Genomic DNA, 72,089 nt, shown 5'->3' on the forward strand with positions numbered 1-72,089 from the left:
TTCCGTGAGTAGGAATAAACTATGGGTTAAAAGATTTGCTTAAAATTTTGAGGTCATCGTAATCAGAAACTTCAGTAAGAGTTCGCCTTGATCGTACAGTGAACCTCAATCCTTCCCAACCTACCAAGGAGTTAAACAAGGCCAACCTTTTTAATCTTATTTGACAGACTTCCTGAATAATCTTAGTCAGCTCTTCTACTTGTGCGGCAAAAATGTGGGCTCAATTACCTTAAATTGGTTACCATATGCTGATGTGTACTCGATCATACCCCTTATGGCCTTCAAAACACTCTTAATGCCTTATGTGACTATGCAATAAATTACGCGCGGAGCTGCCACCGAGTTACTGCAGTCTGGGGCAGTCTATGGTATCGGAGGCGAGTAGGTCTGGGGAGAAGGGGTTGCTACGCAACCAACTGCTATGTGAGGAAAAGAAACACTGACAGCACCGCTAATAGCTCCTCCTTTGTCAACGGCTCAACTCAGAGACCCAGAGGATGCCTACGCTTCTCCATGTAATCAACGATCACAAAGTTTAAACAGCTTACACCACAAATATCCCCTTCCTCTCCAAGGGACTGTCATTTTGTCCGGAGGCCAGAGGAGACCGTGTGCCCCTGGGATCTGTCCTGGGCGTGCAATCCAGGGCTGGACCGGGACATGATGTTGATCTTGCCCTGGCTGATCCCTCCGCATGTGGTATTTCCGCTTGGGGCAGCACCCACAGAGAGCGACCAACGGGGTTCAGAGAGGACCACAAAGTGCCCATCTGCAGTGTTCCAACCACCTCTCCACACCTAACGGGAAGCATCGCAGTTGGAAGGGGAGGGGGGGGGCGTTCAGCTGGGAACTACGAACACAGCTTCTGTACAACTGTCCAAGGAGCTCAAGATGCAAAGAGGCATTAAACAAGGATGCCCATTGGTGCCAGCACTGTACAACGCTTATACGGGCAACTTCAGAGATCAGGAAAATAAAGAGCTTTTCCTCCAACCGTCGGAGGGGCTAAACTATCCCACCTCTTAAACGAGGATGATATACTGCTGGATCAGACAGCTATGGGCCTCCAACGTCAATTGAATTGGCTGTACTTGCAGATAAACGAGAAAAAAAAAAAATAATGACGTTCACAGAGAGCGGCCGAGAGCCTAAAGTGGTGGCTCAATGGCATACAAATTGAGACCGTAAAAAAAAAAAATCCAAGAAACTTGGGAAGAAGATCAAAACCCTGCCTGCAGGAAGTTGGTCGAATCTCCTGAATAACAGTGAACTTCTATAAAGCCAAAGTGATGCCTTCAATATCTTACGGAACAGAGGCAATTCCATTGATACTGCTATGGCAAAAGATTGAGGGCTATTATGGTGTTAATTACTGAACCTTCCAACATCTATGCCAATAGCATCAATCCGAAGATAATTGACTCAGATATGATCGATGGAGCCCTAATGCTGTACAGAAATCTAATTTACGCAAGATCCTGGAGACAAACTTAGGATGTACTAATTAGGTTTTATGTTTTAAAATGTTACAATGTTCCACAGGTTTTATATACACAAAACCATGTGGTTATATGTATATTAAATAAGTGTAACATGCCACACTATCCAGCCATATGCTAGCATGTCACATGAGGGTCCATTCTTACGATGGGGTTTGGAAATCATTCGGCCCCAGAAAAGGCACATAACGTTACGCACATTTATCCAGTGCAAGGTGCTGCATACATCCTCCCTTCAGTCACCATCTGACAAGCATAACCGCAATTAAGTTTCAAACTTTTATTTCCTCCCAATAACATACATTAGCTTATTGTTTCCATTCCATATCGATCGCAGGTCTTTGCCTTGTCCCTGCGACACTTCAGCAGGAAGACGGATACCAGCGTGACCACAGCCAGGAAGACAGTCATCACCAGTAGTACCAGTGCCATCCCGGTAGTGTGCTCAGCACCTGCAAGAGAGTCAGAATAATGAGCTCCAAGATAAGAGGCCAACATAAGCAAGGCAGGTGGTTCCTGCTAGTGTAGATAGAAAGGATTACATCTGTATACACAGTGCCAACTCCCATAGAACCACCTCAGTTTGAGATCCGTAGCAGGATTTAAGGCTCAATAAAGTGTAAGAGGCACCCAATCACTGGCTGGTAAAGATGCCATCTTAAAAGCATGGAACGTTATGGGCATCATACTACTGTATAGCTTCCTCCCAATGTGTTCTTGGTCAAAGAGGACTCTAGTCTGATGGACCAAGAGGCCTCATTTGCAATGAGGCACTAGGGCCAAGCGTTGGTCATCTACATCCAGTGGTTGTGGCTAGATAGCATAAGCCCGGTGGATACTACATACTGTGCTTTAACCCAATGCTAGTTGAGCCCTGCCCCTTTTCCAGTGCGGATTTCCCAGTTTAGCCAGCAGGACAGTGGCACCACCTGTTCAATTAGGACAGACAGGGCCCTAAATGGACTACGGGGCAAGTCAAAGAACTCAAGCTACTAATTAATTCTTCTAACTCATTTAAATCTTGTTTACAGTCAGTTCAAGCGACTATCCAAATTATTCGGAGTGCTGCTTAAGGACTCTCACATGTCCATCCCCATATTTAGGGAAGAAAACACCCAAACAATGCTAAACCTACGGTGAGGAATAATTTCACTGGGGCAAGTACTATCCCCGAGCCAGGATACCCCTGGCATACAAAACCCTGGCTTTAAGAAACCAAATGTTTAGTTTAGTCCTTAGCTTGCCCCTCCAACCCTCCATATCCAATTTGCAACAGTGGCCTGTAGTGGTGGCCATACACAACATACCACCACAATGTTGTGTTGGGGGGGGGGGGGGTAAACAAGCCATCAAAGGCCCTCCATGGTTGTTTTGGCCCTGGAAGGAGAATTGTGGGGACTCCAGCATTCATTAAAGAAAACCAGATTACTCACCTAAAAATACCACAAAAAAAAAAAAAAATAAGCAGGAGAACCCCACAACATTGCACTACCTTGAACATTCACCTTCTGCCTCCACCAAAAATGTGCAGATTCAAACCCTTGACTCATGCCAAAGAGCACATGCAGTATGCCAGGAACCGGAACCTTGTGTAAGAAAAGTTAAACCACAGATGGGAGGGACGGTACCTGGCAGTGACCGATCCAAGAAGTCTGGCTCATCGGATGAAGCATCCCAGGATGGCACTTCCCCCAGAATGGATAAAGGGCCAATGACTGCTACTTCGGATTCCACCGACAGGTCTGCATTTAATGTACAAACAGAATGAGGATCTGCTACCAGCTGTGGCACTGCAAGGGTGCTCTAGTAAAAATCAACGTTACACCCACCAGGCTTGGAAACATCCCTCTTGCCTCTCGGTGCAGCCACACAGTTCCCAGAATCACAACAGCTGCAGATGCTACTGGAACCTTCCAGCGCCACATAACTGGGGAGAAAACAGGGCATTTAACTCTAGTTTTAAACCAGTGCAAGCAAGTCATTCAGTCTTAGAGTCTCACCTGTTGGAGGATTTGCTGAAGGAACACGCCTTGTCCACGGCACTTTGTTCGCTGCCCACTGGCACAGCCTTGAGGCTGCAGGTGATGTAGATCTGGAGAAAGGACAACTCATGAGCCACTGGTGCCCAGGCAACTTACTCAAGACAGGAGTGGGCAAAGGGGGGGCAACTCACCACATGGCGATCATCGCCAATGAATCGGAAAGCATCCACCGTGAACTGAAGCCGGCTGGGCTGGGGCCTCGGGGAGATGAACGAGGAGGCGGAGTCAGACAGCTTCCCATCAACCAGGCACCTGTGTCATGGCAAATTTATAAATGACAAAGACAACAGGGCTTATAAAGATGTACGCAAGGAACCTGCCATGCTTTGTCTTTCCCCTTATAAGAAGCAACGCTGTTCGAGCCACATCTTGAATACCATGGGCTACACTTAAATGCCCAGCCCAAACTCAGGTTCTACTGTAGACGTGGCAAAGTCTAGCCATTTACCCAACCAGCTTAAACCAATAAATCCTAACAGACGGTGGCTGGGAAACCCCCTAACACGAATCAAGGAGGGAAGCAGGTACTGCGGCCACTTACCGATTGCAAGGAAGACATTAGGCTACCTGCTTACCCGTTGGATGAGATTATGTCATATCTAGGACTGGAAGTCTGGTCTGGAGTCAAAGTGGCCACACAGCCATCAACATATACAGTCATGGCCACGTGGTTTCCAGTCTGGACTGAGGCTTCAATGTTGAAGACATCTCCAAGCTGGAAGATGCTGTTGGTCCTAGGACCACTCCAGTCACCTGCAACAGGTAAGATGCAAACAAGTTACAAGAATGTCAAAGTGAGAGGGGAAGCAAGACGTTGACAAATGGCTGGCAAAAGGTTACACCACGAAACCACCTGCATCCTTGTAACTCACCACAGTAGCCCTGCTAGAAATCTAAAATATTGTGTTAGAAGTAACCACATACCATCAGCAAGAGGCAAGCTCCTTCTCCAATAAGGATTGCAGACAGAGAACAAGGCTAATCAGTTGTAGCCCCCTGCTCTACAGTGTAGGTTTCACTTGCCTTCCACTGGATAATGTAGGAAGTCATGTTATCAGTCCAGCAGCTCGAGTGATTAACACGTGGGCCACCATATGTGAAGCATCTTGCGGGGTTGTATCAACTAAACCCTACTAGAGAGGCTTACTCGTCTTTCAGCAATCTCTTTTCGCCTGCATTACCACAAGTCTAGGGTTTGTACACTACGGCTGCATTGGCGCAAGAGCCCGTGTAAAGCCCACCTGGGTGTAGCTCCACCCTATGTAAGCCCTGGTGATTTGCAGGAACGACATTTTGGGGGTTGCGAAAAGCCCCAAAATAAGTTAAAAGGGGCAAGTGATCCGCCATCCACTTCTACACGGGGGAGAACTCTCAGAAAATCTTGCCCTGTAGACTAAGTGCTGTTAAAATCCTTCATTTAACAGTCAGGATGTTACCAGCCAACCCGGTCTTTAATAAACCACCTACTAGTCATCAAGCGTAGAGAGAAGGCAAGACTCTCCCCTGCAGACACCGTGGAGCTGAAGGGGACCCAGGTGGGCTTGATGGCCTGGCTGCTCACGTTGACATTCCTAGGATGAAAAAAAAAAATCACAACACGGATGTCCTTTCACATAGCGCAACAGTTTTGCTGGATGTCAATTGTGCCTCACCTCGTGTAAATGCACTGAATGAGGACAGCTGCCTGGTTGGTCCTGGTAATGACTCGGCTGCTGCTCGTGGATGGAGATGGGCTGTAGGTCAAGATTGAGCTGTAGACCAGCAAGTCTGGGGTCATCTGGAAAAGATCACCAGTGACATGGCCATACATTAAACTGCAACAATTATTTTTTTTAGCCATTAGAAACTGTACCATCCCACAAGTATTTATGAACAGGTTACCGGCAAAAGGTTAAGATTGAATTGTCATTCCTGAGGCTTTTTTTTTTTTACAAAAACAAAGATGTGTGTGCAGCAATTCATAATTTCCAGGAAAGACTGAACCAGGCCAATGTCTGCCATAACAGCCGAAAATGGGTCAGAGATATTGGTGATGCATTGGTGCCTTAGGGTATCACACCGGCATCATTTTCACCAAGGTGAGCTGCAAGGTATGGGCAGGAGAATACCGATGCAGAAAATAAATAAACCTGCGGTTACCATAGTCAGGTGAAACCAAAGGTTGAACAGGCGAAGTAATCTGCGCATGTTCCCTTTACACAATCGAGTTACACTTTCCCTAAAGAGAGGCCCACCATTTCCACTGCACCCATAACCTAAATATTTTAGCTAGCTCTCGTACCCATCTGGAACACTAACACAATATTCCCGACTGCAACCATCAGCCTCAGCCAGTGTAATCAATGGTAAGGGCTCATGGAAATTGCAGTTCGACATATCTGGAGAACTGCAGGTTGCCTTCTATTCAATCTTTTAGATCTATATCTAAAGTGGTCTTCCCATTGCCGATTAAATAGAATCCATATTAAGGTCCAATTCCATTGGATTGAACAAGACCCTCTAGAATTACTTAAGCCTTTAATCTTTATTTGTATATAGTTCAGAAGAATCTTTACAATCAAATTTAAAATACAAGAGTAGATGCACACATAAAACACATTACAATCAATATGATAAGTGGAGAATTACAAAACGGATACACCTAATGGTACAAGGATAAATCCTATGGATACAAGTAGCACACAATATCATTTGACCACAAGCCCAAGCCAGCATCGCCCAAGGGGCGATACATTACAAAGCCAATCCACTCTGTAGCCACCCACCAGTCCGCCGCTAAAGCCCCCCACCCCCACAGTTAAACCTCACAAAAAGGTTTAGCCAATCTCGCCTTTCTACCATCATAGCACCAGTAAAACCTATGTGATCACCATTACAGCGTCTTACAATGAATATTAAAGCGAGCTGGGGTCCAGGACATGGTCATGCACGCAGCAGTCCCAGGCAAAGCCTCAAGGTACTACACTACTCATAGAGGCTTATGGGTCTTCATCCGGCCTTAAGTTATTTTCTTCAATGAGACATTTCTCCACAAAGCCCGAAACAGCAATGTTAACCCTTTCGGATAATTCCAAAAGTTTTTTTTTTTGCATCACAATTGTGGACCATCCCACCCAAGGTTGTCATGTAGGCCGTGCATACCCTTTTACATTGGGTAAGGACATGGAGGAGGTGTTTCCACTAGCCCGATTATCTTACATATCCAACATGTCCCGTTTGCTTCAGGAACCTTAGTTCTAGCACCCAGGAAAATAAATAAAGGCAGTTGGTATCGTACCGCGTGCATTCCTCAGGTAATGTTGAGTAATGTAACATTAGCTACATGCGTCCATAGTATTAGGCCACTCCCATTTCCTTATTTTATTTTTGAGCAATTGGTTCAAAATGGGTGTCCTTGTCCCTCTGTTAAAGTCAGGGTACCAACCCATCCACTCGTAAATTCTGGTCATTAGGTTACCATATTCTATTTAACTTTGCCGGATAAGTGAGCCACCAGTCTCACTTAACTTGGCGAGTAATTGACACTGCGTGTTAGAACGGCCTTGTCGGATCATCAGTTGACCCATCGGTGAGGGTTCCAGGCGAAGATACTGGGGGGGGGGGGGGGGGGGGAGCTAGAGGAGCTCAATGTTAACATTGTTAACAATGTTCTAGAAATAGCCCCCTAGGCGATCTAGCCGCTCATCACCCATACAGAGGGCCTCCAGCCCATACAGGACCATGGACAGAAGCACTGTTTGTATAGGACAATAATCCCTTCCATGGTGTAACCAGCAGTCTTCGTAGAAAATGGGCCCACCAAGGCAGTCGGGCCTTCCATGCCCTTTGCCCCTTTAATTTCGTTGTAAACCCCGTTTGCACTCACATCAAGCCCCAAGTACAGGTACATGATCAAGGACCCCTAGGCTAGTAGCAAAGCTAACATGCTTAAAGGCCAGATTTCGTTTTCCCCAGATTGATCGTTATCCTTTGCGCACCCAGCCAATGTTTCAAACATGGCACGCGCCCCCATTAGCGTATGATTGAACCTTGAACATTACCAGATCATCCATGTACAGCATGCACGGAATAGGACAGTCATCGATCCTAGGAAAACTGCCAACCACCGCCATGAATCACAGTGGGAAGCCAGCCATGTACAAAAAAACTGCGACTTCCCCTTCCAGTAATATAGCAAGGGGTTGAGTTCTGCCATTCGAATTTTGAAGAATGAGTCAGTCCTACGGAGGATAGCACAGAGGCAAGACACTGGTCTTGGAAGCAAGACCACACAGAGCAGAGGGTCGAATCCAGGATCTGTGCGTTAGAAACTGAACTCAGGCATGGTATTGGGCCCGTAAAACAAACAAAACAAAAAACCATTGATAAAACCCAAATCCACTCTGCAGTTCGAATACGCTCCACCCCAACATGGGTCACTAGAAGCCGCATTTTAAAATTCATCCAACCTCAGAAAACAAATAAGGAAATCCAGTTTTTATTCTGTATGAGAATGCCGGTGTACAGGGTTCAAAGAGTAACCTCATGGCCCCGAGTCAAGTCCCTCAAGGATGCCAGATCTTTAAAGGCTTTGTTTGTAATGCTCCCTTTGAGTGTCCAATTACCCGTCGATGAGCGCATGCCCGAAGAGTCAGGGCCTTGATCTCAGTTATGTGGTCATGGGTACCAGGTGAAGTTCTTCTCCTAATGCTCAGGACTACATTTATTTTCATACACACCCAGCACCCTCCCCCCCCTCACATTAGTTTAACAGCTGGAGCGCTGATCGCGAGTCTGTGGGCTACCTTTTACTCAAACCTTTTGAGTTTTACTACGCAAAGGCGCGAAGTTTAAATGTTGGTGATCCATATGAGACCGCTTTGTAGGCAATGCAGGGATCCTGATAGCAAGAGGGAAATGTGTGCAGTGTTGGTTCAATCTTCTGGCACCTGTAATCATGCAGGTTACAGCATGGTGTGCTGCTTTGAGGGGGACCTGGTGTGCGGCTTGCTTTTGGCCCAGTAAGGAGGGAATTGCCCCTAACCCCCACCATTGATGTGTGCGATCACGAGGATTTGGGACACCATATGGAATTAGTTGGGAGAATGAAGGGTTTTATTTTGCAGGATGTGGTTCTGTAGCCATACGGTTTACATCTTTTTGGCTATGTGCTTGGAACAGGCTGTCAATGAAGCTTAGAGATTGAGCTGACGGGGGACGGCCGAGGGGTGAATCCTTCCAGGCACATCATTGTTGCACAAGTGGTGGAGGGATTGGCGAGGGCAAATCGGTTTTAGCAGATAGACCGGCATTCGCGGAGGTGGGCAGTGTACTGATAGTGTCATGTTGCCGTTGGGTCCATGTATAGATTCAAGAGGATTGGTGCAAGAAGGGAACCGGGGAGGGGGGAGGGCAGCACTCACATGAAATGGGATTTGGTTGATTTGAATGAGTTCATCTGTACGACCTGGTATTTATATCAGATAAGTAGAATGCAAACCATTTTAGGACAGCTTGAGAGAAACTCAAGCTCAGCAAGGAGGGAGGAGTAGTATTTGGTGATCAGCTGTCAAAGGCAGCTGAGGTTTTAAAAGGACTAGGAGACAAATTGCTAGCGGGGCTGTGGTTTTGAGGCATCAATATGACAGCTGATTTTAGTCATGAAGAAGCTTTGTATCCCATTGCATTACTCTAGTGAAGCTGGCACCTCAGGGACAGGTTTGGGCTAGAAGCAGTGCTAGACTACAATTCTGCTCCTGTTAAACCCCTCGATGGTGGGTGTGTAAAACCTCAGAGTGTCTGTGTTGGGTATGCAGGGACGGGATCCTCTAAGCTGCAGTCCTTGTGCCACCACTTGGAATCGGATAAGAATGGTTTTCAACGAGATTGTCAGGGTGCAGACACTTTGATGTGACAAGACTTAGCATCCACTAGTTATTAGGTAAGGTGGGACACTAACCAGAAGGCTGATGCATTACCTGTGGTGTGGAAAGGTTGTGAACATTGCATAACATTATGAAGGAGCGGTGCTCGACAACTGGGCATTTAGCCAGCTTTGTGGGGCAGCCTTGTGTGCGATATGAGGATTGTGGCTTATCTGCTCCAGTTGAGTGGAAGTGGGTTTGAGCATGAAAGAAGCAAGCAGGAGGTGAATACTAGGTTGAGCGTGTGACCCTTGACCTGCACAGGGAGAGTACAATCTGTTTCGAGCAATCCTATGGTGTTCCACAAAGTTTGGTCCTTGGCCACTTACCATTGCACCTGTTATACTATTCCAATTGCATCTCTTATTCAGTCATATGGGTTTCAAACCCACATTAATGCAAATTCTACACAAATGGTCTGTTCATTACCAACCTTCCTGATTCTTCACATCAGCAACTTGGTGTCTTTCTGCTATAGAAACTTGGATGGCATTTCTTAGCAGATTTTCCAAGCTACCCCGATTATATGCCCCAAGCTCTTATTTCAACCCGTCACTCTGAAATTCTTACTGCGTGTGATTTAGGACTGCCATTTATTGTGAGCAGAGTGTCTTTGACTGGGAATATCTGGCTTTTCAGATACTGAAACTGCTCCGAGTGAGTTTCCTAAATCAGCTCTTTTCTAAAGTATTCTTCATTCGCCAGCCCGGATCATCTTACTTGGATCACCTTGGTTGTGGCCTCTGCAGTATAAATGAGAGCTTCCATTTTCTTTGCGTCATATTCCTCGGCTTGCATCAATTGACCCTGCGGATCTCATTGCTCTTGTAGCAACCATCTTGCCCATTACGTTGCGCCCCCCCTGTTCTGCATCCGCCTTTTGCAGCGGCCCATTTTCAGTCATACCAATTGTTAGCCATTAAGTTAAACGCTCTTGCTCTGGTCTTTGCACTTGCCTAACTTCAAAATATGAGTGTAGCAACACTTGTGTCCACATTAAGCTTATGATTTTTAACTCTTGCCGTCATCTTGTGTACTTACAATCTCTACTTCTGTATCATTAGTAAAACTGTTCTGCGCATTGGAAAAAATTCAAAATATGTAAATCCAAGTAGCATTTGCTTTCACGAGACCAATTGCTGGGACTGAGGCCCCATTCCTAAGAGTGCTCAGGGAAAAATTACAAAACACATTTGAGGGCTCTCCTGAAGTACCCAAGCGCGGGCTGCTGATACCAAGAGACACCAGTTAATATAGGGTTTTCATTGTTAGTTTAGTTAATATAGTTTTAAATTGCTTGTCCATTGTGCATTCCTGTGATAGTGTGGTGCTTTGTGGCTTTTGAAAGCATCCACTGTGTTCCAGCTGGGCCCTTCAAGCTTGTCTCATGTACATGCAGCTTGGGGTCCTGACTCATAGGCCACTCCTGCTTCCCTTATCCATGGGCTCGGTGTAACAAACATTTACACAAGAGCTTTGTACTTTCGTCATAACTGTGGCCTGTCTGCTGCTGTACTACTTGTGTTAACACCCCTAGTGGGATTGGTTGCGTTTTATCCACGCCATTTCTGTAATAAATTTGGGAGAGTACATGATCGATATCTCCATTAATTGATGTGGATTGTGATGTATGTTCTTTTCTTGCCTGTATATGTGCTTGATGCACTTCATGCTGTAGACAGTAGCCTGCACCTTTGCCTGTCAAAGTCACTGATGGTGGGAGGAGTTTGGATGTAGGTCTGTAACCTGGCCCAGTGACAACCAGCATGAAGACATACACTGTTAACTTTCCAGCCTTAATAGCTTTTATGCCCTTTCTGCAGGAAAATGAGCCTCCAGACTACCTTTGCCAGCAGACATAGGGCCAAGTAATACTGAAACCTGGCTACGTTCGGTGGTGCAGACGTGCGCAAGCAGAAGCACAGGGCTTTTGTTCAGATGTCCGACAGAAGCAGACGTGTTTCCTGGTTCGTCTTCAAACACGGTACCCATGTGCCCTGCTCGACCATTTACAGTTAGGAAGATACTTGAACACAAAGTGGGCGAGGCCTAAAGATCCACAGGAAGCAAGAAACACCTTTCCACAAATGGCCGGGCAGCGACCTGGGAGGCGTGTACAAGACAACACGAAATTGAGATGTTTGGACGCAGATAACTGCATTAAGCCATTCATTTTGTATACACTTCAGAAACTGTGTGGGGGAGGCGACAGAAAAAAAAAAAAGAAAAAAAAAATATAGCTGGGAACCCTGAAAGTCCTCAATGCACGGAATGGGGCTGAGCACGGGGTTGGCAGTAAAGCCTTCCTATGTGCCACCATCAGGATATTCAATCTTAAAGCCATGATCTAACCTTAAATCAACAGCCAATGACAAAATGCCAAGACTGGAAAATTGCATATGGTCACAAAGTAGGCCTTACTCATGTGTACGGTGGGGGGGGGGGGGGGGGGGGGGGCGCAACAACCTGAAACCAAGCCCAGAATCAGATGAGCATTCATGGTGCCGACAAACCCAGCTCAAAAACCATAAGTCCAACCAGTTGCTATGTAAAGACGGGAGGATTTCCCCCCGCACCCCCACCCCACTGTCAAGCCCAAGCATGGAGAATATGGGCGGGGGGGGGGTGGGGGCACACACCTCAAATTGTACCACCTCTGTGACCAGGGATGGGTTCTAGTTTTGAAGGACGATTCTTGCTCTATGGGTCAGCCGAATAGTGCACGCAGGAATTCCAAGTACCAGAAAAAAAAACATACAGCCACATTTTTTTTATATAACCACCAAATGGCATCAGTAGACATGATCTCGCTTAAATTTACTTAAACACCAAAGCCAACTCTGCTGTTGGAGACGACAACAGAGCATATTGAGAGCTACTACACTAACCCTTACCTTTTATCGTGAGAAGCGAAGTGTTTCTAAGGTAGTACATTTGGTAAAATGAAAGCCATTTAACGGGCATGATGTAATCCAATAGCCAGAGTAGGAATTGGAACGGAACAAGCAGGAGCGGCGTTCCAGCTAAATTGGTCTGTCGCAAACCCCCCCAAAAAAATATCCATCTATATCAGTCGGCTGCGCGCGTGAGAATGGATGCAGAAACAGACTTGAAACTCAGCAGCTGTACAAATTCGTATGCATGTCTTGTAATGCACATACTTTGATAAGAGTCCAACTTCGCACACAAGGGTTTCTTGCAGAAATACTATAAAACAAGTTAAATTTTAAAAAGGGTTTCCATCCGTATGATACCATAATGCTCTTGGCTTTCACCGTGCTTCGGTTCCAAGAGATACTGTGGTGCACAGCCTGGCCTGCCGGCACGCCACTCATCCTCCTCTTTCAAAGAGAAGATGGGAGGGGACAGCAGGCCTCCGCCCCCCCCCCCCTCACATTTTTAACCTTAGCGATTGAAACACCGAGAAGCCCACCATTCACCCCCGCGCTATAGCACTCACGAACGCAATTCGAAGGCGTCTTCACCTGCAAGGTGTTGCCGCAGTCCTGCAGTGCCACCTGGAAGGTCACCGTGTTATCCGCGTTGGCCGACGTGTAGCTGCAGAAATCCGCCCCCAGCCTCAGGTCAGCGGCCTGCACCAGCTTGCCCGTCCCAAAGAGGTCCCTCTGCACGGTGACCACCATGGCAGCCTCCTGGCACTGAACAGCCAGCGGGGTCATGAGTGGCAGGGCCCTGCTGCCAGCCTGGCTCCAGGCACCAGTCAGGGACACACCTGGGGCAGAAGCCCGACTCCCCTGGGGGGCCCACGAGGAGGAGCCCCTCCTGGAGGAGGGATCCCACCACGGGCTAGAGGCGACCCCCTCAGCCATCACCAAGCACAGGAGCACTGCCCTCACGAAGACCACAGCCTGCCTCATACTGGACGCTGTATTGCCACACAACGATGAAAGGGCCCTGCGGCTCCCTCTGCTTTTATGCTCGCAGAACAACTCGACTCACGCTGCGTAACACGCTACAGAGGACTCCAGGCGTAGAATACCCGCACCTGGGACTCACGCTGCGTAATACGGTGCAGGTGGAACCTACGCACTTAGTATACCCGCGCCTGATTTTCACGCTGCGTAACACGCCACACCTAGGAGTCAGGCTCACGCTAATATACTGAGGCTCACGTTGTGTACGGACCATACTTGTCTGGCCTTGTGTATTCCATTCTTTGGTTTCGTGTCTGCCATCTCTTAAAATAAACCCTTTAATATTAAAAAAATGCATTCAACACTTTTTTTCTCGAAACTTTTGTGTCGGAACTTTTGTCATTCTAAACTATTTTTTCGAAACTTTGCCTGGACACCTAACAGCACCAATGAAGTCATCAACTCCCAGAGGACTGCTTTGAAAAAACACTGGCATACACTTCGAGTGCAAAGTCAGATGGTAATGCGTGAGTAAAGCGAGCTCAAAAAGTTCCCATGAGGAGGTATTTTGGGCAGGGAGAGGTAGGAAAAGGGTGGGAATGGCCATGGGGATTACCATGGTCATAGGCAGTCAATGGGTGGGTAAATAACCAAACAGCACCAACAAGCTGTGTGTCTCTCCTCAGATGCCATTTCTCGCTTTCTGCTCTCTGATGCAAGTGTGGTTTATGCCCCTTCCCCTTTTTTGTTAGCTGATGATACTGCTACCATCCCCCATACATTTCTGTCTCTTTATACAGGACACACAACAAGTGTCTTTCCAAAACTTTGAAATTTAGCATGACAAGCCCTTTAATTTTCTATCATGCAGGATTATGCTTTTTTCACACATAGGAATTCAAGTTCCAATTTTTACTTATACAATTTACGTTGAATAAATCTCACATATTCTTGCCCTCCAAAATGTTCTAACTGTCCCTTCTAAAGCTTGCCCTAGTATGCAGAGGTGCGCTGCCTATCTAGGGTCAGGGGATGGCCAGAGAAACTGACCCTAAAATCTTATCTGGTGCAGATTTAATGAGACTCAGAGAAACGCTACTATCCTTATGTTTCAAAGGAAAAAACCTGGGAAATACCAGGACACGAGCACAGCAGGAGCTAAGTGCTTTTATTTCTACCTGCATATCTGCTCAATTCTAAAAAACGAAAATATTCCTGTTTCAACTTTAAAAATCTTTTTCTGGTTGCCTAGGTAACTAACTAGGCATCCCTTGTGTAGATGGTAAACAAGTGTCACTAGTGTTCCATTGCTTGTCATCCACTTTTTTCAGTACCCAATATAAATCACTATTCTTAATATTTTATTTTTTATTTTATATATTTATATAGCGCCGGAACCCGCGGGCATCAGGGCGCGTACATAGACATAAGGACAACTCAGGACAGGACAACAAGTAGCAACGGGATGATAGTATCATAGTGGATAAGGGGTGAAGAAATCCTGTGCTCGTGTATCTTATTTGAAAAGGGTGGTTTTAAGCTGTTTCCCGAATTTTCGAAAGTTAGATTTAAGTCTAAGATGGCTGGGAAGCTCATTCCATCTTGTGATTGCTTTAGATGGGAACGCTCTACCTAAACCTATGGCTCCTCTAGAGGGACCAAGCTTCAGAAGGCCCAGTTTTCCAGATCTAAGGCTGCAACTAGGCTCATACAAAGTGAATTCTTGTTTTAGGTATGCGGTCCTCCATTGCTGACCAGTGGAGATTTTTTTCTGTCGCTAGTAATGTGCTCCCTTTTATATTTACCTGAGATGGTTATAACGGCATTATTCTGCATTGTTTGGCATTGTCTAACACATTTGTTGCTAGCTCCTAGCAACAATGCATTCCCATAGTCAAGGCGCGAGAGAATAGTAGCTCGGGCTACTGTGGCGCTATTTTGTTGGTTCAGTAGTGGCCTGATACGTCTTAAGAGTCTTTGATGATAGTGGCAACTTTGTTTGAGGTAAGCTACTTGGTCTTCTGCTCCCAATGAAGATTGCAAGTAGACTCTGAGGGGCTGATTCATGGAATGTGTGTGCCGAAAAACAGGGATTTGTGCGCCATTCTGCCCGCAAATCCCCATTTGTTAAACAGGGATTTGCGGGCAGAATGGCACACAAATCCCTGTTTTTCGGCGCACAAATTCCATAAATCAGCCCCTAAGTGTCTTAACTTGGGGGCCATTTTTAGGATCCTGTAAAAATGTGTGACTATCAATGTCTGACAAGAGCAGGATAAGCTTGCAGTATAAACACAAAGGCCCTCATTACGACCCAGGCGGAATACGAAAAACGATGGCGGAAATGTAATACCGCCATCGAATACCGCCCGTTGCGATTATGACCCGTCACCGTAAAGTACGATGCGATTAGCGACACCGTAATGAACGCCAACGCTAACTGCACCAAGTACGCGCACGCGCGCCGTGCAAAACCGCAATATCCGCCATGGCGCAACGGTACGCGAATGCTGACCCCAGCGGACATTCACCTAACGCCATCAAGCATGGCGGAAAGTACCATTCCGCCATGGCGAGAACTACGGCATCGCGAACCAACCGTAATGGCCCTACTGAGTGCCTGTACTCCACTCCCTGGCCACATTGCACAACTTCTCGTAGGCGCAATGCAGTCACACCATGCAACCAGTGAAATGTACAAGTCACCCATGCATGCCAACGAACAAATGCATGCAGGGGCCCCAAGTGCCCTGTGAGTGGCCATCCCCAATTGGCAACACACCATTGCCGTACTGATGCAGCACAGGCATCTGAAGGTGCAAGTACATCAAAATGAACTGAAAATTCCATGACACAAAACAACAACAGTCCCCCATCGCTTGCCACCAGTGTAAACCAACAGTCAAAGCAGTAACCTGAGGGAGACTGCACCAGCCCTGTACACATGGCAGTAGTCAAACCAACCATCAGCATAAGCACGTACCACACAACTGTACCCAGAAGCCGGAACCCAATGCAGAACACCTCACAATACATCGCGCCACAAATCGGAATATGCCACATTACTAGCAAAGAATAACGCTACACGGTTAATATCTGAATATAAATTTAATGCACACCAAAATCACCAAGCCCATACAGCCATTTGAGCATAAACTCACAAATGATCAGCATTACTGTGGGCTGCATCTGCAATAAATGACCAGCTACCCCATGTGTGACGCCCTGTACCTCCATGGCACACAGGGGCTACATCCACGTCCAAAAAGGCAACATGGAAGCGCCTAGGACCGCAGGCCCGTCCCATGAAGTAGGCACTAGTCCAGCTGGAAGCTAGGTATGCTGCACCTAGCAACTAGTACTGCGTAAGGGCATGTGGGCCATTGGCGATCGTCCCATAAGATCGTAATGGTGCTCCACTGATTAGCACGAAGCTGCAGGTGTCGACTGTAGAAGCCATCTGCAGGAGTGGCGTACAGATGGCAGCGGCAGAAGGGGAGGAGATACCTGTCACCCAAATGAAAAAAAATATAGTATGGGCATCCGAAATTCATATGTATTACTCACTACATTCAATACACCAAACCTACAACCATATGCATGCTAGCCCACTCATAAGGATCAATTGCACCCAAAAATCACTTGCGAATCATTACGACACAAATCGAGGTGAATACACTATTTCAAACGAGTGTCTGTGTGCATGCGCCTGTCAGAACAGGATCCATCAGATGGGATCATCAACGTGCATAGACACAAGTGATTGAAGGCGCATCGAGACAGGGAGGGTTCAACAAGGGCAGACAGACGATGGTCCCACTATGGCAGCCTTGCATCACATAGCGCAGGGGAATGGGATACATTCCAAATAGCCATGTACATGGCCGACTCCCAATTAAATCATCTTCCCATGCATCCATTCATCATTCCCTCATCCCGTTATGAAAACGCCTGAATATTCACTCACATAACATTCGAAATGTCCATTGAGTCTGTGCGTAATGCAGCCTTCAAAATCCACTGTGCTCCTGCCCGGATTCCTTGTGTAGTGAAGTCACATGTATTTGGGAACGTCCTGCCTTATCGTCCACTACGCTATAGCGCATCCCATTCAAATCATATCAATCATTGCATTCCCGTCATGGGCCCTGTCCCAAGGACATTCAACAATAGAACGTTACATTTCCAGTCAGACCTGTGGGCGTCTCCACGCCGCTAGTCGAAAACCGAAAGCGCTGTCCTTCGAATTCCTAATTTGCAACATCACGTTGAAAAGGCATCTGTGAACGCTTGTATTCACAAATACATCTATGCAGTGCGGCTGTGTGTGAAAATGGTAACTGCCCTCAATCACTGATGGGACTCCCCGCCGTCGGTGAACCTCGGTACAGTGCTGCATGAGGGTCCACCGTTGATCGAGCACTACATTCCACTGACCCTTCACAAGTCTGCTCGCGAATGCAAATATCGTATGTGCAACAATGGGACCATAGCAGAATTAACATATAAACCAATATTCCACAGCCTACGGGATTAAGAACATGAATGCAAATGCAAGATGCCATGCGTCGAATTGCAGCGTCGTGTGCGGAACGTGCTCGCACGAAAGGCATTGCAGCTGACACAGGTGGAATGAATCACCACAGGTGAAGGCTATACAGCCTGAAAACACATAAATTGCATACCCAAACCCCTCCCACAACCACACCCACTCCAGAATGCTACCGGCAGGACTAGTGATGTTGGGCCTGGGGGACCTGATTGCACTGCAAGTACTCCAACTTCAAGAAGAAGACGAACGCCAATGACTGCAACAACCAGCCGCACAGAGGAGACACAGGAGGAGGAGGAGGAGGGCAAGGCATGGCCAGCAAGCCCCACCAGCACAGCCACTACCACCACGCAGGCAGCCCGCAATCCCAAGCCTCCGAGCTAATCCGTTCAACCTCACAGCTGAGCAGATTCACACCCTCTACCGTTTGGACCGGGACACCATAACCGCCATTGTCGACATGACACATGCTGACCTTGTCAGCATGATAGATAGCCCAACCGCCATCCCACCCCTACTGAAGGTGGTGTCTGTACTCCACTTCCTGGCCACAGGCACCTACCAGCACACAGTCGGACAGTTGCATGGCATTTCACAGCCACTATTCTCACGGACACTATTCCAAGTGCTTGATGCCCTCCTGAAGCACTCAGACGACTACATCTCTTTACCACGCTCAGAGCAGGAGCTTACAAACACAAAAGTGGGATTCCATGCACTTGGCGGCATACCGGGTTGCATTGGTGCCATCGACTGCACCCATGTGGAATTGGTTGTCCCACATGCCATGGAGGCCCAGTACCGCAACCGGAAACAATATCATTCTATCAATGTACAAATGGTGTGTGACTCCAACAGGATCTTTACACATTGTTCTGCCCGATTTCCAGGATCAACACATGATTCTATGGTCTTGCGGAACTCTAGAATACCACGCTACATGGAGCGACACGCAGGGCGCCGATCCTGGCTACTCGGTGAGTCTCATTTAATGCATGAGTATGTGGGGTAGGTGATGCGTGAATGACCTGGCAGGAAGGGGGGGGGGTGCGTACGTAGCAATGACATTCCACAAACATCCTTTCTTGTCCACATACAGGTGATTGCGGGTATCCACTGAAGAGATGGCTCCTCACACCAATCCGGAACCCACAGGACCAGCATGAGGAGGACTACAACCATGCCCACTCACGTACCCGTGTGGTCATAGAACAGGCATTCGGCCTACTGAAGGCTCGTTTCCGCTGCCTCAGCAGGTCTGGCGGGGCACTCCTGTACCGCCATGAGAAGGTGGCAAAGATGGTCATGGCATGTGTCATGCTACACAACATGTGCGTACGTAGGAATGTGGCCATGCCCCCCGACGCAGAACTGCTAGCACCTGAAGATGGTCATGATGAGGGTGGGGATGTGGCAGCACCTCAAGGGGTCCGCGAGGCACAGGAGGCCCGTGAATTACGTCAGAATCTCATAGATGCATGCTTCTAGCACTCACGCCTGGTGGCTGTTACATGGACACGGGACTTGTGGCACTGTGTGTGTCGGGAACATGCACAATGTGGCCTGTACACCAGGATAGGCCTCGTACACAGAGATCAATGTCCACACATCTCATTGGATGAATATGAAGAATTGTATTGCAGATGTGAAATGACATTACACACCCAATCGACCCGCCACCCAAAGTAGCACAACACCCCCCCTCCACCCTCCTACCCCCCCCACGAACACCAGTGTCCAGTGATGCTCATTGTCATTGGTCAGACGCTATTGCAAGCCCCCTCTCCGGGTATCAGGGGCACCCCTGCCTGTGGAGCGCAGGTTCCTCCCAGATCTGCGTTGGGGGCTGCCCTGGACGGAACTTGCAACGGATGATGTCTCTGCCTGCTCACGTCCATGCATGTCCCTAAGGGTTTGTGAGAGCTCAGTGAGCACACGGCGCACAGCGGCAAGTTCACCACATACGTCTTTGGACGTTGCATGCAGTTCCCCCCTCAGGCTCTCGGTACTTCTCTCCATTTGTGCCCTTAGTGTCTCTGTACTACGCTCCATTTCTGCCCTAAGTGTCTCAGTAGATGTTTCAATGGCTGCCTTAGAACCCCCACATTCATCAGCATGCTCCTTGAGGAGCGTGGCCATTTGCTGCTGTTGCACTATCATCTGCTCGAGGGACTGTTGCCTCTGCTGGGCCATGCCCATTTGCGGTGGTGTCACAGAGGGGCTGGACGCCTCATGTTGCCTTGCAACAGGCCTTGTTGGGGTTGGCCAGTCGTCGTCTTGTGGGTGCCCCTGCGTGGTGTCCTCATGGTGTAGGGGATGAAACATACAGGGGGATTGGGACAGGTCATGGATGGATCCTACATCTACAGCACCGTTTTCTGTGTCGGAGCATGCTGGCATGAAAGCAGTTTCACCTATGGTGCTGCTGCCACCAGAAGCAGTGCCTTCTGTGGCATCCATTGGGGGGACCTGTGGTGCTGCTGTTGTGGACATGCTGGCTGCTGGGGTGCCTGTTGATGTCCCCTCCAGTGTGCTGCCACTCGATTCGTGCTGCTGACGTGTCTTGATCCGTGCAGCTGAGGTGGAGGGTCTTTGGCCGTTGGTCTTGGCCCTCTTTGCAGGTGTGCTGGTAGGGGTGTCCTGAAGCTCGTCGTTGGAATCTGACCCTGTGGTGGAGTAAAGGAGGGCGAGCGTTATTCATGGGTCTGTGGTAATTGTAATGGCAATTGTATCACATGCATTGGGGTGGTACCTGGGGGTGAATTGGGTCAGGGCCTTGGAGGTGGTCTCATTTTTTTGTGCATTGGGGATGCAGTTATTTGGCAGTCTGCAGTTAGGGTGTGCATGCTGCACATGTAGAGTGTGTTTTTTGGATTTATAAATATTTATTTATTTAATCTGACTTTTAAGGGGCGCTGTCATGGCAATGTATGTGGACGTTCTCCTGGACATGTGTTTCTAGTGCACTATGGGGACACATGGTACTGCACATGGTTGGTAATTGTGGATTTGGCATAGTTTCATTTGGGCCACCTACCTGATTCTTCTGATGTCTGCACTCCTTTCTCCATCCCTCCGACTCCCTCTATGCTCTCCATTCCAATGGTGGAGGCACAGATTTCTTCCCAGGGGGTCAACTTGATGGGTGATTCCGATCCTCCCCCGGTAGCTGTGGCAATGTTCCGGTTGGCAGAGAGTATGCTCCGGACGCGTATCCGTAGGTCGTCCCATCGCTTTCTGCATTGCTGTGGGTTGCGGGGTGCGGTCCCCACCGCACTTACCCGCTGTGCCACCAGCGCCCATATGGCCTTCTTGTTCGCAAGTGCTGTCCTGGTCATTTGCGTCGAGAAGACAACGGCAGCGTTCTCCTGGAGGCTCTCTGTGAGCACGGTGAGTTCCTCGTGGGAGAAGTGGACCTGCCGCTTGCGGTCGCACGCTTTTTTAGCAACTTTTCCCATATTTATTTTTTTAACTGGGGTGGATAACGGGTTGGGATGTGTCTCAGGGTCGGATTTTTAATGGTTGTGTTGGGATTCTGCTTTTATAGGTGTACGGCGTGCTGTTTCCCGTTCCGGCCCCATGTTTTTACTTCCGTTTCCGTATATTTACGGTCACCGTATTTTGCGCTGACCGCTCATTACGGTGACCGCTAATATGGGTGGCGGAATTGCACCTAGGGCGACGTACGACGGCGGTAAGGGGCGTTTTGGGGTCATTTCCGCCATCGCGGACTTTGCACTTCCGCCATGGCGTAATGCTCGTGCCCGATGGGTCAGAATTAGCCGCACTTTCCTCCATCGTGCAGTGGCGGAAACGCTATTTACGCTATGGCGGTCATGTCAGTTGATTTCCGCAAGGGTCGTAATGAGGGCCAAAGACAGCAAGCACAAGCCGATGAACATCACTGTCAGTAAATACAATATATTTAACTGCTTAGAACAGGTATTCACCACAAAATCAATCCGGATACTGATCTCGTTTCCAATTTCTATAACTTTGATGCTTCAATGTGTTTCTAAAGTTAATTTTCAGCCTACTGAAATTCACTGCAAGTCTTTTCACTCACTACTAAAATATCTATATGGAGTATTCATTTGAATTTCAGGCCAAGATAAATCTGTATCATCCACTGGTAGTTGCTTTATCGTCCTTCTTCTTCGTAATCAATCAAGTCGGCACACACTGAAGTTCTTCTTCTTGCCTTGCTTCCGGATCAGCAAAGGTGGGAGGGAGGGTCTCACCTTAATAGGCTTTTACGTCCCCTAAGTGAAGCCAAGCTTGTCTTCCTTGGACCTTTACAGCTGAAGGGGTTATATTCTCAACGCAAAAGGGACAATTGGGTTGGGTGTTGAATTGTCTTCTTCTGTGTCCTGAGACTAACCCCCCTTGCACTTAACTTGATCTGAAAGGAGAGAAATGCTAGAGGTCATACATGTCAAATAGCCATGCATCTCATCACCTAAGGTTTTAACTACACTCTGGGCAACACTTTTACTTCTAGGTGGAAGAGTGAGGGGTGTTCCAATTCAACACCCTGTCACTAGTTCATGCGGGTTGAGGTGGCGGTCTGATCCTGGCTGATTCCAAAGGGCATATAAAGCTAGGGGTAGGCAATATAGCCATCCCTTCTTCAAAGTCAATTTAATCTTGGCAATCCTTTCTGTATTGAGACCATTGAATCTCTCACATATTCCATTCGCTTGCAGGTGATAAGCAGAAGAAAACTTGTGCTTTATATTCAATAGAAGCCCTACTTGTTCAAATATCTCATGTGAACCATTGTCGGATATCAGCACTTCACACACACCCAATCTCAGGAAAACATTGTGCACTAGAAACTTTGCTGCGTAATTGGCACCAGGGGGTGTACACCGACCCACCTCGATCCACCTATTTATTTTATTTTTTGCATTTTTAAACCTAGAGAAGGTATACACCACCACTAATAGATACATATATCCATTACATACTTGCAGCATATCTACATAGTCGATATGTAAATGCTGAATGAACCATTCGGTAGAGGTGTTACCCCTCTAATTGTTCTCAGTCTATGCCCAGCAGTAAACATTTGACACACAATGCAGTTTACCATAAACAGTGCAACGTGCTCCAATAAATTCGGAATGAACCAGTCGTCCACAATTGTAGCAGCAAGACTCTCCCTAGTTACATGAACGGGGTAGTGCAGCTGTTCAAGCGCAACCTTTAATAATGGTACTGGCATCACTGGCTTTCCAGTGCTGTCTTGTCACCATAATGCTTCTGTGGGGGATAAAGAACACCCCCTTCGATTCCACAATTCATGCTCTTCCTGTGGTGCACTCCCTTGAATCTCCATTAGTTTGGTTATTGACAATATATTAATCCCTTCTTGTACTAACACGGTTGTAACTCCTTTTTCTTTAATTCTCTCGGTATCAAAACTCAAAATGTCTGGGGAATATGCAACCATTTTGGCTTCTTCGTCTGCAGCTTAATTCCCACAAGAGATAAAATATGTTCGCTTAGTAGGCGCTGCGCATTTACCGACTGCTATTGCCACCGGGAGTTGTACTGCCTTAATAAGTCTGTCCAATAAGTATGCATGCTGCACTGGAGTGCCGTCATACGGAGGTAGCCCCTCCTTTTCCAACGTGCTAATCCTGCGTGTATGGTTGATGTCACGTACATCGTCACTTCCTGCCCTTCGTGTTTCTCGATTGCAATAATAAGTGCTACTAATTCTACTGCTTGTGCTGCAAAGTGAGATGTAGCCTTGCACTTGCTACAACTTTAAATTCTCCATTTAATCTGTGTCTCATTACCACAGCACCTGAATGCCTTTCCCCACTAGTCTGATCAATTTTTGAAGAACCATCATTCACTCGGGGTATATCATCATAAAATTGAACATAATTATCACAGTCATGCACATAATCCCCTTATTCTAATGTCTCAGCTATAAACATGGCAGGATTCACTATTTTACATTTTACGATCTTAATCGTTGGATTAGAAATCATTACCTCATAAACTGAAGCTACTTGGGATGTCAATGTACCCTTGGGTTTCTCTAAAATGACAAATAGAGCATGCTACACGAAGAGTGTCATGGAGCAGCCCATAACAATACTTGTAGACTTCTCAATTGTGAACACGGCAGCAGCCAAAGATTGTTCGCAAAGGAAAGTGTTCACTCATAACTGGGTCTAAAATCCCACTGTAATACGCTAAAGGCTTGTACCCCAATGTAGTTCTCTGCGTAAGCACTGCTGTCATGACTGTCCCATATGTGTGCGAAAACAAATAAAATGAGTCAGCATCATTGGGAATTCCTAAAACAGGGGCTGTACAAATTGCCTTTTTTAGCTCCTCAAACCCTTGCTCCATTTCTTCAGTCCATTCTATTTTTACTTTAGCCACTTGTGCTGTCTTTAAAGCTTGCAAAAGGGGTCTTGTGTATGTACTGTAATCAAACACTCAGGCAAGATAGTTGCAAAACCCCCAAAAATGTAGCATCTTTTTCACTTTATAAGACAAGATAGCTGCACCATGTGAGGACAGGGGGTGCAGGATTCACTTACTCCAACACGACTCAATAATGAGGACTCAGTAAGTTGGCAAAGGGAAGTCCGTTCAATGACAATTACATCAAACAGAGAAACAAATGGAAATCAGCAGCATTGCGATCACCTGTCTCGTTCTGACTTCCTCGAACTTCAGTCAAACAGCAATTCTTGTAGGCAAAAATCTTCATCACTGATGTCTAATTTCTATAAAAAATCATCATGCAATATAATTGGTTAGGAAAGGTAACTTAAGTATAGATGTTATATCTGTATATGATAATAGGGCATGCGGATTGGATAACTCTTATCGGGTGGGTGTCTATGCCCATCCCTCTACATTACGCGTGATAGACGTCACTACAACTACGACGTCCTATTGGTTACAATATCTATAGGACTCCAGATAACTTGATCCATTGTGATTGGGCAGGTTACACCCCTAGACACAAATGTCCACTTTTAATTAGCAGCATGCAGAATGGACACCCCTGTGCCTGGTGTCCCAAGTTTCACTCTGCCTCCCTTCCATCAATCAGTGTTTTAGGGCGACGTGTCAATTAGTTGGCTAAGGATGGCCTCGAAACTGTAGTCTCTTATCGGGAAATGTTATGGCATCCTCAGTGCCTGGATGACATCAGGCGATGGTACTTCTTCGTGCCTGGCTGGTCACATGTTAGTTCACCATGAATCTGCTTCAGTTTCCAGCTTTTAGTGCATTTAATTCTGTGTCAGCCTAGCCACATGCATGGGCCCCCCTTATCTTGACCTTCATGAGGCAGGCTGGTATGCTCTGAAGTTGGAGTCTTGTGAGCTGACGCTCTCCTCCCCTTCTCTGGTTGACCTCGATTTCCTAGGCATGAGTCGCTCTTTGTTGAGTTTCGATTCCGCTCCTTCTCTTGCGTTTGGCTGGGTTTCAAAACTTGGCCTGTCAGACCTCTGGCCGCCTGGGTACATTTCTGCTTTTGCAAAATGGAGTCGCACTTGTATAATGTGCCTTATTGAGGTAGATATATGGTTGGTGCTGATCTTCTACTAAGCATTGCAAGCAGTATCGATTTCTTAGCATCTTGCGTTTCAAGCCTATTTAAACAGGTTTAAAAGGACGGTTGCTTCCATCTTGTCTCGTAGCACTGTTTCCTCACGTTGTAACATTGTCTCCTCTATGTGTCTATTCCATTTGTTTTCGTAGTTGCTCGCAATGGCGTGTTATCTTCGATAGCTGCTTTTGTTCATTCACGGGTCTGTTCAAGCCATTGTGTCATTTCCACTGGCCTTCCATTAAGGCTTTTGGGGTCTCTTCGTGGACCGTGTGTAGGTACTCCTCATTTCGTATCAGCGGCTGGTATGGCTGCCTGATAGGGTACCGTGCTGCAGAGGGTTGTCTGGTTATGGGTGCTTCAACTGGTATGGATCTTCTGATGTATACTGGGCAGAGTCCCAGTGCAGCTCTTTGTAGGTTCATGTGCTCTTCATACATCACATACCATGGCGAGTAAGCTCCTGGTACCTCGAAATGAGAGGAAGGGGTGCAGGCCATGTCTGGGAGCTCCTCTACACTCCCTCCTCTGGTCGGTTCATCGACCACTTCTGCACCCTCCTTTGCATTCATTTCTTTTGATTCTTCGGTGTCATGCTCATCGTCCTCTGCGTTGGTACATGATAGTGTGAATGTGTGAGCCTTTGGAGTCCGTATTTTTATCACTCCCTTCAAACTCCCTGCTGTTTTCACATGTTCGTCTTTGTTCCATGTCATTAGCTGACATTGGGCCTCATTACGACCCTGGCGGTAAGTGAAAAACGATGGCGGTAAATGATTACCGCCATCATATTCCACCAGGTCCGATCCTGACCCGTGACCGTTAACTACGATGCCATTAGCGGCATAGTAGTTAACGCTGCCGCTAACTGCTCCAAGAACGCACGCACGCGACCTCCCACACCGTAATTACTGGCATGGCGGAAGGCACGCGAATGCCGACCCAAGCGGACATGCACCTAACGCCATCACCCAGCCTGTTAAGTTCCTTACCGCCATGGTGCTAATTACGCCATTGCGAACCAACCGTAAATGGCCATGGAAAGTGAATCCAGCTGCCACAGGTGCACAGGAACAGCACAGGTGGAGGCAATACAGACTCAGGAAGTACAAAAAGATCACACCCCACCCCTTCCCACACCCAGTCACACTCCACAATGATACCAATAGGACTAGCAATGTTGGGGCTGGAGGACCTGATAGCAATGCAAGTGCTACTACAACAACAACAACAACAACAGGCAGCACAGAGGAGACGCAGGAGGAGAAGGAGGGCATGGCAGGGCCAGCAAGCCCCACAAGCACAGCCAGTGCCACCACGCAGGCAGCCCCCAATCCCACGCATCAGAGCCAGTCCATTCAACCTCACTGCTGAGCAGATCCACACCCTGTACCGTTTGGACCGGGACACCATCACCGCCATAGTAGACATGACACACAACGACATTGTCAGCATGATAGAAACACCAACCGCCATCCCACCCCTACTGAAGGTAGTGTCTGTACTCCACTTCCTGGCCACAGGCACCTACCAGCACACAGTGGGGCACTTTCATGGCATTTCACAACCATTATTCTCACGTACGCTTATCCAAGTGCTCGATGACCTCCTCAAGCACACAGACGACCACATCTCATTGCCACGGACTGCCCAGGAGATTTCAAACACCAAAGTGGGTTTCCATGCACTAGCCGGCATACCTGGTTGCATTGGTGCCATCGACTGCACCCATGTTGAATTGGTGGTTCCACGTGCCATGGAGGTACCGTACCGCAACCGGAAACAATTCCACTCAATCAACGTGCAAATGGTCTGTGACTCCAACAAGATCATCACACATTGTTGTGCCCGATTCCCCGGATCAACCCATGATTCAATGGTCCTGAGGAACTCCACAATACCACGCTACATGGAGCAACATGCAGGCCCACGATCCTGGCTACTCGGTGAGTCTAATGTCATGACCATGGGAATGTGAAGTGGGTAGGTGAACGACGTACCAAGGCATACTCCACCTGGCTGAAAAGGGGGGGGGGGAATGATGCATACTCCACCTGGCTGAAAGGCGGGGGGGAATGATGCATACTCCACCTGGCTGAAAGGGGGGGGAATGATGCATACTCCACCTGGCTGAAAGGGGGGGTACTGATGCATACTCCACCTGGCTGAAAGGGGGGGGGAATGATGCATACTCAATATGTGCCCCTGCCCCCTGATGCAGAAATGCAACCACCTGACGATGAGGATGAGGATGGTGCAGATGGGGCCGCACCTCATGGAGGAGGCGATGCACAGGAGGGGCGTGAAATGCGTCAAGATATCATCAACCAATGCTTCTAGCACACACGGCTGGTGTGTATCACATGGAGACAGCACTTGGGGCACTGTGTGTCTCTGGGACATGCACACTGTGGACTGTACACCAATAAAGCACACAAACGCAATGGAAATGTCCACACATGTGATTTGGGAAAAAGGAAAATGTGTATTTCAATTGTAAATTGTTGTGCAACACCCCTTCCCCCCTCCCCCCTGAACACCCCAACACACCCCCTCCCCCCTGCCCCCTGAACACCAACACACCCCCTACCCTTCCCCCCTCCCCCCTGAACACCCCAACACATCCCCTCCCCCTCCCCATGGGAATGATGCATACTCCACCTGGCTGAAAGGGGGGGGGAATGATGCATACTCCACCTGGCTGAAAGGGGGGGGAATGATGCATACTCCACCTGGCTGAAAGGGGGGGGTGATGCATACTCCACCTAGCTGAAAGGGGGGGGGGATGATGCATACTCCACCTGCCTGGGAGTAGCAGAGACAACGGAGACAGATCATACCCTAAAGCAACCCAAACTACACCCAACACCAGTAAACACAATACCTGATGTATGCAGCCCTACCATGTGAATAAGGTTGTGTCCCAACCATGACACAACCATCTGCAAGTGCATTGTACCATTTCAGACCACATTGACTTCAACGAAATGCACCTACATGCACGTCAACAAACACCATCAACCGAAAGGCCTGTCCCCCATAACTGCGCACGAAGGAGGCACATGACGGACAGAAACATCAACACACCATTACACAGACAGCAGGGCGCCCCAAATGTCCCTATCAACATCAGTATTGTTCACTGGGGTCATGATGAGGCCGACAGCAATGTTGCAATGATGTGAGCATTGACATCACAGGACACGTGCCAGGCCACCAAAACAAACGGCATGAACAAACACAGTGGATGGGCCCTCACAAGGCACTCGAGCCCTCTGCATACATTGGTTGATGGCATGCAAAACAGGCCATGAGAGCCATGAGCATATACGGGTTGCATAGTGTGAATCAATTAGTGCATTTAGAAGTGGTTCAAAGTAATATTTGGATGTAAGCCATGGTGGCACATCATGTTCTGAATTAGACGTCATGACTGACACATACATTCTCGCCCACATACAAATGATGCAGGCTATCCCCTGAAGAGGTGGCTCCTTACACCAGTCCGGAACCCACAGAACCAGCACGAGGAGGACTTCAACCGTGCACATACACGTACCCGTGTGGTCATTGAGCAGGCATTCGGCCTATTGAAGGCACGGTTTCGCTGCCTCAGCAGGTCTGGTGGTGCACTCCTGTACCGCCATGAGAAGGTGGCAAAGATGGTCATGGCATGTGTCATGCTACACAATATGTGCGTCAGACGAAATGTGCCCCTGCCCCCTGACGCAGAAATGCAACCACCTGACGATGAGGATGAGGAGGGTGCAGATGGGGCCGCACCTCATGGAGGAGGCGATGCACAGGAGGGGCGTGAAATGCGTCAAGATATCATCAACCAATGCTTCTAGCACACACGGCTGGTGTGTATCACATGGAGACGGCACTTGGGGCACTGTGTGTCTCTGGGACATGCACACTGTGGACTGTACATCAATAAAGCACACATACGCAATGAAAATGTCCACACATGTGATTTGGGAAAAAGGAAAATGTGTATTTAAATTGTAAATTGTTGTGCAACACCCCTTCCCCCCTCCCCCCTGAACACCCCAACACACCCCCTCCCCCCTCCCCCCTGAACACCAACACACCCCCTACCTCTCCCCCCTCCCCCCTGAACACCCCAAAACATCCCCTCTCCCCTCCCCCCTGAACACCCCAACACACACCCTGTGAGTGGCTAAAGATGCCTGTGACAGTGGGCACACGCTATTGCATGCCCCCTCTCCCGGCCCCCAGGGCACCCCTGCCTGTGGAGCGCAGGTTCCGTCCTGATCGTCGGACAGGGCTGCTCTGGGCAGAACTTGCAGTGGAGGATGTCCCTGGCTGCTCACGGGCACACATGTCCTGAAGGGTGTGGGACAGCTCTGTGAGCACACGGCGCATGGCGGAAGTTCCCCGCAAATGTCCCTTGAGGTGGACTCCATCGCAGCCCTCAGGGTCTCCGTACTGCACTCTATTTTGGCCCTTAGGGTCTCCGTAGATTGTTCTATGGCTGCCCTAGCCCCCCCACATTCCGCAGCATGCTCATTGAGGAGCGTGGACAGTTGTTGCTGACGTAAAACAATCTCCTCAAGGGAAAGTTCACTCTGCTGGGCCATGCCCATTCCAGATGGTGTCGCAAAGGGGCTGCTCACCTCCTGCAGACTTTCTGCAGGGCATGGGGTGGGAGGCCAGTCCCTTTCTCCTGGATGCCCCTGTGTGGCTTCCTCATGGGGGCTGCCCCGGTACAGACAGGGGGAATGAAGCTGCTCAGTGGGGCGTCCTACATGGGGCTCATCAGTGTCAGTGTCTGAGCATGCTGCTATGGCAGCAGTTTCCCCTATGCTGCTGCTCCCTGCAGAAACGGTGCCTTCAGTGCCCAAGATTGTGGGGACATGTGGTGCTGCAGGTGCTGGCATGCTGCCTGCTGGGGTGCCTGTTGGTGGGCCGTCCTGTGTCCTGGCAGATGATTCTGCCTGCTGCAATGTCTCCCTCACTGCAGCTGAGGTGGAGGGTCTATGCATGGTGGTCCTGGCCCTCTTGGCTGCTTTTGAGGCAGGGGTGTCCTCATCCTCGTGGTTGGATTCGGAGCCTGTGGTGGGGCAAAGGAGGGATAGCGTTATTGATGGGTCTGCGGACATTGGAATGGCAATGATTCACCAGATTTTGGTTACTAGATGAAGCACATTTGAGGCAGGGGCATGCAGGTTGTCTCCTTTCTGTGTGGATGACGGATGGAGGTATGTGGGTGTCAGCAGTTAGGGTGTGCATGCTACATGTGTACAGGGTGGAGGTCGCATGTGGCTGTGGGCAGTGTCCAGCTGATGTGTTGCATTTACACTCTAGGGCAACATTGTGCTACACATTAATGGACGTCAGTGACTATAGCATGTCTTGATTTGGGGCACCTACCTTCATCGCCTGATGTCGGCGCTCGTCTTTCCATCCCTCCGACACCTTCGATGCTTTCCATGCCTATTGTGCTGGCACATATTTCCTCCCACGGTTGGAGTTTTATTGGGGAGTCAGCTCCTCCCCCGGTAGCCTGGGCCAGGTTGCGATTGGCGGAGATGATGCTTCGGACGCGGAGCCTCAGGTCATCCCACCGCGTCCTGCACTGCTGTGGGTTGCGGGGTACGGTCCCCACCGCGCTGACCCGCTGTGCCACTATGGCCCATATGGCTTTCTTTTTTGCAATCGCCGCCCTGGTCATTTCGGTGGAGAACACCACCGCCGCATTGTCCTGGAGTGTCACCGCCAGCATGCTTAGTTCCTCATAGGAGAAGCGTTCCTGGCGCTGCCGATCGCATGCCTTCTTCACGACTTTGGGCATTTTTAGGTAGGTATTTGGGCGTGTGATGGGTTTGGATGGGTCTCACGGTCAGATGTGGTATGGTTGGGGAGGATGGCAATGGATTGTGTTTTTAAAGACGGCCGCCGTGCTCTTTCTCGTTCCGCCGCGATGACGCTACTTCCGCTTCCGCTTATTTCCGGGGACCGCTATTTGCGGTCACTGCTAATTGCGGTGACCGCTAAGATGGGTGGCGGTAGTGCACCTTGCACAGCGTACGATGCCGGTAGGGGCCGTTTTGGGGTCTTTTACGCCATTGCGTTCTTGACATTACCGCCATGGCGTAATGCTCGTGCGCGATGGGTCGGAATGAGCCACATTTTACGGCATCCAGCCATGGCGTAAATGTTAATTACGCCATGGCGGTAATGTTCGGTACTTACCGCCAGGGTCGTAATGAGGCCCATTGTCCATTTGGGCTGCAGTAGATCCATTTTCCTTCATTTTACAAAGTCTCTTATTTCTTCATCAGTCAGGTCTCTTGGCTTCCATCCTGGCTCGACATCAACCATTATTTTCATCCCTATGGCTTTCTTCGCAGTTTTCTGGCACTGTGTAATGATTATCTGGATAACACAGAATCCTAGCAATACCATTGCTAGTAGAGCTCCCAGAAACTTAAATATATCTGCAATCCATTGTGGGACCCACGAGAATAGGTCTCCAAACCAGCTGTCATCGTCCACTTCATCACTTTCATCGATCATCTGGTTTTTCAGGCTTGTCAACATGCTTATGGCCTCTGTTAGGGTTCTGTTTTCTTCATCGTGTGATGGTGCAAATGTGCAACATGATTCCCCTATTTTTGCACAAACACCTCCATCGATTGCAGGGATCATGTCAAGCACATATCTGTTTTGGAGGGTCATCAGTCTGATTGCTCTCAGCTCTTCTTTGATCGCGTTGAATCCTTTTATAGTGGTATTGATGGTCTGCAATAACTCCCATCTGGTTATCTGCAACCATTTAGTATTCACTCCAACTTGGATGTGGGGCAGGAGTAGTGTTGTAAATACTGTTGAAGTGAGGCTGAACAGCCTGTGTTCGTACGGGATTGCATGGAATGCCTCTTCTGATTTGGGAGAAAAGTAATTTTCCCTCTTCAACCTGGATACCAGTTCCACAGATCTCCTTCTTCTTAGATGAGCATCTGCTTTCGGGAAACTGTCCAACTTTAGGTCATTCTTAGGAATCAGTAGTGTGGGAACGTGGACGTTCACTAGTCTGCATATGCCTACCCAGTTCTTCGGCATCCTTATGTATGCCTTGGATCCACACGCCCAGTAATGGTCCATAATAACTGCGGTTCCTTGTGTCATTCCTGGGGCTTCAAAGATTCTTCCTCAGTTTTGATTCTCTCCCATCTTCCTTCTGCCATTGTTTCTGAAGCATAGTTTCTGGCTCTCCAGTGGGACTATCTGCAGGGTTCCCCCTCTATCTTCGACCCATGTTAGTAACTTTACTAGCTTTGGCCACAGAGGTTTGCATAACCTCTGCGAATTCTCTATTGCTTTCTTGCAGGCTCCAAGGACCATCCATGCTCGGCAGATTACTACTCCGTCCTCCCATCCATCTGGGGAGACCACTGACCACCAGATCTGCATTTGGCCTCTGTTCTTCCAGATTTGAGCCTCTTCTGTAGTCTTCCCTCGAACGTTCAGTCTCGGGTTAACTTCCCATCTTATCCCTGATCCTTTGATGCCAGGGTTCTAGTACCTGATCACATGATTTCTGGTGTACGCTCGGTTTCTTGTTTGAATGTCCTGGATGTAGCCATCTTCATCCGGGTAATCCTTTTCGTTGGCCCATATCAACGAGGCCTCTCTTCCCATAAATTGTCCTCTGGTGTTGCACATTGCTACATGTGATATACAGTGTGCTGTAGGGACATCAATTTCTACAGCCACGAAGATCTTGGATTTTCCCATGTTGTATGGTAGAAGAGCACAGACGAAGCATTCTCCTTCCGACTGCCTTCGTCCTACTTCCTTCATGTGCTGATACCATATGTTGTTTCCAAGATGGGCTGTGCTGTCCAGGTAATCATTAAGTTCATTGTTATCTACGTGTGGGCTTCTCTTGATTCTCAGCGTTCTTCTGTAGTTTGCTATGACTATGTCTCTAAATGCATCTGTGCTGCTTTTCCTCTCTGGGTGTCTCGGTGGAGCAGGCTGCCTCGCTATGGTAGGAGAAGATTTTGTGTTTCTCGTCCTCTTCTCTTGTTGGTTTTAATCGTGGTTCTCTGGCCGCCATTGGCTCACCATCTCCTCAGCGTGAGGCTGAGTTACAGATCTGGTGCTTGTTTGCAGTGCTCGAGCTGGCGTGTTTGTCGTTATAGTCCCTGCAGTTCTATGTTCCAGCTCCTCGTGCAGTTTCTTTGCTCTGACTATGAATGGGAACAATTAGTCTATCAGCATTTGTGTTTTATCTGTGAATTCCTTTGTGGCTACTTCTGTTCGTTTGAGGGATTTTGCTATGCCCTCTCTCTCTAGTGGTTCACTTGGCTCCTCTTGAGTACTTCCACTGTTTTCTGGAATAGATTGTTCAGCATGCAGGCTCCTCTTCTCTTCTGCTTTCGTTGGAGGCCCTGTAGCCATTGATACTTGCCCTTGTCTGTGTGCATCCTGTGTGTGGGTGCGTGCAGTGGTCAGTGCAGCGTTTTCATTCATTCCGTGCTGACCCTGTCTCCAGCTTTTCTCTTCATTTGTTACCTCAAATGTGTCTAAATAATTACTCATTACATTTTAAATTGAGTTTGTTACTTTTATCATCAGGTTTTCTTGGGACTGGAATGACTATATAAGGTCTGGGTGCTTTCGTAGGCCCCAGATGTTCATTATCTAGTGGGTGCACTGAGATTGGGGCACTTCGCGCCACAAATAAAGAAAGCAGTTCTGATTGTTAATGACAGATAAACAATAATAATAACTATACATATACACACAATCATTCGGAACAACAATTTGCAGCATTTTCTTCCAGGGAAGTGGGGGCGCCTTTCTGTTGGGGTTAAAACCAAGTAACTGGTCTGGGCCCCAGTTTCGAATGAGTTCATATTCAATTATTTATTCCTTCTTTTACTCTGGTCTCGTATTTCGAGAGTTTGTTACTACTAGAGGGTCGAGTGCTTCTCCAAATGTCCCCCTCACGTGAGTGACAACGGTGGTCTCTGGGTACTCAGTACAGTTCCTGTGCTAGACTATGGAAAAGGGTTAGGCAAGCACCTTTGGTACATCACATTCATTATACATATCGATAATAGGTGAGGTCCCAATGCACGCCTCGAATTTGCCTTGGTCCTGAGGACATGCTGGAACTTGGTCAATGCGAAAGAAGGAAAAGATGGAACTGCTAAAAATCACACAAAAATTAAAACGTTGTAAGAATAAAAACAAAAGTAAAAAGAAAAGTGAACATATGAAAAAATAGGAAAAAATGAGAAAAATGCAGAAAAATGAAAATAAGATGGTCAAGTTCTTGTGTCCGCTCCTTTCACTCGGACTCTCGGCGACAAGTTGAAGAACAGTGTCTCTCTCCTCGATCTGCTCCACGGCGGAAAGTTTATTGGAATCTCCTTAGGAATTCTCGCTGGAAGTTGGACAGCTCCACTTGGAGCATTATACCATGGAGAAGTGTGCCCCTTGTGTGGGGCATTGGCCGGATCTCTAAGGAAGGTGATGACGTCAACATCTGCAGGCCTTCTTACCATTTCTGGATAGTCTGTTACTAATCTAAACAGAACGTTCTGCACCAGCCGGGTGTCCTCGGGTGATAGGGACATTTGTCCTGTTTCGCTGTGTCCTGATCACAAGCTTTTCTTTTGATTCACACAGTCTTTGCACCTTCCCGTCATGTGGATTACCACCAAAAGATTTAATTTAGTCCACAGATGACTCAGTTGAGCTAGGTTTCTTGGATCTCTGATATAAGTGCGTGTGTCAGTTGTTCTCCCGTCGAGCCCTGGGCACTTCTCAATTATTTGGAAGAACAAATTAAACGTGAGTTCATCAATGTCTATTGGCGGTGGAAGCATTTGTGTCCTTCTCACCGTACTCGGGCAGTACAATGAAGGCTTCCGTGATGACAGTCAGTAGTTGCCAGATTATTTTCTTGTTAGCCAGATCTTGGGTAAAGTCTGTGACACTGGCTCCTCTCCCTACGAGTGATGGGTATGATAGCACCACAAGTTGGAAATAGGTTAGCACATCCCACTTGAGACTTCTGCCGGAATGTACCATAAGTTCTGTGAACAAAGTCTCAATACTGATTGCTTCAGGATACTGTGTTACACTCTCATGCAATGTCTTATTTGCAGTCTATCAGAGTCTTGATTCTTTGTACTAATTGAGCATGTCGTGCTTTCGAAAGCTCATTTTATCAATGTTGTTGTGGCTTAGGATGTGCTTCTCTTTACCCTGCAACTGGGATGTACAGAGTGTTCGTTATGTCCTTATTTCCCCTTGCTTGGGGAACCTCTCCAGTTCTATGCCACACTTTGCATCCGGGTTCTTTGTCTGGGTTTTCTGCTCATGCATCCTTCTTCCTCGCCATGGATCTTGTCTGCACGTGCTGAGGTTCTTCCCCGTTGTCTGTGGTTTCTTTACAGTTGGATGCAGCAAGAGGGCTCTCCCCTATATAGGGTTTAATGTCATTCATGAAGATCCATGCCCTTCTGCCCTGGAGCTTGACGGCGGAGGGAGTGCAGTCCTCTAAGATGAAAGGGCCATTAAATCTTGGCTCGTCCCACCTTTTCCTGGTAAAGTTCTTCACAAGCACGCTGTTACCAGGGAAGACGAGGGGCGCATGTACACCTTGCTCGGTGTCTGCTTCAGCACTTCCTGCTGTGTTTTGTGCTGCGCCGTCCCCTTTTCGCCGTCGCTGCAGCTGGCCTGTAATGACAGAGGTGCTGGATGTCATACAGTCAAGGTACTTTTGCATCTCTTGTTCCCAGAACCTCTCTAGTTGGCTGGGCATCACAACTAGCTCTATCTCGGGGGGTAAGAGGGGTCCTCATCCTTCTGCCTGTAACTATCTTGTGCGGTCTGAGATGATGGTCAGAGCCTAGTTGGTTCCGAAGTGCATACAATGCCAATGGTAGACAGTGCAGCTATCCCTTCTTTAATGTGAGCTTCAACTTGGCTATCCTCTCCTTAAGCAAGCCGTTGATCCGTTCACATATCCCGTTCCCCTCAGGATGATACGCCGACGAGAACTTGTGCTTTATACCAAGCAACAAGCTAATCTGTTCGAAAACTGAATTTACAAAGTGAGCCCCGTTATCTGATCTCATTACTTTGCACACCCCCCACCTAGGGAACACCTCCCTCACTAGGAACTTGGCAGCACAGGTAGCATCTGGGTGTGTACAGGGACCTGCTTCTATCCATCTAGAGAATGGACACACCACCACAATTAAATACCTGTACCCGTTGCACACTTGAATCACGTCGACATAGTCGATATGCAAGTGCTGGAATGGTCCATTTGGTCTGGAGATGATCCCTCTCACTACTTTTAATGTGTCCCCAGCGGTGAATTGCTGGCAGATTATGCAGTTCACCATGAAAAATGCAACATGCTTTGCTAAATTCGGTGTGAACCAGTCTTCTGCGAGCATTGCAGCAAGATTTTCTTTTGTCATATGGATGGGGTAGTGCAGTTGCTCTAACGCTACTTTTAGAAGGGCGACAGGCATTACTGGTTTACCAGTGCTGTCTTACCTCCACAACCTGTCAGAGGGGTTCAAAGAACACCCTCAACGCTTCCACACATTTTTCTCCTCCTGAGGTGCCTCCCCCTGGAGCTCCATTAGCTGAGTCTGCCCCATATTGCTATAGGCTTCTGGTGTGGCTCGCGCTACCATCATCCTCTCATTGGTACATCCCACCTCCACGTCCATGATTGTTTCAGTTTTGGATGCCATGCGCTTGGCTTCCGTGTCCGCTTCATGATTTCCATGTGACACGAAATCCGTCCCCTTGGTATGAGCAGCGCATTTCACGACCGCTATGCCCACTGGGCGCTATAGTGCTTTTATCAGCCTGTCCAATAAGGCTGCATGTTGCATTGGCATGCCGTCTGCTCAGAGGTAGCCCCTCCTTTTCCAGCGCGCTAGACCTGCATGTACTGTGGATGTCACATAGGCTGAGCCACTGTACACAGTTACTTCCTGTTCTGCATGATTCTCAATGGCGATTATCAGTGCCAGCAGTTCTGCAGTTTGCGCAGAATAGTGAGAGGGTATTCGCGCACTGATGAGTACTCGTAATTCTCCATTCGCTAGGTGTTTAATCACGGCCACGCCTGTATACCTTTGTCCGTTTTCTTGGTCGATTCTCGAAGAACCGTCAATAAAGACGATCTCTCCACTTGCCAGGGCGTTTTCCTTTACTTTGGGGATCTCATCATAGAATTCCTCATCGTTCGCACAGTCGTGTATAGGTTCTCCCTCAGTGACTGGCTCAGCTATGAATGTAGCAGGATTCACAGTTTTACATCAAACTATTTTGATCAATGGGTTAGAGATAATCACCTCATAGGCGGATGCTCTCTGAGATGTCAGTGTGCCCTTTGGCTTCTCTTGTATGGCGAACAGCGAATGTGCAACATTTAGGGGTCGATTCATGGAACAAACATGCGCCGAAAATCCCAGCGCAAGCAGGCGCAAGGAGGCGCAAGCGTGCGATACAAGGAAGGCGCTGTGCTAGTTTCCCTGGTTGTGCGCCAAATCCATGCATGTCGCACACGGGCACACATGTCATCAAACGGCGTGCGCTAGGCGCACAGCAAAAGCGCACATAGCGCGGCGCACACAACAAAAGTGGGCGGAACAGTGGGCGTAACACGCGGAATGGGGAACAACGCGTGAAAAAGAAGGCGTAACTGGGGAAATACTGCAGGGAACTACACGGAACGCCCACACACACGCGAACAACCCGTATTCATGGATTCGAATACGGGAAACCCGCGCACGGCAAAAGACACACACAGGTGTCAACGCATCCGCCACACAAAGGCAGGCGGAAGCGTCCCCGTGCACAGTATAAAAGTGCGCGCAAACAACAAACACGTATATACAGCTACAATGAATGCCCCATTTGTCGCAGCACTGATTGTGGGACACCGCAGGAGGAGGAGAATAGCCAGGGCACGCATTTTCTCACCACGGACAAGCCTTTTTGGGATGCCTGACGACCAGGTCTACGGCAAGTATAGGTTTCCACCCCACATCATCCTAGACCTGGTCAGGGAGTGGGAAGATGACCTTACATCCCCCGCCCTTTGCTCCCAAGCATTGAGCCCCTTGGAGAAGGTGCTCAATGTCCTGCATTTTTTGGCCACTTGGTCATTTCAGCGGACCACTGCCATAGTGGGGGGGTCTCACAGGCCACGCAGTCACGCTGCCTACATCAGGTCTTGGCAATCATGACAGCGCGCCCCTCAGTCCGCAGGCACATATACATGCCCAGAACACCCGCAGAAAGGCAGGCCGTTGTCCTGGATTTTTACAGGGTGGCACACTTCCCCAAAGTGCTCGGTGCCATAGATTGCACCCATGTGGCCCTACGTCCACCTAGGGCCACTGAGCACATCTACCGAAACCGCAAGCACTGGCATTCCATCAACGTACAGGTGGTATGCGATGCAAAGGGAATCATCACCTCTGTCTATGCAAACTACCCTGGCTCCACCCATGACAGTTTCATATACAGAATGTCCGCCCAGAGCCGGGCCCTGGAAGCTGGGCAGCATGGTGTCACATGGCTCCTAGGTGAGTACAAATGCCTGTGCACAGGCATGCAAGTCACACACAGACAAATACCCAAACCCTAATAATCTCAACTATTATCACCTCCCCAGGGGACAGTGCCTACCCTCTGAGCAACCACATGATGACGCCAATCCGGAACCCCACCACACCACCCCAGATAAGATACAACGCGGCCCATATTGCAACCAGGGCCATAGTGGAGTGCACATTCGGAGTGCTCAAGTCACGCTTCCACTCCCTTGACCGCTCTGGCGGGCAGCTACTCTATGCACCCCCAGTAGTGTGCAGGATCATTGTGGCAGCATGTGTCCTGCACAATATAGCAACACAGCATGGCGTACCGGTGGACATGGTGGTGCCCCCACATCTCCAACAACAGGCAAAGGCGCTGCCCATGGGAGGGGATAGGGCACGTGGCGAGGAAGCCCGGACCCAGCTTGTGGCCACATTTTTCACCTAAACTCCCACCCCTGCAGAGTGCACACAGGCCTGGCACATACCAGGTGACAATCGATGATGACAAAGAGACAGCCAACTGTCAGAACCTTACCACCCTGAGACTGTTGCCATGGAAGCGCCACATTGTGTGCATCCCTAGCTACTTAAACACAAGCTATCCTGTGTGACCAAAAGGCACACATATGATACATGATATGATATGATATGGCATTCGTAACGCGCCTATACACAAGTGTTGCAAGGCGCAACGAGGCAGGGAGGGGGGAACAAGGGAAGACAGACAGCGTTTCTACTAGGCCAGGTGTCATTTAGATTGCGCAAGTGCAGGGGTAGGTGGAAGGGAAAAGTGCAAGGGGAAGGGGAGGGCGGAGTGCAGTACAGGGTAAGTAGAATAAAAAATAAATAAATAGGCCAGCTGGTGGCAAGTGCAAAGGTAAGTGCAGACAAGTGCTGGGAAGGGGGGGCTGTAGGGATACAGAGACAGTCCCGCAGTGCAGGGGTTGCCAGGGAGGCAGTGCAAGTGGAGAGTGGCTGGGCCAGGGACCGAGGTCGGTGAGAGTGGCCCAGTTGCAGATTCAGTGCAGTTTCAGTGAAGAAATTAGCAAGGGAGAGGGAGAGAGAAAGCAGAAACAAAGATGAAGGTGTTGAGGTGGTTCCTGAAGGGAAGATGGTTCTCCTCAAGTTTCAGGGAGGCAGGAAGGCCGTTCCAGAGGGAGGCCCCTGCCGCGTAGAGAGATCTATCCCCAGCTCGTTGCTTCGAGAAGCGGCTGACCCTGACATGCAAGGTGTGAATCACACACACACCTGCAAAACAGGCCATGACCATCACTGTTATGTCACTCAAACCCTCCCAAACCACAACATGACATGGCAAGCAATAGCCATACACCAACACAGTACCAATAAGGTACACATTGCCATGTGAAAAATGTAAATTGGCATCAGACAATGATGCCTGACATGGAATCAGATGAAATGACTGACCAACAACCTCCCACCCAAAATAAGTCATTCCCAAATGCATCACAAAAGTAGTAGCCGCAACATAACAAAGAATGCCTATCTACATGCACATTGTGCATTGCAAAATCAACACTGCAGCTTCTGTGTGCTGTGTCCAACTCCTGCAACACACTGCTCAGCGCACAGCACAGGGACCAGCCATTGTGTGTGATGCACACCCTGAGCATCACATCTAAGCGACAAACCACATCAAAAAGCAAAAAAGGCATGTACAGGATCCATAATTGGTCACAGAACATGTGCTGCAGGGACACAGTGGGCAGCAGAAGGCAAACAGAGTGTACATGTGGATATCGAAGGGTGGTTGTACATGTAGTGCATCATAGTGTGAGTGTGCGGGTCAGCAAGGACATGCACTCAACATATGAATGTGCAATCAATTGACCATCAGTGTCCTCTACACATCACATGTGAACATTCCCCATGTGTACACCACAGCATGTCAAACCACAACTATTCCCTCACACCTGAAATAAGTAAATACAACACATGAACATGAATTGATCAGCAGAACACATCATGTACATAGGATACCACAATTACAATGTCAGGGTTCCCATCACACTGCAGGGCAAGGCAACTATCAACAACAAAACACCCCCCCTCCCTCACAAAGGACCATGACCCACTGAACAACTGCACCTGGGTCATGGAGCCTTCAACCCTCAATTTCACCTGGCCACAGGATCACCCTTCCCCTTCGGCACCATCTCCCACCTTGTGTGTTAAAAGTTGCCTGCACCCTCAGAGTCCACCTTCAATTGTAAAGACACAAAATCCAAGGCAGAAAAACGAATCAGAACAGCCTCCAGTAGATGACTTGAAGTAGCAGTACCTCACAAAGTCCAAGTACTACCCCAATGATGTAACAACCAAGGTAGCACAGTAAAACAATGTCACAACAGGATGTGAACCATGTGTGGTACATAACATAGAATGATGCACCACGAACGGATGTGTACTGTCACAGCTCCCGTGTACAGGCGCAGGAGTGGCACAAAACAACCAACCCCACCGTGGCCTGGGTGCCTGCAAGGTCAAACTCACGCAGGTCTCTGAGACCCTGGTGGGGAAGGAGGGTCAGCCTTTGGCATACTGGATAACTGGAATGAGGGGCAGGAGAGGGGAGTAGGAATGACACATGAAAGTAGGGAATGCACTAAAATGGAGTTCTTGCATTAACACATACACAATCATAACAAACTAGTACATCATTGTCAGGGCCTTCCGGAGTCCAGGCACAGGAGTGGCACAAACCAACCACCCCCTCTAGGGTTTTGGCGCCTGCAAGCTTGGGGTTTACACAGGCATCCGCAACCCCAGCGGGGAAAGAGGGTTAGGGAACGTTGGTTGGATAGGTACGGGAAGCAGGAATACCGGATAGAGGGTACAGGGTTTAGAATTGGATAGGGCTCGGGTGATTATGGAAAAAAAACATACCAAATTGAATTACACATTCATCCATGCATCAGTGCACCCCCCAGCAAGCCTATGTAGAGCAGTTTGAAAGAAAAACAACAAGAAACTCAGCTCTGGTTTTGAGTGCTGGCCTCCTGCCTACGCACTCTCAGGTCCGGTTACAGGAGAACTTCAATGCTGCAAAGAGAGCCACAGTTAATAATCTGTGCATGCCCATAACACACAAACATACCACTAAATATGCCCCATAGCAACAAACTACTCTACAAACAGACAATACGTAACATTCCCCCTGTGATGGTTCATACACAGTCAATGCAGTAAGTCAGGCACCAGTGGGTGCGTGGCAAATGGAACACCAATGTGTCACGATTCACACAACATGCAATGTTCCCTGGGTAAGCAGACAGATGCATATAGCAAGGTATGACTTCAGAAAAAGACGTGTCCCACCATGACCGTAAAAAAATAGGCAGTGCATGTTACAAAATGTACATGGAAATGAAATGCACTGCACCCGAATCTGTCCCTTGCTGTATGTCCCTGTGAGCTGCTCCTTTCCATGTCTCGGAAGGCAACATGGGTGATACAAGTGCCTCAATGGCCCATGGTGGACCGGAGGGTATGTGCCACTGCCCCTGCAGGTGCCCCAGACAACCTTACAATCAACTAGCCATCAGTCCACCAACACATCTGAGCTGTATTGTGTGCTTCAACACCAATATTCGTCCAAGCTCACCCTCAGTGCTGCTACTAATCCTGCATGTGCAACTGGCCTGGTGGAAGCTTTGCTGTGTTGTGGCCCCCCTGTGCTGCTCACCTTGCCTCGAGTTCCTTAGAACACGTCAGCAGTTCTAGGATGTATGTCTGCAATCCCTGTGCCTCTGCTTGCGCACACATGTGCATGTGGGCACCAATAAACGTGTCCAGAATCCAGACGTCCAATGGGCCATGTCTGCTGGCAAAGGTGGTCTAATTTTTTATTTTTTTTACCATTTTTTTTAAATCCCGGACCCCAAAATAAATATATAATTAAAAAAAGAGAAATTCGACATTTTTTTTTTTGGTCTTTTTTTTTCGACCTTATTGTTAGTCGAGATTGTTTTTTCAAGATTTTGACCGACCACCTCTTCAGGTATCTCATTACTGGACCATGTCAGAGACATACATCAGAAATCACACCATCAGTCCGTCTTTCACATCCAAAGTGTGGAACACACTATCTACGGCATGAATTGCAGCAAGATTGTGTACAGTAAAGATAAGAAACATACTACACAATGCATAGCAATGAATGTACACATTAATCATGAAACACCCCATCTAGCAAAAGCAGAACAGTGGTCAATAACACTGCAATCATCCCCACTAAGGGTGTTAACACAAGTTACCCAGCACCAGACATGCCACAGATATGACAGTCCAAAGCCCTTGTGTAATAGACTGTTACACCGAACCATCCTTGCAAGCCCATGGATAAGGGAGGCAGGAGTGGCATATGTGAGTCAAGGACCCCAAACAGCAAACACATACACAAGACAAGCCTGAAGGGCCCAGCTGGAACAGACAGTGGATGCTTTCAAAAGCCACAAAGCACCGCACCATCACATGAAAGCACAATAGACAAGCAATTTTAAACTATATTAACTAATTACACTAACTATGAAAAACCTACATTACCTAATTAAACTAACTATCAAACAGAAACTTAACTAACTAAACTAAAAGAAAAATCAAAAATGGCCACATACGACCCAGGGAGGAGGGGAGGCACCCAGGAGGGGGGAGGTACAGGGTGCTGCTCAACACCCACATGCGATGATGCCGAGCCAAAAAAAAACCTCCATGGGCTCAATGCCTGCACAGCCCGACCTATGTGGGAGATAGATGGTCGTCCGAGTCTAGCTCATCCTGGAAAGGAGGAAGTGGCACAGTAGCCTGGCCACGCCTAGCCGCAGCTTGCCCCTCGATGGCAGCAAGTCTGCCGGACGGGTGAGCCTGGTTCTGTGTGGCGATGTGACGTAGGTCTGCATGCAGAACCTCACGTGATACACGTGCTTCCTCTTGCAAGGTAGCACGTGTAACACAGAGTTCCTCCTGCAAGGCCTGGCTGGACAACCGCTGCACCTCCCGGCAAGCCTGTAGCTCAGCCGAGATGGTACGGTCAAGCTGTGCAAACCTCTCCTCTGCCCGCTGCCTCTGGGACATCAGAAGGACACCCAGAGTGGATTTGAGGGAAGCATACTCCTCCCTCAGGGCATCCATGTGCGCCTCTGCGTGAGCAGCAATTGCTTGACGCAGAGACGACATTTCAGCCTGGCGTGCCCTGTCTGAGGCCGTCATGCCCAGCCTGAGCGAGCGGGCCGTGGACCGTGCCGCCTGCTGCTGGAGAAGCACCTGCCTAGCAGGGGGAGCACAGATCGGGCCACACGCTCCATGCTCTCAGCGATGTTCTCCATTGCTGCCCCCTGCCGTTCTGAATTGGCAGTCATGTCTTGCTCCCAATCAGTATACTGCGGTTGCGCGTGGCGACCGCGTTGCTGGGCTTGACCCCTGCGGGACCCAAAGACTGGGTGTCTTCGCTGTGTTGGCACCGCCCACGGCTGCACGACTACATGCCCCCGTCGACGTGATGTCCCAGGCACATCAGTGACTGGTGTGGAGGGTGACCCTGCGTCCCGATCCACCACGGGCGGAGGTACCAAGACTGTCTGACCCCTCAGTGCAGGTGTCGCGGACAGAGGAGTGTCCACATCAGAATCACTCACCCCTGACACATGGACTTGATGCTCATCCAACTCGACATGGACGTCAGAGTCGTCATCAGGGCTAAACTCATAGGCAGCCAGAGACAAGATGGACTGTAGCACTTGGGGGTTTTCGTGGCCTACCACCCCACGACCCCCACTTGTGCCGGGTTGATGTAGTGTTAACAACCCTGTGTCTGGCATGACAACACCATCCTCCGCCTCCATTGCGTCATCACCTGAAAAATAGAGAGAAAAAAGGTCACTACACATGTCAGAAGCACACAACACACACACACACTGACAACAAACACATCAGGCAGACATGTGACACACAAAATAGAACCTGGCATGCATGTGGGGTCAACTTTGAATTGCTTCTGTGATCAGACCTGTTGAAAGGTGGCAGTTGGCATAGAAGTGGGTCCATGCAATGCAGCAAATGTGTATGTCACTCACTACCTACATGTACAACGACTCCATGGTGTGTGTCAGGAAATGTGAAGGCAGTGCAAGGTCAAATTCAGGCATCACGTGCACTGTGCATTCAATGGGTAGCATATCTACAAGCAAAGCACCCCTCCACCCAAGTACAAAAGCAGGGATGCCTAGCATGGTATCAAAAGGCTGACCATAGACATATGTAGTGACAGGCAGTGTTGACTGGCATCAACAGCTTAATGTGATTCAAGTGACAACACTGCAAATGATGATGGGACAGTAAGCAGGACACATGATGAAAACTCTGGAGGCCGCCCACGTGTGAAGAAGACACTACAACAGTCGGACAGAGTCATTGGCCATTAAACAGGCTGAGGCCTGTGACCCACACAGATTGTCAGACCCTAAACATGTGTGCAACGCAGAACTGAGCCACAGTTGACATGGGAAGGCTGATGAGATGCCATGCAATGTATGTCACCCAGGACTTGTATTACAGTGATCATCCAGTCAAGGACACATAGGGGCATGCGTGCAATGCACATGGAGCATGAATGGGCACTCATGTCACTGCGGGGCATCTGACCTATGCACAGTACAAGTGAGATACCCTGCATCAAGTACTAAGGCTGTACCACACAGCATATGTCTGGCAGATTGTACGCTGGAAGTTAGCATGTACACAGGACGCATGAACAGGAAAGTACCCAATGGCAAGATTGAAGCAGACCAGTGCAAAGGTGGAACTGGGGTGCAGAGTGGCGGAGGAGGGAAAAGGGAGCATGCCTACATGGAGTACCCGCATGCAGGCAGAGGACACATGCACGTCAGTCATGCTATGACATTGTGCCTGGGCTGAGAGGAAGGTCACCCCACGCCACATGCAGAAGGGCCAGTGAGCTGGAACATGGACCGGAGGGGTATACTGGTAACCAGCATCTGAGTAGGGTGCAATAGTGGTGATGCGGACAGTCACCGTCTGCTCCACATGTCCACCATCCAGCAGAGCAGACATGCATCACTGAAGCATTGCATTACTTGCACATCAGAACCATGTACACGTCACATGTAGTGGCTATCATGCACAACACATCCCACAAGTAAAACGCACACGTCCTCAACAAACACGCATCAACACTCACTGGAATGGGGATCAAAGTCCAGCATCTCTCCCACTCCTTCGACCGATTCAGGTGGTATGAAACGAGTGACTCATGCGGAGTGAGCTCTTCCTCCTCTGGTGCAGGCCCACCGCCAGTCACCAGAGTCAAGTTGTAATTTGAGGCACACTTAGCCTTAGCGCTGCGTTTGAGGTAATTCCAACGCTTTTTGCACTGTTGCGCCGTGCGCACCTCATGGCCGAATGAACTGACATGTTCCGCAACTTGCTTCCAGTGGGTGTCACGGTGGGCAGCCGCAGTCTGACTATTGGCACCCACTAGCATGTCACGGCTGCGGCCCCGCACGTAGTCCACGAGGAAGTCCAGTTCCTGCTTGCAGAAAGGCTTCTTCCTCGACGTGCAGGAGGTCGTGGCTGTGTGTGGGGTCCCAGCCTGTGCTGCAGGTGCAACCTTCCTCCTCTTGGACTGTGACGCAGACCCTGGCTGGCTAATGCCGCCCTGACCAGTATGGCCAGTGGGTTCGGTGGATTGAGCCAAGGGAGTGGCAGGTGGAGGGACGACCAAAGGCCTGACTTGTGTCAGTGGCAGCTGGGTGCCCTCTAATGGACCCTGCGCAGCAACATCCGCTGTGGCAGGGTCATTGACCGCAACGGTCCTGGTTGGCAGACTCACAACCGGGGTGTTGTTGGGTGCATCTGCCCCTGCACTTGCCAACACCCGGCTGTTCGGGGCAGCAGATGACATAACTGCCCCAGGGACACGTGTCTTGGTCAGAGCAGCCCTGCATGCCCCTACGGTTTCCCTCCTGGCCTGTTGTAAATCTTCCAAGGGCTCCTCAAGTGCCAACGCAGCCTGCGCTGGCAGACCCTGAGCCTGGGTGGCGGTGTCCACAGCTGCACCTGCAGCTACCACTACCCTTGGGCCTGTGGCAGTCGATGGAACGGACTGCCGGGTCACACGGGCGCCAGTGCCAGATGCAGAAGCTTTATCTCCCGGAACCACAGGGGGTGGTGGCATGACTGCACCGACACATGGCACAACATTGTGCTCAAGTGGCGCACCCCTGCCTCTTCCCACTCTGTGGCCGCCCTGGACACCCTGGAGTCCCCCTACTGCCTGATCACCATGGCCACGTCCCCGATCACGCCCGCCACGAGGAGTACGCCCAGCTGAGGCGCCCCTCACCTTTGCTGGCCTCCCAACCATGGCACAGATGGAGTAGTGCCGGCACAGATGGAGTAGTGCCAATGGGCGGTGTACAGCACAATTGACCTGGGCAATTGGGGTGAAGGGGGTGGGAAGCAAGATGTTAACAGCCCCCCTGCACCTGCAAGGCTGTATGTGACCCCGGTGATGTAGTGACGGGTCACACAATGCTCAGGCACCCCAAAACTGCAGTAAATCCGTGCACGCAACCCTGCAGCCTATGTGCGTGGAATCATCCTCCCGCAGTACGCGGTGGCACCCAGTAACACGAATAATGCATACGCGTGGGACACGCAGGCTACTATGATCTCGAAAATGGGTGCGATACACAGGGGCACCAGCAGTGGGAAAAATAGCGTGTGCGACTCACCGACTGACTAGCGCAATGCAGAAAAACACGCGCAGCCAATACACCCGCCAAAAGAAGAGATACGTCCTTGATAGCTGTGAAGTTGTGATGGTGCGCGAAACAACAGGAAGCAGCAACACACGTCGGTCTCCACGAAAGGCACATACAGCGAACTGCTGCCCCCGCTCACCTTTAACCCGTGCTGAGGGAAACACCCGCGCGCATCATGTCACTTACGCGCATGGGCCCTTTCCTCGGATTACACGCATTCACACGTGGACGTGCAGTTTTTTCACGCGCGCTGAACCACTATGCTAATGTCACGAGGGAAATGCCCGTGCAGGCCCGCGCGCGTCACGTCACAGAGGCACTTATGCTTGAAGGGCCTTTGGACCAATGAAAGCGCGTACGAGTGCTGATGCACTTACGCACTAGGGGCCTTTCCTCAAATCACACGCTGACCTGCACATTTTTCACGTGCCAAATCACTCCGTATCAAGCTGGCCACACGTTCACACACGGAAGACCACGCTCCTGCCCAAAAGGCTGAATCACTGCCCCCCAGACCCCTCAGCACGCTCCCACCTGCCATCTGCTGCTGCCTGACTGCCTGCTGCCCACGTGCCCTGATATTTGCTGCCTGCACATCAGCCAGGGGTGCAGTTGCTGTGACCACCCCTGCTGGAACAGAAGACTCCCGACTGGGATAACATCGCTCCACAGCCCAGTCCCAGGACCCAGTTGCCCACCCACTCCTGCCTCTGGGGTTGCCTTGTCGGGCAGTACACCATCTGGCACCACTGGCAACCCCCAGCCAGAGAGGCAGAGGGCCACCAGCTTCACTGCCAACGAAGTTGGTGTCCTGGTGGAGCAAGTCCTGGGACAGTATGATGCCCTCTTAGGAAGTTTGCGCGCCAACAAGGAAGGACGGACTCGGATCTGGATGGACATTGTGACTGCCATCAACGCGGAGGGGGTGGCAGTCCGCGACTTCCAACATGTCAAGAAGCGCTGGGAGGACTTCAGGTCCAGGACCCTCAACAAGGCCCGGCGCCTCTTGAAGGCAGCGGATGCTAAGGGGCGCTGGGGCCACCTGTCGGAACATCAGATGAGGGTCCTGGAACGCATATGCCCAGCGCTCCACGTCCAGGTCCTTGAGAGGCAGACCCGTCTGGAGTCGAGCGATAAGTGTACATGCATACTGATTGGAAGCTGTGCGTGTGGTGGTGTGCCAGTAGTGTGCAGGTTGTACATGTGTTTTTCTAGGGCCATGTATGGATGTGTATGTACAGGGCTGTGAGGCAGACACATGCAAGTCCTTTCATGTGTGAGACACATGGATGGTGTATGTGTGGGTAAGCATGCAAGCCAAATGCAGATGTGTGAGCACACATGTTTGTATTACTGTGTATGTCAGTTGGCATGGTTGTGGTGTCACACATGGATGTTGGTTCCAGCTGCATGTATCTGCACCGTGTACGTGTGCATGTGTGTCTATTTGACAAGGGTCCAACAGTGATGCAACATGGATGCATGTGACACTGATATGTGGAAGACTGATTGGCAGATGTGACATGGATGCCGATCTCAACACTGCGACAGTTGGCGGAGGAGTACACATGCATGTAAGTGTGGTGGCGTGTGTGCATGTGTAGTGCACTCCCTGTGTTTCATGTGATGTCTGGCTCACCTTTGGCTGCTCATGCTGTTGTATGTGTATGGATGGTGCTGGCTGTTGCAACATGGCTGTGGAATAGCTCATGTGTGTGAGTCAAAATTACATGTGTGTTCGGGATTGTGATGCCATGTCTGAAGTTTGACAATGCCACTCATGTACAACTGTCATGTGTGTATGAGTCCATTGTACAGTGCCCTGATGCCTGTGTTTTATTTCTCCCTGTCTGCAGCGTCAACTGATGAAGAGGGCAGAGAAGGTGCTGTAGAGCACAGCGGCAAGGATCGCACCGCTAGCCGGAGACACAAGGCCCGGCTCCCCTCCCAGGTTGTCATCTCGTCGGGGAGTGAGGAGTCCGGTGCCGCGTCCCAGGCCGCAGCTGCCGAGGGGAGGTCCAAGAGGCGGAGGTCGGAGTTGGACTCCTCAGCAGCAGAAGGGTCAGCTGAGATCCCACAGGGCCCAACGGAGGAAGATGGCATGGAGTCATCCAGGTTGGTGGGGGGTTTGGTGGAGGAGGAGGCCGTGCAAGGGACAGAGACGGGGTCTGGAGGTGGGGATTCCACTGGTGCTAGTGGTGCAGTGCAGGACCAGGGACAGGAGGCAGCACAGGCCGCCGCGGAGGTGCCTGTGTGCAATCCTATCCCTGATCCTGTCACTGCATCATCTTGCACCAGCAGGGATGCCTACGTCCAGACCCGTTCTCAGGGAGGGGATTGGCTTACACCAACTGGCCTTCCACTCCCTGCGGATGTGGCTATCTGGCACCAGGTTTTGCCTGTCCTCGGTGGGGTGTTGTTGCGTCAACGTGCCATGTGAGGTGACCTGCAGTATTTTCATGAGGAGACTGCACGTCTTCTCGCATGGCTCGTTGACCGCACTGACCCACTGGGACAGCTCACCAGGGCCGGATTCCTCCGTTTCCTGGACCTTGTTCCGACCCCCTCCTCAACTGAACCCCCTATGCCCCAGTCGTCCTCCATGCCATCTTCCCACCCATGTATCACCTGGGTGCCCTGTGGAGCTGCCTCTGACCCTGCCGCCAGGCTGGTGGACAACAGATCCCTGCCACAGTCGGGAGTCGGATGTCCAGCAGGGGTGGCCACCTCCACAACTGCACCCCAGCTGGAGGAGGATGTGCAGGCAGCAGGAGCCAGGGCACAGGCAGCGGCACAGCAGCAGCAGCAACAAGATGGGAGCCGTGATGGCTCGGGGCCTTCATCATCGGAGGGGCAGGCATCGGCCGGAGGACAGGAGGACCCTGGACGGGAAGTGTCTTCCGTGTGGCAGTGGTTGGGCCATGCGATAGATGCGGAGCAGCAGCGGGCAGAAGAGGCACGGCTCACGATGGTCAGGGCGGAGAACTCCATGCGTAGGGCCCTGAGGCGGGCTGAGTGCCTCAAGGCCTGCGGCGGAAGGGCCGGGTGAGCCCCCACAGGGGCTTCCAATGGCGGAAGACAGTGTGGAGACATTCAGGTTGGTGGTCTCCACAGAGGAGGAAGAGCCTGCTACTGAGCCGTACATGGGGCCTGGTGGGGGTAGTACCACTGGTGCAAGTGGTGCAGTCCAGGGCCAGGGTCAGGAGGCAGCACAGGTCACCGCGGAGGGGCCTGTGCATGTCGCTGTCCTTGACCCTGTGACTGCACCTTCAGGCACCAGCAGGGAGGCCCCGTCCCAGGCCCGTCTGCAGGTAGGGGAGAGTGCCATATCACCTGCCTCTCCACTACCTGCGGACGAGGGGTCCCGCGACCATATGGGATCCGTCCTGGTGGGTGTCGCGTTGCGCACGCGTGTCATTCGTGATGACGTGCGTTCTTCCTGGGCGGAGAACGCACACCATCACGAAGAGCAGCGTCGTGACGTGGCACTGCTGGGAGGGGCCCTGGTCGGAGGGTTCCTACATGTGACGCGCACTCTGGAGGACCTCTCCTCCTCTGTGGGGGCTATGCGCCAGTCGTTCTCCACATCGTCTTCCGGCCCAGATTCCACCAGGGCCCCCTGTGGTCCTGGCCTGACCAACACAGCCAGCTTGGTGGAGATCCCATCCCTGCCACAGTCGGGAGTTGGCAGTCCAGCAGGGTTGGACACCACAAAAGGAGACCAGCAGATGGAGGATGTGCAGGCACCATCGGACAGGGCATATGGACAGCAGCAGCAGCAGCAGGAGCAGGCTGTAGGTGGGAGCAATGATGGCTCGGGGCCATCAACATCGGAGGGGCAGGCATAGGCCGGAGGGCAGGAGGACCCTAGACGGGAAGTATCTTCCGTGTGGCAGCGGTTGGGCCATGCGATAGATGCGAAGCGGCAGCGGGCGGAAGAGGCACGGCTCACGATGGTCAGGGCGGAGAACTCCATGCGTAGGGCCCTGAGGCGGGCCGAATGCCTCGAGGCCATTCGCAGGGACCTGGATTTCCAGATGTCATCGTCCCTGCGAACCCTCGGATCCAGGGAAGAGGACCGCCTCCGGGACCTCGAGCAGGAGTTCGATGATGCCCTGGCCCGGGACATCAACATGTGAGCCGTTGGACTTGCCCGCTGCCCTTGTAAATAGTTATTTGGTTAGTATTAGGTTTCCTTTGGGTTTTTCTTTATTTTGGATCTTTAGGACAATGGACCACATAGTTTTTTTATTAGGTAGGAGTTTTTGATAGGTTTCATTTCTTCAGTTGGGATCATGGACCCTGGATTGTTCATCTGTATATAGTTAACTGTTGGATTCTACTTTTTTGTTTGGATTTCCCCATGCAGCAATGGTTTTCACTTTTGTTTTGCCCTTGGATTTCATTTTTGGAACTGTGACTTTGGACACCTTTCCTTTGGATTATGATTTGTTGTTTTTCATTATTTTACAGACATGCAGCTTTTATTTTTTAATTTCCATTGTCGTTTGTTTGATTTTAATTCCATTCATTTTGCTTTTAATACATTTTTTTCATCCAACTTCGATGTGTGGTATTATCTCATTGGTTTCATGCATGTCATGATATGGGTTTTGACATTCACTTGCACCCATTGTGTGTGTGTGACGGACATGTGTTCATTTAGAAACGTGGCATTGGGGTTGTATCATGTAATTGCCATTTCTATGTGGGTGGATGTAATACTTGGGTGGGTGTTTGGCATGTGGAGGCTGCCCATAAGGGCCAGGGATCTAGATTGTGATGACGTGTTGGCTGGGGGACATGTGTCGGGGCCTGCTGGCAGGTGCCCCGCACTGCTGGGGGGTGGGGGTGCAAGGGGACATGAGTGGGGGCCTGCTGGCAGGTGCCCTGCACTGCTGGGGGGTGGGTGTGCAAGGGGACATGAGTGGGGGCCTGCTGGCAGGTGCCCTGCACTGCTGGGGGGTGGGGGTACAAGGGGACATGAGTGGGGGCCTGCTGGCAGATGCCCCTCAGTGCTGGGGGTGCAAGGGGACATGAGTGGGGGCCTGCTGGCAGGTACCCTGCACTGCTGGGGGGTGGGGGTGCAAGGGGACATGAGTGGGGCCTGCTGGAAGGTGCCCTGCACTGCTGGGGGGTGGGTGTGCAAGGGGACATGAGTGGGGGCCTGCTGGCAGGTGCCCTGCACTGCTGGGGGGTAGGGGTGCAAGGGGACATGAGTGGGGGCCTGCTGGCAGGTACCCTGCATTGCTGGGGGGTGGGGGTGCAAGGGGACATGAGTGGGGGCCTGCTGGCAGGTGCCCTGCACTGCTGGGGGGTGGGTGTGCAAGGGGACATGAGTGGGTACCTGCTTGCAGGTGACCTGCACTGCTGGGGAGTGGGGGCCTGCTGGCAGGTGCCCCTCAGTGCTGGGGGTCCAAGGGGACATGAGTGGGGGCCTGCTGGCAGGTTCCCCTCAGTGCTGGGGGTGCAAGGGGACATGAGTGGGGGCCTGTTGGCAGGTACCCTGCACTGCTGGGGGGTGGGGGTGCAAGGGACATGAGTGGGGGCCTGCTGGCAGGTGCCCTGCACTGCTGGGGGGTGGGTGTGCAAGGGGACATGAGTGCGGACCTGCTGGCAGGTGCTCGGCACTGCTGGGGTGTGGGGGTGCAAGGGGACATGAGTGGGGGCCTGCTGGCAGGTGCCCCTCAGTGCTGGGGGGACATGAGTGGGGGGCTGCTGGCAGGTGCCCTGCACTGCTGGGGGGTGGGGGTGCAAGGGGACATGAGTGGGGGCCTGCTGGCGGTGCCCCTCAGTGCTGGGGGTGCAAGGGGAGATGAGTAGGGGCCTGCTGGCAGGTGCCCCTCAGTGCTGGGGGTGAAATGGGGCATGAGTGGGGGCCTGCTGGCAGGTACCCTGCACTGCTGGGGGGTGGGGGTTCAAGTGAACATAAGTGGGGGCCTGCTGGCAGCTGCCCTGCACTGCTGGGGGGTGGGTGTGCAAGGGGACATGAGTGGGGGCCTGCTGGCAGGTGCCCTGCACTGCTGGGGGTGGGGGTGCAAGGGGACATGAGTGGGGGCCTGCTGGCAGGTGCCCTTCAGTGCTGGGGGTGCAAGGGGACATGTGTGGGGGGCTTCTGGCATGTGCTCTGCACTGCTGGGGGGTGGGGGTGCAGGGGGGCATGAGTGGGACATGAGTGGGTGCCTGCTGGCAGGTGCCCCGCACTGCTGGGGGGTGGGTGTGCAAGGGGACATGAGTAGGGGCCTGCAGGCAGGTGCCCTGCACTGCTGGGGGGTGGGGGTTCAGGGGGACATGAGTTGGTGATCAGCGGTGGAAGCAGACAGGTGGCTTGTCTGTGGTGCATGGCCATGGTGGATGGGCTGTCTGCGGGACATGACCAGGGGAGCGGGGTAGTGCCCTGTGGTGTGGTCTGCCTACAGGCAGACCACACCTACAGGCGGTGGAGGGTGTAGAGGGAACACCTGGGAGGACGCACACTGCCAATTCACGTGTAGGATTCCCTGCGCACCCCCGAAATTCACGTACCCCGCTCTGACAGCTAAATCACGTGTGAAACTTCCCGCGAACCCCTTAAATACACATACCCCACTCGCACAGGGCCTATCGCGGGTGAAACTTCCCAGGAACCCCAGGAATGTTGGCCCTGTGCTAGCGAGCGGGGTACGTGTAGTTCTGGGGTACAGAGTGAAGTTTTACACGTGAAAGGGCCCTGTTGAGCGAAGTACGTGTATTCCTGGGGTTCGCGTGCAGTTTCACCCGCGTTTTCAGCAGGGTACATGTATTACAGGGTTCGCGTGCAGTTTCACCCGCGTTTTCAGCAGGGTACCGGTATTACGGGGTTTGCGTGCAGTTTCACCCGCGTTTTCAGCAGGGTATGTGTATTCCTGGGGTTCACGTGCAGTTTCACCCGTGTTTTCAGCAGGGTACGTGTATTCCTGGGGTTCGCGTGCAGTTTCACCCGTGAAAGGGCCCTGGTCGAGGGAGTATGTGAATTTCAGGGGTGCGCGGCAAGTTTTACACGCGAAAGGGCAATGCCCGTGCACAATACGTCACAGACGCGCTTACGCGCTACGGGCCTTTGGTCCAATGATATCGCGTACGTGTGCTGACGCGCTTACGCACTAAGGGCCTTTGGTCCAATGATATCGCGTACGTGTGGTGACGCGCTTACGCGCTTAGGGCCTTTCCTCAAATTACACGCTGACGTGCAAGATTTTCATATGCCAAATCACTCCGTATCAAGCTGGCCACACGTACACACACGGAAGACCACGCTCCTGCCCAGAAGGCCATTTTCCTGCCCCGAGCACGCTTCCACCAGCTATCTGCTGCTGCCTGTCTGCCTGCTGCCCACGTGTCCTGCTATTTGGTGCCTGCACGTCAGCCATCTGCAGGGGTCCAGTTGCTGTGTCCACCCCTGCTGGAACAGAAGACTCCCGACTGGGATTCCATCGCTCCACAGCTCAGCCCCAGGACCCAGTTGCCCACCCACTCCTGCCTCTGGGGTTGCGATGTCGGGCACTACACCATCTGGCACCACTGGCTACCCCCAGTCAGAGAGGCAGAGGGCCACCAGCTTCACTGCCACCGAAGTTGGTGTCCTGGTGGAGCATGTCCTGGGGCATTATGATGCCCTCTTCGGAACATCACGCGCCAACAAGGAAGGACGGGAGAGGATCTGGGACGATGTAGTGGTTGCCATCAGTGCGGAGGGGGTGGCAACCCGCGACATCAAGCACGTCAAGAAGCGCTGGGAGGACTTCAGGTCCAGGACCCTCCACAAGGCCCGGCGCCTCGCAGACGGGGGCCGGGCACGCCTGAGTGCCATCCAGATGAGGGTCCTGGAACGTGTAGGCCCAGCGCTCTATGCCCAGATCGTTGGGAGGCAGACCCGTCTGGAGTTGAGCGGTGAGTGGCCAAGCATTGTTGTGTGAGACAGGGCATGTTGCAGTGTGCTGGTAGTCTGATGCTTGCCTGTATGTGTGACATAGGCCATGTATGGATGTGTGTGTGTGCAGGGACATCATGGTCATGCATGTTAGACCAGTTATGTGTGAGCCACATGGTTGGTGCATGTGTTTTGAAGCAACATGGGGAGCTCTATGTGGAATGCACACATGAATGCATGGCTGTCTCTGTTCCTGGACATGGAGGGGGGGTGAGGAATGGGTGCTGATGTCATGTACATGTATGGTGCACATGTGTGTGTGTGCCTGAGAAGTGTGTGTTACTATGAAACGCCATGGATGCATGTGACTTTGAAGGCAACATCTTGGTTTACAGGGGCCCTTCTACATGGATGTTGATGTTGATTGCAGGCGCCCAGACTGTTTCTGCATGTGTGTTGTATGCATTCACCCATGTGTTGTGGAATGACAGGATGGAAGTGACATTTGACAGTGCCACTCATGTGTTATTGCTTCCTGTCTAGGGTATTTTGTACTGTACCCTGATGCATGTGTTCTATGTCTCCCTCTACGCAGCGTCAAGTGAAGAAGAGGGCAGAGACGGCGCTGTGGAGCCAAGTGACGGGGATGTCTCCACTGGGTGGCAAAGCAAGGCCCAGCCACCCTCCCAGGAATTACCATCATCCGGGAGCGAGGGGGCTGGTGCTGCATCTGCCTCAACGGCTGTGGCGGAAGGGCCGGGTGAGCCCCCACAGGGGCTTCCAATGGCAGAAGACGGTGTGGAGACATCCAGGTTGGTGGTCACAGAGGAGGAGGAACCCGCTACTGAGCCGCACATGGGGCCTGGTGGGGGTAGTACCACTGCTGCAAGTGGTGCAGTCCAGGGCCAGGGTCAGGAGGCAGCACAGGTCACTGCAGAGGGGCCTGTGCATGTCGCTGTCCATGACCCTGTGACTGCACCATCAGGCACCAGCAAGGAGGCCCCGTCCCAGGCCCGTCCGCAGGAAGGGGAGAGTGCCATATCACCTGCCTCTCCACTACCTGCGGACGAGGGGTCCCGCGACCGGATGGGATCCGTCCTGGTGGGTGTCGCGTTGCGCACGTGTGTCATTCGTGATGACGTGTGTTCTTCCTGGGTGGAGAACGCACGCCATCACAAATAACAGCGTCGTGACGTGGCACTGCTGGGAGGGGCCCTGGTCGTAGGACATCCTACATGTGACGCGCACTCTGGCGGACCTCTCCTCCTCTGTGGGGGCTATGCGCCAGTCGTTCTCCACATCGTCTTCCGGCCCAGATTCCACCAGGGCCCCCTCTAGACCTGGCCTGACCAACACAGCCAGCTTGGTGGAGATCCCATCCCTGCCACAGTCGGGAGTTGGTGGTCCAGCAGGGGTGGACACCACAACTGGAGACCAGCAGATGGAGGATGTGCAGGCACCATCGGGCAGGGCACATGGACAGCAGCAGCAGCAGCAGGAGCAGGCTGTAGGTGGGAGCAATGATGGCTCGGGGCCATCAACATCGGAGGGGCAGGCATCGGCCGGAGGGTAGGAGGACCCTGGATGGGAAGTGTCTTCCGTGTGGCAGCGGTTGGGCCATGCGATAGATGCGGAGCGGCAGCGGGCGGAAGAGGCACGGCTCACGATGGTCAGGGCAGAGAACTCCATGCGTAGGACCCTGAGGCGGGCCGAGTGCCTCGAGGCCATTCGCAGGGACCTGTAGTTCCAGATGTCATCGTCCCTGGGAACCATCGGGGCCATGGAAGAGGACCGGTTCCGGGACATCGAGCAGGAGTTCGATGATGCCCTGGCCCGGGACATCAACATGTGAGCCGTTGGACTTGCCCGCTGCCCTTGTAAATAGTTATTTGGTTAGTATTAGGTTTCCTTTGGTTTTTTCTTTATTTTGGACCTTTAGGCCAATGGACCACATTTTTGTGTATAGTTTTTTAATTAGGTAGGAGTTTTTGATACGTTTCATTTCTTCAGTTGGGATCATGGACCCTGGATTGTTCATCTGTATATAGTTAACTGTTGGATTCTACTTTTTTTTTGGATTTCCCCATGCAGCAATGGTTTTCACTTTTGTTTTGCCCTTGGATTTCATTTTTGGAACTGTGACTTTGGACACCTTTCCTTTGGATTATGATTTGTTGTTTTTCATTATTTTACAGACATGCAGATTTTCTTTTTTAATTTCCATTGTCGTTTGTTTGATTTTAATTCCATTCATTTTGCTTTTAATACATTTTTTCATCCACCTTCGATGTGTGGTATTATCTCATTGGTTTCATGCATGTCATGATATTGTCAGGACTACAGGCAGACAGAAACATGGACAGGCAGGGCACAGGAGGGTTGTGGGTGCTGTTGTGGGTACTGTTGTGGGGAAGTCAACTTTTCAGGGAAGCTTGCAACCATACAGAAGACTGCTTTGCCCCATGTGCAGGAAACAGAAGCTAAAGACTGCATTACCCAGCAGCCGGCGTCTTAGGACTACAATCCCCAGCATGCCAAGGGCCAATTTGGGCCAATCAGGGACCAGGAAGGGCGCGGCAGCCCCATCGCGCATGCGCAGAGCCCCAAGCACAGGGCTTGCGCTTGAGACTCCATGCCGAGAGGACGTGTGGACCAGAGCTCCAGGAGAATCATACGCGAGGGGCCCAGCCCCAGCCGAGCAGCAGCCCGGCCCCTCGCCTACACGAGATAAGTACCTCTCCTTGCTAAGCACTGAAGGGGATCGAGGGGGAAGTGCAGGGGGCGACCACAAGCCCATCCAGAGCCCCTGCACCGATGCAAAAAGCTAAGTGGGCATAACTTTGGCGCCCTACGCGCCGGTCGTACATTCTTTAGGGAATATTAACCCGTGCGGGGGCGCATTATCATAGGGGTGTTTCCGCCTCCTGTACACCACTGGAGGCCCGCGAGGCGAAAACACCGTACTGAAGAAATCTCGTTACGATCTTGGAAATACGATTGATCACGAGGGTCTGCAGGAAGACCGCTCGTGAAAAGTTACTACGGCAAAATTTACAGGGGTCTGCAGGAAGACCGCTGTGCAGCATCTTGCATAGAACAATCTAGGCCCTAAGGGGCACTTTCATGTGTGTGTGTGTGTGTGCGGATGTCGCATGAGGTGAATGCTGACAAATTCAGAGGTCATGTTTTAATGCTTGTTATTTTCTTTTAGCCTGCATCTTGAAGACAACACTTCAGACGTGCTCAAGGACGCGACCACCCTTCACGGACAGGACTCAGAAGACCAGAGCTAAGTTTGCATGCTAATTCTTGGTACTGGTCTGTTGACTTACGGTAGTAAGGGCGTTCTTATGTGCAAATTGGTGCTTATGTAAGACTAGTTAGACTAAGAAAGTAAGGGCTGAGGACACCTGAACTAAAGTGCGCAGCAATCAGTCTACCCTAAGAATTCCCCATTCCTACCCATAACCTCTACCTTACCCTCAATCCGCTTTACCTAAATTCCCCCTACCTATCCAACCATTGAGACCCTAACCCTCCTTCCCTGCTCTGGTCCAGGAAACCCGTGTGAGCTCTGACTTGCGGGCTCCGTGACCAAAGTGGGGGTGGTTGGTACTGCATCGCTCCTGCGCCTTGGAATTTGGCCTTCGTGACAGAAGCGCAAGCCCACGTATTATTCAGGCGCCCGAGCGGCGTAACCAGCCCCCATCGAAGCTATGGAAGAAATAGCCAAAGCTCTGCAGGACTTACAAGGCGAACTGGCAGCGTCTAGACAGGATTATGCCACCCTGTCCGCGCAGGTACGCAGTTTAGCAGCTCAAACAGCGCCCTTACCTGGTCAACCATCTACCCCGGTGCAGGTACATGTAAGTCCAGAGCCCATAGTTCCGTTGGCGCCCCCAGAACGATATGCTGGAGACCCACAAACGTTTTCCACCTTTATTACTCAGTGCCGTCTCCATTTCCTGACCAAGACTGCAGCCTTTAGGTCCGTTCAGTCCCGAACAGCGTTTGTAATATCGTACCTCACAGGGGACGCCGCAGCATGGGCAAACCCGTTGGTCCAAAAGGACCATACCATTCTCTATGACTGGAATGATTTCCTGGCTGAGTTTGAAAAAAATATTTAACCGGCGAGCTGCCACCCTATGTAAGGATCGGGAATTGTTAAGCCTCAAGCAGGGGTCCAAAGACCTTGTGACTTACGTCACACATTTTAATCGGCTGGTAGCCGAAGCCGACTGGCCCTATGATAAGAGGATGTCCCTCTTTTACCAAGGCTTGAGGGATGACATTAAAGACCTTATAGCCCAGGTAGACCCACAACCAAGGGAGTGCTCGGAAATGATTGATCTGGCCTTACGGCTCGATCATCGTATGACGGAAAGGCGGGGCGATAGGCAAAGAGGAGATTCACGACCTGTACCTCGACTAGATCTGTATAAGGGATCCCGGGGGGTGGCGGCCAAATCTGAGGGGGACGAACCAATGCAGATAGGTTCAATCCGAGGTCCCCTAACTAAACAGGAGAAGGAACAAAGGAGGAAGGATGGCCTCTGCATGTACTGTGGTAAGTCCGGTCATTTTGTCCGTGAATGCCCAAATAAGCCCAAAAACCAGGGAAACGTTTTGGCTCGTCGGTAGTGGGGGTCACCCGATCGAGCCTGTGGAGTAGCAGGGCCCCAATGGCTGGCATTTCAAATTATGCCACGCATGTCACCTTGACAGGTTGTTTGGAGTTCCAAACACATAGAAAACCGGTTACAATGTTTGTGGACTCAGGAGCAACGGGGAATTTTATTGATGCCCAGTACGTGGTTACCTTAGGTATCCCAGTACTACAAAAAACAAGGCCGGAACCTGTACGTGCCGTGGATGGCTCTCCCCTCTGCTCTGGGCCTATAACACATAACACCTGTTTGGTGGTCTTACAATGCGGAGCTTGGCATAGAGAAAGTATTGCCTTTGATATCATTGCTGCCCCGCAATTCGGGCTGATTTTGGGATTACCATGGCTAAAGAAGCATAACCCCCAAATTCATTGGTCCACAGGATTAATCAGTTTGGACTCACCGCAATGTCAAGAACAATGCCGACAAGAAATTTCACCTTCTGTGTGCGCTATCAGCGTCTCGAATAAGCAAATGGAAGTTTGTCCCGAAAACCTACCCCAAGAATACGCAGATTTCGCGGACGTATTTAATAAACAAGCTGCAGAATCTTTACCCCCACATCGGCCCTTTGATTGCCAAATAGATCTGGAGCCGGGGGCTACTCTACCTTGTAGCCGTATTTATGCCCTGACGGAGGCTGAAAATAATCACCTCCAAGAGTACATAGCCGTGAATTTAAAGAACGGTTTTATCCGACACTCAAATTCACCCGTGTCGTCACCTTTGTTCTTCGTACCGAAGAAGTCTGGGGAGCTCCGGACTTGCATTGATTACCGCGGAGTGAACCGGATAACCATTAAGAACCGTTATCCGCTTCCTCTTATCCCAGTTCTTCTTGATCAAGTCAGGGACGCGGCCATCTAAACCAAGTTGGACATTCGAGGGGCATACCATCTTGTGCGGGTGCGCGAGGGAGATGAATGGAAAACCGCCTTCCGAACCAAGTTCGGATTGTACGAATATCAGGTTATGCCATTCGGTCTCTGTAACGCCCCCGCAGCCTTCCAACACTTCATGGATGAGGTCCTTAGGGAATATTTAGATGTATGTGCCGTAGTGTACATAGATGACATCCTCATATATTCTCGTAACCTCCAGGAACATGTCCAACATGTACGTGCGGTTTTGCAAAAGCTGCGAGAACACCACCTTTATGCAAAGCTGGAGAAGTGCGAATTCCACTGCACCACTGTGGAATTTTTAGGCTACTTCCTGACCCCGACTGGCGTACAAATGGACAAAAAAAAGGTGCAGGCCATCTTGGATTGGGCTCCCCCTACCAGTGTGAAGGAGATACAGTCTTTCCTGGGGTTTGCGAATTTCTACAGATACTTCTTAAAGAACTTTTCGGAATTGGTCACTCCAATCACGAAGCTTCTACGAAAGGGCTCCCCATTCGTGTGGGACACATCAGCCAACCAGGGGTTTCAACAGCTCAAAAAGGCCTTCACCGATGCGCCGGTACTGAAACATCCAGATTTGTCCAGACCATTTGTGGTAGAGACAGACGCGTCAAGTTACGCTCTGGGTGCCATCCTGTCCCAGCGGGAACCTCACACAGGCCTACTACATCCAGTAGCTTACTTCTCAAGGAAATTACTCCCTGCTGAACAGAACTATATCATCGCCGATCGGGAATTGTTGGCGATAAAGGCGGCTCTTGGTGAGTGGCGACACTACCTAATGGGGGCACGTCATACCATCACGGTAATAACGGATCATCGTAACCTCCAGTTCATAAGAACCGCCAAGACGCTAAGCCCGCGCCAGTTGCGATGGGCTCAATATTTTGCTGAGTTTGATTTTATCATAACATATAGGCCCGGAGGCAACAACCGAAAGGCGGATATATTATCACGATATCCTGAGTCGGCAGAGCGAGAGGCTGGTATCACACCTCAGCCTATTATTCCTTCGACCCGAATCGTTGGGGCCACTTCGGACTTTTTTGAGGCCGTGTTGAAGGATCTCACCATGCATGAAATCCATCAGTGGTGCAAGCAAGATCCTCAGAATTCACTTATTGAGGGGCTTCCCTATCATGGGTCAGCCTTGTACTTGCCTACTAAGCAACTGCAGGAAAAGGCCATATCTTGGTGCCCCGACTCGACATTAGCAGGACACCCGGGAAAGTCAAAAACCCAGGAGTTGGTAGCCAGACATTTTTGGTGGCCCAAGTGGCGTCAAGACATCCTTCAATATGTCTCGAATTGCGAGGTGTGTGCTCGAAACAAAGCTAGTCATCAAAAACCCGCTGGGCTCCTCCGTCCCTTACCAACTCCTACAGTATCATGGCATACGATCACCATGGATCTTATTGTGGATCTTCCAGAGGTTCAGGGATTCACTTCAGTACTAGTGATTGTAGACACCTTTTCGAAAATGGCCCACTTCATCCCTTGTAAGGGAGTCCCGACCGCTGGTGCAATCGCCGAACTAGTTCTGCAAAATGTAGTTCGCCTCCATGGCCTCCCCAATTGTGTGGTTAAAGATAGAGGCCCACAGTTCACCTCTCGCTTTTGGCGTGAGTTTTGTAGGATCCTAGGAATGGAAGTCCGCTTGTCGTCTGGATACCATCCCGAAACAGACGGCCAGACAGAACGTGTAAATCAGTGCCTAGAGCAGTACGTACGTTGTTTTGCCACGAGTAGGGAGACAACCTGGGTTCAGCATACATGGTTGGCAGAGTTGGCATATAACAACGCCACACACGCCTCTACCAAAAGGACTCCGTTCTTCTGTCTTTATGGGCGACATCCACGGATACTCCCAATGGCTATTCCGGCTTCAGAATTAGAATTGCCTATGTTGGCCGGACAACGGATTGGCATAGAGCAGGTTTGGAAGGAGGTGCAGGGAAATCTCATAAAAGCCAAGGACACATATAAACGCTATGCGGACAAACATCGTCGACCTAGCCTACCTTATCGTGTGGGGGATAAAGTGTGGTTATCCACCCGCAACCTTCGCATAGATGGGCCCAGAAAATTAAAACCCTGATATATGGGTCCATTCCCAATAGCGAAAATTGTGAATCCAGTTGCGGTACAATTGACCTTACCTCCCCAAATGAAAATTCATCCCACTTTCCACACTTCCCTCCTGAAACCTGCCCCAAATGGGACGATCACTAAGAAACCACCTCCCGTCTTAGTACAAGGGGAACCCGATTACGAAATTCAGGCAATATTGAATTCCAAGCGGGATAAAATGGGGCAAGTGTTTTATCTCATTGACTGGGTGGGGTACGGCCCTGAAGAACGCACATGGGAACCCTCTCAGCATATACATGCCCCCAGATTGCTGCGTGCTTTTCACAGGAATTACCCTAGCAAACCTGGGACAGCTACCTTCTGTGGGAGGGGAGAGTACTGTCAGGACTACAGGCAGACAGAAACATGGACAGGCAGGGCACAGGAAGGTTGTGGGTGCTGGTGTGGGTACTGTTGTGGGGAAGTCAACTTTTCAGGGAAGCTTGCAACCATACAGAAGGCTGCTTTGCCCCATGTGCAGGAAACAGAAGCTAAAGACTGCATTACCCAGCAGCCGGCCTCTAAGGACTACAATCATCAGCCTGCCAAGGGCCAATTTGGGCCAATCAGGGACCAGGAAGTGCGCGGCAGCCCCATCGCGCTTGCGCAGAGCCCCAAGCACGGGGCTTGCGCTTGAGACTCCATGCCGAGAGGACGTGTGGACCGGAGCTCCAGGAGAATCATACGCGAGGGGCCCAGCCCCACCCGAGCAGCAGCCCGGCCCCTCGCCTACACGAGATAAGTACCTCTCCTTGCTAAGCGCCCAAGGGGATCGAGGGGGAAGTGCAGGGGGCGACCACAAGCCCATCCAGAGCCCCTGCACCGATGCAAAAAGCTAAGTGGGCATAACTTTGGCGCCCTACGCGCCGGTCGTACATTCTTTGGGGAATATTAACCCGTGCGGGGCGCATTATCATAGGGGTGTTTCTGCCTCCTGGACACCACTGGAGGCCCGCGAGGCGAAGACACCGTACCGAAGAAATCTCGTTACGATCTTGGAAATACGATCGATCACGAGGGTCTGCAGGAAGACCGATCGTGAAAAGTTACTACGGCAAAATTCGCAGGGGTCTGCAGGAAGACCGCTGTGCAGCATCTTGCATAGAACAATCTAGGCCCTAAGGGGCACTTTCATGTGGTTGTGTGTGTGTGTGCGGATGTCGCATGAGGTGAATGCTGACAAATTCAGAGGGCATGTTTTAATGCTTGACATTTTCTTTTAGCCTGCATCTTGAAGACAACACTTCAGACATGCTCAAGGACGCGACCGCCCTTCACGGACAGGACTCAGAAGACCAGAGCTAAGTTTGCATGCTAATTCTTGGTACTGGTCTGTTGATTTAGGGTAGTAAGGGCGTTCTTATGTGCAAATTGGTGCTTATGTAAGACTAGTTAGACTAAGAAAGTAAGGGCTGAGGACACCTGAACTAAAGTGCGCAGCAATCAGTCTACCCTAAGGATTCCCCATTCCTACCCATAACCTCTACCTTACCCTCAATCCGGTTTACCTAAATTCCCCCTACCTATCCAACCATCGAGACCCTAACCCTCCTTCCCTGCTCTGGTCCAGGAAACCCGTGTAAGCTCTGACTTGCGGGCTCCGCGACCAAAGTGGGGTTGGTTGGTACTGCGTCGCTCCTGCGCCTTGGAATTTGGCCTTCGTGACAGATATGGGTTTTGACATTCACTTGCACCCATTGTGTGTGTGTGACGGGCATGTGTTCATTTGGAAACTTGGCATTGGGGTTGTATCATGTAATTGGCATTTCTATGTGGGTGAATGCAATACTTGGGTGGGTGTTTGGCATGTGGAGGCTGCCCATAAGGGCCAGGGATCTAGATTGTGATGACGTGTTGGCTGGGGGACATGTGTCGGGGCCTGCTGGCAGGTGCCCCGCACTGCTTAGGGGGTGGGGGTGCAAGGGGACATGAGTGGGGGCCTGCTGGCAGGTACCCTGCACTGCTGGGGGGTGGGGGTGCAAGGGGACATGAGTGGGGGCCTGCTGGCAGGTGCCCTGCACTGCTGGTGGGTGGGTGTGCAAGGGGACATGAGTGGGGGCCTGCTGGCAGGTGCCCTGCACTGCTGGGAGGTGGGGGTGCAAGGGGACATGAGTGGGGGCCTGCTGGCAGGTGCCCCTCAGTGCTGCGGGGTGGGTGTGCAAGGGGACATGAGTGGGGGCCTGCTGACAGGTGCCCTGCACTGCTGGGAGGTGGGGGTGCAAGGGGACATGAGTGGGGGCCTGCTGGCAGGTGCCCCTCAGTGCTGGGAGTGCAAGGGGACATGAGTGGGGGCCTGCTGGCAGGTGCCCCTCAGTGCTGGGGGTGCAAGGGGACATGAGTGGGGGCCTGTTGGCAGGTACCCTGCACTGCTGGGGGGTGGGGGTGCAAGGGACATGAGTGGGGGCCTGCTGGCAGGTGCCCTGCACTGCTGGGGGGTGGGTGTGCAAGGCGACATGAGTGGGGGCCTGCTGGCAGGTGTCCTGCACTGCTGGGGGGTGGAGGTGCAAGGGGACATGAGTGGGGGCCTGTTGGCAGGTACCCTGCACTGCTGGGGGGTGGGGGTGCAAGGGACATGAGTGGGGGCCTGCTGGAAGGTGCCCTGCACTGCTGGGGGGTGGGTGTGCAAGGGGACATGAGTGGGGGCCTGCTGTCAGGTGTCCTGCACTGCTTGGGGGTGGAGGTGCAAGGGGACATGAGTGGGGGCCTGCTGGCAGGTGCCCCCCAGTGCTGGGGGTACAAGGGGACATGAGTGGGGGCCTGCTGGCAGGTGCCCTGCACTGCTGGGGGGTGGGGGTTCAAGGGGACATGAGTGGGGGCCTGCTGGCAGGTGCCCCTCAGTGCTGGGGCTGCAAGAGGACACGAGTGGGGGCCTGCTGGCAGGTGCCCCTCAGTGCTGGGGGTGCAATGGGACATGAGTGGGGGCCTGCTGGCAGGTGCCCCTCAGTGCTGGGGGTGCAAGGGGACATGAGTGGGGGCCTGTTGGCAGGTACCCTGCACTGCTGGGGGGTGGGGGTTCAAGGGGACATGAGTGGGGGCCTGCTGGCAGCTGCTCTGCACTGCTGGGGGGTGGGTGTGCAAGGGGACATGAGTGGGGGCCTGCTGGCAGATGCCCTGCACTGCTGGGGGGTGGGGGTACAAGGGGACATGAGTGGGGGCCTGCTGGCAGGTGCCCTTCAGTGCTGGGGGTGCAAGGGGACATGTGTGGGGGCCTGCTGGCAGTTGCCCTGCACTGCTGGGGGGTGGGGGTGCAGGGGGACATGAGTGGGACATGAGTGGGTGCCTGCTGGCAGGTGCCCCGCACTGCTGGGGGGTGGGTGTGCAAGGGGACATGAGTGGGGGCCTGCTGGCAGGTGCCCTGCACTGCTGGGGGGTGGGGGTACAGGGGGACATGAGTTGGTGATCAGTGGTGCAAGCAGACAGGTGGCTTGTCTGTGGTGCATGGCCATGGTGGATGGGCTGTCTGCGGGACATGACCAGGGGTGCGGGATAGTGCCCTGTGGTGTGGTCTGCCTGCAGGGGCCATGGAGGGTGTAGAGGGAACACCTGGGAGGACCCACACTGCCAACTCACGTGTAGGATTCCCTGCGCACCCCCGAAATTCACGTACCCCGCTCTGACAGCTAAATCGCGTGTGAAACTTCCCGCGAACCCCTTAAATACACGTACCCCACTCGCACAGGGCCTATCGCGGGTGATACTTCCTGCGAACCCCAGGAATGTTGGCCCTGTGCTAGCGAGCGGGGTACGTGTAGTTCTGGGGTACAGAGTGAAGTTTCACACGTGAAAGGGCCCTGTTGAGCGGAGTATGTGTATTCCTGGGGTTCGCGTGCAGTTTCACCCACGTTTTCAGCAGGGTACGTGTATTATGGGGTTCGCGTGCAGTTTCACCCGCGTTTTCAGCAGGGTACGTGTATTACGGGGTTCGCGTGCAGTTTCACCCGCGTTTTCAGCAGGGTATGTGTATTCCTGGGGTTCGTGTGCAGTTTCACCCGCGTTTTCAGCAGGGTACGTGTATTCCTGGGGTTCGCGTGCAGTTTCACCCGTGAAAGGGCCCTGGTCGAGGGAGTATGTGAATTTCAGGGGTGCGCGGCAAGTTTTACACGTGAAAGGGCAACGCCTGTGCACAATACGTCACAGACGCGCTTACGTGCTAAGGGCCTTTGGTCCAATGATATCGCGTACATGTGCTGACGCGCTTACGCACTAAGGGCCTTTGGTCCAATGATATCGCGTACGTGTGGTGACGCGCTTACGCGCTAAGGGCCTTTCCTCGAATTAAACGCTGACCTGCAAGATTTTCACATGCCAAATCACTCCGTATCAAGCTGGCCACGCGTACACACACGGAAGACCACACTCCTGCCCAGAAGGCCATTTTCCTGCCCCCCATAGCCCCGAGCACGCTTCCACCAGCCATCTGCTGCTGCCTGTCTGCCTGCTGCCCACATGCCCTGCTATTTGGTGCCTGCACGTCAGCCATCTGCAGGGGTCCAGTTGCTGTGTCCACCCCTGCTGGAACAGAAGACTCCCGACGGATTCCATCGCTCCACAGCTCAGCCCCAGGACCCAGTTGCCCACCCACTCCTGCCTCTGGGGTTGCCATGTCGGGCACTACACCATCTGGTACCACTGGCAACCCCCAGCCAGAGAGGCAGAGGGCCACCAGCTTCACTGCCACCGGAGTTGGTGTCCTGGTGGAGCATGTCCTGGGGCATTATGATGCCCTCTTCGGAACATCACGCGCCAACAAGGAAGGACGGGAGAGGATCAGGGACGATGTAGTGGTTGCCATCAACGCGGAGGGGGTGGCAAACCGCGACATCAAGCACGTCAAGAAGCGCTGGGAGGACTTCAGGTCCAGGACCCTCCACAAGGCCCGGCGCCTCACGGAGGGGGGCCGGGCACGCCTGAGTGCCATCCAGATGAGGGTCCTGGAACGTGTAGGCCCAGCGCTCCATGCCCAGATCCTTGGGAGGCAGACCCGTCTGGAGTTGAGCGGTGAGTGGCCAAGCATTGTGGTGTGAGACAGGGCATGTTGCAGTGTGCTGGTAGTCTGATGCTTGCCTGTATGTGTGACATAGGCCATGTATGGATGTGTGTGTGTGCAGGGACATCATGGTCATGCATGTGAGACCAGGTATGTGTGAGCCACATGGTTGGTGCATGTGTTTTAAAGCAACATGGGGAGCTCTATGTGGAATGCACACATGAATGCATGGCTGTCTCTGTTCCTGGACATGGAGGGGGGGTGAGGAATGGGTGCTGATGTCATGTACATGTATGGTGCACATGTGTGTGTGTGTGCCTGAGAAGTGTGTGTGTTACTATGAAACGCCATGGATGCATGTGACTTTGAAGGCAACATCTTGGTTTACAGGGGCCCTTCTACATGGATGTTGATGTTGATTGCAGGCGCCCGGACTGTTTCTGCATGTGTGTTGTGTGCATTCACCCATGTGTTGTGGAATGACAGGATGGAAGTGACATTTGACAGTGCCACTTATTTGTTATTGCTTCCTGTTTAGGGTATTTTGTATTGTACCCTGATGCATGTGTTCTATGTCTCCCTCTACGCAGCGTCAAGTGAAGAAGAGGGCGGAGACGGCGCTGTGGAGCCAAGTGGCGGGGATGCCTCCACTGGGTGGCGATGCAAGGCCCAGCCACCCTCCCAGGAATTACCATCATCCGGGAGCGAGGGAGCTGGTGCTGTGTATGCCTCAACGTCTGTGGCGGAAGGGCCAGGTGAGCCCCCACAGGGGCTTCCAATGGCAGAAGACGGTGTGGAGACATCCCGGTTGGTGATCTCCACAGAGGAGGAGGAGCCCGCTACTGAGCCGCACATGTGGCCTGGTGGGGGTAGTACCACTGGTGCATGTGGTGCAGTCCAGGGCCAGGGTCAGGAGGCAGCACAGGTCACCGCAGAGGGGCCCGTGCATGTCGCTGTCCTTGACCCTGTGACTGCAACATCAGGCACCAGCAAGGAGGCCCCGTCCCAGGCCCGTCCGCAGGTAGGGGAGAGTGTCATATCACCTGCCTCTCCACTACCTGCGGACGAGGGGTCCCGCGACCGTATGGGATCCGTCCTGGTGGGTGTCGCGTTGCGCACATGTGTCATTCGTGATGATGTGCGTTCTTCCTGGGCGGAGAACGCACGCCATCACAAAGAGCAGCGTCGTGACGTGGCACTGCTGGGAGGGGCCCTGGTCGGAGGGTTCCTACATGTGACGCGCACTCTGGCGGACCTCTCCTCCTCTGTGGGGGCTATGCGCCAGTTGTTCTCCACATCGTCTTCCGGCCCAGATTCCACCAGGGCACCCTGTGGACCTGGCCTGACCAACACAGCCAGCTTGGTGGAGATCCCATCCCTGCCACAGTCGGGAGTTGGCGGTCCAGCAGGGGTGGACACCACAACTGGAGACCAGCAGATGGAGGATGTGCAGGCACCCTCGGGCAGGGCACATGGACAGCAGCTGCAGCAGGAGCAGGCTGTAGGTGGGAGCAATGAAGGCTCGGGGCCATCAACATCGGAGGGGCAGGCATCGGCCGGAGGGTAGGAAGACCCTGGACGGGAAGTGTCTTCCGTGTGGCAGCGGTTGGGCCATGCGATAGATGCGGAGCGGCAGCGGGCGGAAGAGGCATGGCTCACGATGGTCAGGGCAGAGAACTCCATGCGTAGGACCCTGAGGCGGGCTGAGTGCCTCGAGCCCATTCGCAGGGACCTGGAGTTCCAAATGTCATCGTCCCTGGGAACCCTCGGGGCCATGGAAGAGGACCGCCTCCGTGACATCGAGCAGGAGTTCGATGATGCCCTGGCCCGGGACATCAACATGTGAGCCGTTGGACTTGCCCGCTGCCCTTGTAAATAGTTATTTGGTTAGTATTAGGTTTCCTTTTGGACCTTTAGGACAAGGGACCACATTTTTGTATATAGTTTTTTTATTAGGTAGGAGTTTTTGATAGGTTTCATTTCTTCAGTTGGGATCATGGACCCTGGATTGTTCATCTGTATATAGTTAACTGTTGGATTCTACTTTTTTGTTTGGATTTCCCCATGCAGCAATGGTTTTCACTTTTGTTTTGCCCTTGGATTTCATTTTTGGAACTGTGACTTTGGACACCTTTCCTTTGGATTATGATTTGTTGTTTTTCATTATTTTACAGACATGCAGCTTTTCTTTTTTAATTTCCATTGTCGTTTGTTTGATTTTAATTCCATTCATTTTGCTTTTAATACATTTTTTTCATCCAACTTCGATGTGTGGTATTATCTCATTGTTTCATGCATGCCATGATATGGGTTTTGACATTCACTTGCACCCATTGTGTGTGTGTGAGGGACATGTCTTCATTTACATACTTGCCATTGGGGTTGTGTCATGTAATTGGCATTTCTATGTGGGTGGATGAAATACTTGGGTGGGTGTTTGGCATATGGAGGATGCCCATAAGGGCCAGGGATTGAGATTGTGATGACGTGTTGGCTGGGGGACATGTGTCAGGGCCTGTTGGCAGGTGCCCCGCACTGCTGGGGGGTGGGGGTGCAAGGGGACATTAGTGGGACATGAGTGGGTTCCTGCTGGCAGGTGCCCCGCACTGCTGGGGGGTGGGTGTGCAAGGGGACATGAGTGGGGGCCTGCTGGCAGGTGCCCCTCAGTGCTGGGGGGTGGGGGTGCAAGGGGACATGAGTGGGGACTGCTGGCAGGTGCCCCTCAGTGCTGGGGGTGCAAGGGGACATGAGCAGGGGCCTGTTGGCAGGTGCCCCACACTGCTGGGGGGTGGGTGTGCAAGGGGACATGAGTGGGGGCCTGCTGGCAGGTGCCCTGCACTGCTGGGAGGCTGCGGGTGCAGGGGGACAAGAGTGGGACATGAGTGGGTGCCTGCTGGCAGGTGCCCCGCACTGCTGGGGGGTGGGTGTGCAAGGGGACATGAGTGGGGGCCTTCTGGCAGGTGCCCTGCACTGCTGGGGGGTGGGGGTGCAGGGGGTTATGAGTGGGACCTGAGTGGGGGCCTGCTGGCAGGTGCCCCACACTGCTGGGGGTGGGGGTGCAAGGGGACATGAGTGGGGGCCTGCAGGCAGGTGCCCCTGACTGCTGGGGGGTGGGGGTGCTGGGGGACATGAGTGGGGGCCTGCAGGCAGGTGCCCCGCACTGCTGGGGGTTGGGGGTGCAAGGGGGTAATGCGTTGGTGATCACTAGTGCAAGGTGACATGTGGCTTGGCTGGGGGGGCATGCCCTTGGTTGTTGGGCTGCCTGCGGGACATGCCCAGGGTAGTCCCCTGTGGTGTGGTCTGCCTGCAGGGGCTGTGGAGGGTGTAGAGGGAACACCTGGGAGGACCCACACTGCCAATTCACGTATAGGAATCCCCTGTACCCCCGAAATACTCGTACCCCACTCGCACAGGGCCTATCGCGTGTGGAACTTCCCCACACCCCAGAAATACACATACCCTGCTGCAATCGCGTGTGGAACTTCCCGCGCACCCCAGAAATACACGTACCCTGCTGAAATCGCGTGTTACACTTCCCGCGCACCCCAGAAATACACTTACCCTGCTGAAATTGCGTGTTAAACTTGCCCGCACCCCAGGAATAAACGTACCCTGCTGAAATCACGT

The 72,089-nt window shown here is 51.5% G+C and overlaps 1 protein-coding gene across 1 annotated transcript; it reads right to left on the reverse strand.

The window, feature by feature from the left end:
- Nucleotides 1-1,764: 1,764 nt before the first annotated feature.
- Nucleotides 1,765-13,568, reverse strand: LOC138448040 (zona pellucida sperm-binding protein 3-like). Its single transcript, XM_069604685.1, has 9 exons — nucleotides 12,930-13,568; nucleotides 5,194-5,318; nucleotides 5,009-5,112; nucleotides 4,117-4,294; nucleotides 3,673-3,793; nucleotides 3,500-3,591; nucleotides 3,329-3,426; nucleotides 3,128-3,241; nucleotides 1,765-1,951 (listed from the first exon to the last, which is right to left on the reverse strand). Exons 1-9 carry the CDS (start codon nucleotides 13,320-13,322, stop codon nucleotides 1,803-1,805), a joined length of 1,374 nt encoding a protein of 457 aa, XP_069460786.1. The 5' UTR covers nucleotides 13,323-13,568; the 3' UTR covers nucleotides 1,765-1,802.
- Between the last annotated feature and the right edge of the window lie 58,521 nt (nucleotides 13,569-72,089).

This window comes from Ambystoma mexicanum, chromosome 1p (genome assembly GCF_040938575.1).
Source record: "Ambystoma mexicanum isolate Mex_15411 chromosome 1p, UKY_AmexF1_1, whole genome shotgun sequence".
NCBI classification, from domain to species: Eukaryota; Metazoa; Chordata; class Amphibia; order Caudata; family Ambystomatidae; genus Ambystoma; species Ambystoma mexicanum.

Excerpts from the sequence above, each read along its gene's own strand:
- LOC138448040 (XM_069604685.1), bottom strand. The coding sequence starts at position 13,322 with ATGAGGCAGGCTGTGGTCTTCGTGAGGGCAGTGCTCCTGTGCTTGGTG. Across the intron at positions 3,592-3,672 it reads TTGGCGATGATCGCCATGTG|ATCTACATCACCTGCAGCCT; the intron begins GTGAGTTGCCCC and ends TCCTTTCTCCAG. Across the intron at positions 1,952-3,127 it reads CTTGGATCGGTCACTGCCAG|GTGCTGAGCACACTACCGGG; the intron begins GTACCGTCCCTC and ends ACTCTCTTGCAG.